The sequence below is a fragment of the Barbus barbus genome, assembly GCF_936440315.1.
Source record: "Barbus barbus genome assembly, chromosome: 50".
Taxonomy (NCBI): Eukaryota; Metazoa; Chordata; class Actinopteri; order Cypriniformes; family Cyprinidae; genus Barbus; species Barbus barbus.
The window spans coordinates 8,819,537-8,891,625 of record NC_136728.1 but is presented as its reverse complement, the minus strand read 5'-3'; the positions used below and the strand labels follow the sequence as shown (position 1 = coordinate 8,891,625).

The window sequence follows — 72,089 nt, the reverse complement described above, 5'->3', positions numbered from 1 at the left end:
AGACACAATGCTGGATGTATGACAGCGCTGACGAGGCACAGTCTCATTGAGCTCATCCAGTATTCAGTTTTATGTCCCTCCTAATGGCAGCATGTTTGTGTTGTGACGGGTCTTGATATAATGACAACACTGTTTTTTTTGTTGATTTTTTTAAACAAAATCGTAGTTCATGGTAAAGGTGTTCACTGTCTGTGTTCTGTGAGTTATTCAGCCATCTGATGTGAACTCTTCAAAACGACTGAGCTGCATTTGTACCGCTTGTGCTGCAATAATGCCACCGGATGAGTTTTTAGCAGAAGCGATTACACCCAAGGGAGAAACCACTCTCCAGAAAGAGATTTGACAAGTGGATAAGTCTCTTAGTTCAATAGACAGACATGCTTTAACACAACACATACTGTAGATAAACAGAATTTTAACAGATCATTTTACAATTCTTCTTCCTTCATTTACAGTAGCTGCATGTGTTGAAGGTTTCTATACACAGATCATAGTTTGGTCCACTGTCAAGAATATTCATGGTCTTCAATGCTTTTGCCTTGTCTGTAAGGGAGTCCCATGAGTCTGTCATGATCTGTGAGCTCATGATCACAACTGTATGATTACCAGTGAGCTTGTTAGGTGGATGAGGTGCTGTGGAGTGCTGAGGTACTTCTCTGTCAGAAACCTGATAGTGAAGTCTTTTGCTCTCTTCCTCATATGAAGTTTTGTATCATGTGATCCAACAGGAATTAGCAGACTTGTTGAAACATTGTTTAAACTCTAAAGTTTGCGCTCTCCTCTGCTGTAGCAGGAGAGTCAGAAGGCGCGTCTCCATTACCCTTCAACTCACTTAAATTGAAATTGCAAATTGAAAATACGCCTAATAGAAAGGCTGTTAAGATGCACAACAGTGTACAAGGTTCATCCGTCAATATTTTCTGAAACGTGAAAGGTTACTGGATACATTGAGACCTGCAGCTCTGTCATCTAATTGTCAGTGTGGCATGAGAGCAGGCCATGTCTTTTTTACTATAATGTTTTCAACTATTTGTCCAGAGTTCGTTCTTGCTCAGTGCAGGAGTCCTGAGAAATATTTCACATTTGCATTGTAAGACAGAGGGTTCTTGCTGTCTCCATGTAAAAAATTTTGCAGAGCAGAGCATAAGCTTAAGGAAACGTGTTTCAACAAGACTGCCGATTCCTGTTGGGGCACATGATACAAAGATTCATGCGGAAGAGAAAGAAAGACTTCACTCTCAACAGACATCTGACAGAGTAGGACCTCTTCGCTCTGAAGGACAGCACACTAATCAAGCTCACTTGTATTCGTATTGTTATATGTGTTGTACTGCATTACCATCTCAACAGATTTGACCAGGAAAATTGTTCAACGCAGACGGTGTGCACGACATCCACGGACTCTCCTGTTGACGAAAACTGCAGACAGTGCACGGACCGTAGAGTAACGCGGACGGCTGAAGGATACTAGAAAAAAGGAAGAGCTCTTTATTTCATTCAACAGAGTGTAGAATATCCCAGACCCAGCAGATTGTCAAAATTTGAAAACCACAGAAAATATCAGCTTTTGAATGCAGTGGAAAAAAAGGCTTGTAAATGAAGACAAAAGAATAAATGTTCTATTAAGATCATTTCAAGTTTGGATCCTCTTTGTAAAGGACCTCTGTGATTTTTGTATAAAACTCCCGTGAGTTCAAATGAAATATATTTTTTTTATGTGGTTGTTGCTTTGTAGTAATAATATAAGTATGTGTGAAATAGTACTAATTGTGTCTAACACAAACACTCAACAAAAGGACAACTTAAGCTCAATGGAAATTCAGTCCGGCATCGAAATGCCGATGGTACAGCCTACTTGAAGAAGAACGGAACAGAAAACACAAAATCCTGTTTTGTTCATCTCTGTAAAGCCAAACGTGAATGGCTCCTCCACTGAGTATGTATAGTGGGTTTCACAGACAAAACTCCTGGACGAAGAAATTGTTTCACACAGACTGCATGGGCTGAGCATTGACATCGGCGATGCATATTCAGTCTAGGCGTCCACATGTACAGTCTGTTTAACGCTGTGCCCGAAAGCTTCCCTGTTGTATTGATCTATCAGCCACCTGACAAAATGATTTCAGACTGACTCCCGACGTAGTTCACACTTGGTCAGTAGTATCACAGACAGCGCAAAGACTAGTACATTAATGTCTCACAATACAGCTCCCGCTAAAATGCTCCCGCAGCGCTTAAAAAGGTGAATCTAAAATAACTGAGTAAAAGACAGATATAAGTCTGGTAGCACATCTAGGTTTCTTTACACAAGAAGAGGAACGCATCATCGAATCTCAATCTCGTTTTCCCTCAAAAACCTGAAGAAACCATCTAACACCATGGACAGAGTTGTTTGCAACGTCAACTTTACAGTGAATGTAAATATAATGAACGATGGGCGCGGAACTCGGTGGCGCCTAAGCATTGGCCTGAACGGTGCACCTCAGTTCAGCTTGAGCGATATCTTCTACATGCTTCGGAGGGTTTGGCAGTATACGTGCAGTGTTTGGCAATAGGTGCACATACGGATGTTTTCACAGAAGGACAAGGATTCTCTCTGAACCCTTTTGACAGACGAAAAATTGAGAGCTCTTTCACCATCACCCCACCCAGCGTTCAAGACAACAACTGACTGAAACAAATATGCGGCACCCAGATATTTTCCTCCAGTCATCCACCCTGAGTCTGACGATGGGACCAGACCAGCACACAGACCTCCGCCGGGGCAGGGGTGAAATAGTGTTTGGATCGGAGGGACACCTCAGTTGACAACCACCCCGTACCCCCGACCTGACAGACAGTCTGCCTAGCACTCAGGCGTTGTTACATTGCCCAAGACAAGAAACCCACGGCAGATTTTGTTGCATCTCCTGGACTTCCACAACATCTTACTGGACACTACAGCATATTATTATGTAAAACCATTAATTGTTAATTCCTCTGTTTTGCGTCTCTTCAACGCTGATGTGATTGAGTTTTTTAACATGTCTTTGTCAAAAGTTTTTATTAAATATTATTATTAAATATGACTAAATCTTTAAAATCCTGTGCATTTCTCAGCAATTTATTTTCAGTTGAAAACTTCAGTGTAGTTTGGGTGATATAGAATAACAATACAATATCATGATTATTATACACTATATGCCCCGGAAAATATATACACGGTTTGGGAAAAAAAGTATGGAAATGCCATTTGGACTGATTCAGCAGTGTGTACATGAAGACTTGATGAGGACTTAAAAAAACAGTTGAACCTGTTGTGTTTACCGCAATGAAGTTAACTCCCAATGACTTACATACCCTTCTGCTGATATGCCTTGCCTCGTACTGAACCTACACTGAACCAAGTCTGTTGAGAGTGAAGCCTTTCTTTCTCTGGCTCATATGAATCATTGTCATGTGCTCCAGCAGGAATATGTTGAAGCTTGTGTTGTGCTCAGGTGTAGCAGGTCAGAGTCAGCGCACCAGATAAAATCAGGTGTGTAAAACAGCTCAGTGCCAAAGCTCATCTGATGTTCACAGCAGGGCCACCGCAAATATTTCAGGTCATAATCTGGTGGTTCACACAGAAACCCAAACCTCCTACTGTAGATCACTGATCTGGCCTTAATGGACCAACAACAGACTTTTTTTGCGCTGAAGAGTTTATAAGAATTCAACCAATATTAAATTTTGTCACCATCCAAATAAAGAAGTTTAAAACTGAAAAAAACCTCACAGTTCACAAGAAAATCTTTTATTAAAGCATTCTTCCAGAAGACTTTGACAAATTCATCCTGAAAACTCAATATTCGTTGAGTGCTGGAGAGTTACAAACCCCCAAGACATGCATGCATGTTGGTCCAGAAGGTGAAGCACAGGCTCATTCAGTCACATCTTGTGTCAGATTGGCAAAGTCACTCTGTTCCTGGAGCTTAAAGAAATCTTTTGCTGACTGAATCAGTCCGATGCAGGAGAGACACAATGCTGGATGTATGACAGCGCTGACGAGGCACAGTCTCATTGAGCTCATCCAGTATTCAGTTTTATGTCCCTCCTAATGGCAGCATGTTTGTGTTGTGACGGGTCTTGATATAATGACAACACTGTTTTTTTTGTTGATTTTTTTAAACAAAATCGTAGTTCATGGTAAAGGTGTTCATTGTCTGTGTTCTGTGAGTTATTCAGCCATCTGATGTGAACTCTTCAAAACGACTGAGCTGCATTTGTACCGCTTGTGCTGCAATAATGCCACCGGATGAGTTTTTAGCAGAAGCGATTACACCCAAGGGAGAAACCACTCTCCAGAAAGAGATTTGACAAGTGGATAAGTCTCTTAGTTCAATAGACAGACATGCTTTAACACAACACATACTGTAGATAAACAGAATTTTAACAGATCATTTTACAATTCTTCTTCCTTCATTTACAGTAGCTGCATGTGTTGAAGGTTTCTATACACAGATCATAGTTTGGTCCACTGTCAAGAATATTCATGGTCTTCAATGCTTTTGCCTTGTCTGTAAGGGAGTCCCATGAGTCTGTCATGATCTGTGAGCTCATGATCACAACTGTATGATTACCAGTGAGCTTGTTAGGTGGATGAGGTGCTGTGGAGTGCTGAGGTACTTCTCTGTCAGAAACCTGATAGTGAAGTCTTTTGCTCTCTTCCTCATGTGAAGTTTTGTATCATGTGATCCAACAGGAATTAGCAGACTTGTTGAAACATTGTTTAAACGCTAAAGTTTGCGCTCTCCTCTGCTGTAGCAGGAGAGTCAGAAGGCGCGTCTCCATTACCCTTCAACTCACTTAAATTGAAACTGCGAATTGAAAATACGCCTAATAGAAAGGCTGTTAAGATGCACAACAGTGTACAAGGTTCATCCGTCAATATTTTCTGAAACGTGAAAAATTACTCGATACATGGAGACCTGCAGCTCTGTCATCTAATTGTCAGTGTGGCATGAGAGCAGGCCATGTCTTTTTTACTATAATGTTTTCAACTATTTGTCCAGAGTTCGTTCTTGCTCAGTGCAGGAGTCCTGAGAAATATTTCACATTTGCATTGTAAGACAGAGGGTTCTTGCTGTCTCCATGTAAAAAATTTTTGCAGAGCAGAGCATAAGCTTTAGGAAACGTGTTTCAACAAGACTGCCGATTCCTGTTGGGGCACATGATACAAAGATTCATGCGGAAGAGAAAGAAAGACTTCACTCTCAACAGACATCTGACAGAGTAGGACCTCTTCGCTCTGAAGGACAGCACACTAATCAAGCTCACTTGTATTCGTATTGTTATATGTGTTGTACTGCATTACCATCTCAACAGATTTGACCAGGAAAATTGTTCAACGCAGACGGTGTGCACGACATCCACGGACTCTCCTGTTGACGAAAACTGCAGACAGTGCACGGACCGTAGAGTAACGCGGACGGCTGAAGGATACTAGAAAAAAGGAAGAGCTCTTTATTTCATTCAACAGAGTGTAGAATATCCCAGACCCAGCAGATTGTCAAAATTTGAAAACCACAGAAAATATCAGCTTTTGAATGCAGTGGAAAAAAAGGCTTGTAAATGAAGACAAAAGAATAAATGTTCTATTAAGATCATTTCAAGTTTGGATCCTCTTTGTAAAGGACCTCTGTGATTTTTGTATAAAACTCCCATGAGTTCAAATGAAATATATTTTTTTATGTGGTTGTTGCTTTGTAGTAATAATATAAGTATGTGTGAAATAGTACTAATTGTGTCTAACACAAACACTCAACAAAAGGACAACTTAAGCTCAATGGAAATTCAGTCCGGCATCGAAATGCCGATGGTACAGCCTACTTGAAGAAGAACGGAACAGAAAACAAAAAATCCTGTTTTGTTCATCTCTGTAAAGCCAAACGTGAATGGCTCCTCCACTGAGTATGTATAGTGGGTTTCACAGACAAAACTCCTGGACGAAGAAATTGTTTCACACAGACTGCATGGGCTGAGCATTGACATCGGCGATGCATATTCAGTCTAGGCGTCCACATGTACAGTCTGTTTAACGCTGTGCCCGAAAGCTTCCCTGTTGTATTGATCTATCAGCCACCTGACAAAATGATTTCAGACTGACTCCCGACGTAGTTCACACTTGGTCAGTAGTATCACAGACAGCGCAAAGACTAGTACATTAATGTCTCACAATACAGCTCCCGCTAAAATGCTCCCGCAGCGCTTAAAAAGGTGAATCTAAAATAACTGAGTAAAAGACAGATATAAGTCTGGTAGCACATCTAGGTTTCTTTACACAAGAAGAGGAACGCATCATCGAATCTCAATCTCGTTTTCCCTCAAAAACCTGAAGAAACCATCTAACACCATGGACAGAGTTGTTTGCAACGTCAACTTTACAGTGAATGTAAATATAATGAACGATGGGCGCGGAACTCGGTGGCGCCTAAGCATTGGCCTGAACGGTGCACCTCAGTTCAGCTTGAGCGATATCTTCTACATGCTTCGGAGGGTTTGGCAGTATACGTGCAGTGTTTGGCAATAGGTGCACATACGGATGTTTTCACAGAAGGACAAGGATTCTCTCTGAACCCTTTTGACAGACGAAAAATTGAGAGCTCTTTCACCATCACCCCACCCAGCGTTCAAGACAACAACTGACTGAAACAAATATGCGGCACCCAGATATTTTCCTCCAGTCATCCACCCTGAGTCTGACGATGGGACCAGACCAGCACACAGACCTCCGCCGGGGCAGGGGTGAAATAGTGTTTGGATCGGAGGGACACCTCAGTTGACAACCACCCCGTACCCCCGACCTGACAGACAGTCTGCCTAGCACTCAGGCGTTGTTACATTGCCCAAGACAAGAAACCCACGGCAGATTTTGTTGCATCTCCTGGACTTCCACAACATCTTACTGGACACTACAGCATATTATTATGTAAAACCATTAATTGTTAATTCCTCTGTTTTGCGTCTCTTCAACGCTGATGTGATTGAGTTTTTTAACATGTCTTTGTCAAAAGTTTTTATTAAATATTATTATTAAATATGACTAAATCTTTAAAATCCTGTGCATTTCTCAGCAATTTATTTTCAGTTGAAAACTTCAGTGTAGTTTGGGTGATATAGAATAACAATACAATATCATGATTATTATACACTATATGCCCCGGAAAATATATACACGGTTTGGGAAAAAAAGTATGGAAATGCCATTTGGACTGATTCAGCAGTGTGTACATGAAGACTTGATGAGGACTTAAAAAAACAGTTGAACCTGTTGTGTTTACCGCAATGAAGTTAACTCCCAATGACTTACATACCCTTCTGCTGATATGCCTTGCCTCGTACTGAACCTACACTGAACCAAGTCTGTTGAGAGTGAAGCCTTTCTTTCTCTGGCTCATATGAATCATTGTCATGTGCTCCAGCAGGAATATGTTGAAGCTTGTGTTGTGCTCAGGTGTAGCAGGTCAGAGTCAGCGCACCAGATAAAATCAGGTGTGTAAAACAGCTCAGTGCCAAAGCTCATCTGATGTTCACAGCAGGGCCACCGCAAATATTTCAGGTCATAATCTGGTGGTTCACACAGAAACCCAAACCTCCTACTGTAGATCACTGATCTGGCCTTAATGGACCAACAACAGACTTTTTTTGCGCTGAAGAGTTTATAAGAATTCAACCAATATTAAATTTTGTCACCATCCAAATAAAGAAGTTTAAAACTGAAAAAAACCTCACAGTTCACAAGAAAATCTTTTATTAAAGCATTCTTCCAGAAGACTTTGACAAATTCATCCTGAAAACTCAATATTCGTTGAGTGCTGGAGAGTTACAAACCCCCAAGACATGCATGCATGTTGGTCCAGAAGGTGAAGCACAGGCTCATTCAGTCACATCTTGTGTCAGATTGGCAAAGTCACTCTGTTCCTGGAGCTTAAAGAAATCTTTTGCTGACTGAATCAGTCCGATGCAGGAGAGACACAATGCTGGATGTATGACAGCGCTGACGAGGCACAGTCTCATTGAGCTCATCCAGTATTCAGTTTTATGTCCCTCCTAATGGCAGCATGTTTGTGTTGTGACGGGTCTTGATATAATGACAACACTGTTTTTTTTGTTGATTTTTTTAAACAAAATCGTAGTTCATGGTAAAGGTGTTCATTGTCTGTGTTCTGTGAGTTATTCAGCCATCTGATGTGAACTCTTCAAAACGACTGAGCTGCATTTGTACCGCTTGTGCTGCAATAATGCCACCGGATGAGTTTTTAGCAGAAGCGATTACACCCAAGGGAGAAACCACTCTCCAGAAAGAGATTTGACAAGTGGATAAGTCTCTTAGTTCAATAGACAGACATGCTTTAACACAACACATACTGTAGATAAACAGAATTTTAACAGATCATTTTACAATTCTTCTTCCTTCATTTACAGTAGCTGCATGTGTTGAAGGTTTCTATACACAGATCATAGTTTGGTCCACTGTCAAGAATATTCATGGTCTTCAATGCTTTTGCCTTGTCTGTAAGGGAGTCCCATGAGTCTGTCATGATCTGTGAGCTCATGATCACAACTGTATGATTACCAGTGAGCTTGTTAGGTGGATGAGGTGCTGTGGAGTGCTGAGGTACTTCTCTGTCAGAAACCTGATAGTGAAGTCTTTTGCTCTCTTCCTCATGTGAAGTTTTGTATCATGTGATCCAACAGGAATTAGCAGACTTGGTGAAACATATTGTCTAAAGCTTGTGCTCTGTTCTGCTGTAGGGCCCGGTGTTAGAGGCACCCTCCCCCGGTAGGACCACAATTTTTTTACTGCGCGTAACGCGGAACACAATTTCTACCAAGGGGGACCCCTTCTTCAGGATTGCGACCTCTACCGAGGGGGGCCCGAGTAAATATGCTTTTCAGGGGGCCACCATAGTGGCAGCCCTTACTCTCTTACATGCATGTTCATGGAGTATTTTAACCTCTACCATTCTCCAAGCACTAACTGGATCATGAGTTTCAGAAAAAAAAACATTTGAAGACTAACTGTGAATATTCTTGACATTGGATGAATCTGTGATTTGTGTAATGTAACAGAAAGAAATGCAATGAAATAATATTACATTAATTGGTGCTGTATCTACACTCTACAGCATATGCTGTATTAAAACACCTGTGGAAACTATAGACCAGTAGGACTTATCAGCACCAAAGTGAAGTGGGACAACAGCAGCACTCAGAAGATACCATGGACATTTTTTATGTGTACAGCAATCTTACTTTGTATAACATAAGCAGCACTATCTGCAAGATCTTGCCAGCCTGCTGGCACGACTATGAGATCAGACGACAGAATGACTACAACGACTACTGCTAGTGGGATCAGCTACTGTATGTATATTGTATAAATATGTCTGCAATAGTTCACAAGCGCAGTAGTCTGAAGAACTCAAATAACTTTTTCTCAGTTGCCTGAAGAAGCTAGAGATCATGGTTAACTTTAACATGAACATGAATTTTGATTAGCCAAACCGTGTTGTCTTTGTATTAACCATTGTTTGCAGGAGAGCTGCTGCCTTGGCTGCCACAAATGAGTTGAGCATAAGAATGACCCTCGTCTTTGACCAAGGGTTTCAGCGTTTTTTCTGGCTGTGGAATCACTTGAGACGAATGCTCTTCTAAAAGAAACAAAGGTTTCTTAAAGGGGACTGTTTGAAGACTCAACCTCTGGTCCCTAGGCATCTTCACTCCAGTCAACCTCCCATTATCTTGGAGAAATTCAATCACCAGCCGTCACAGCAGAATTACAAAAGAGTAACAGAGGCTCCTGACAGAGGACTGCCTGAAAACTCAACCACCGGCACCAGAGGAACCTTCACTCCAGTTTAAATTCACGATCGCCTTTTGAGGGATTTCAGCGATGACCTGAGAGGGTCGGATGCTGCCCCCATTGCTAGCTGGTGCCCTACGCAGACTACTTCCTCTGCATATAGGGAGCGGCAGGACTGAACTTGAGAGCGTTCAATCACCTGATTTCACAGCAGAAACGTGCGGCCAAGAGGAGGGGCATAAACGCTAAAACCTGATGAGCTAGTTGAGACTGTGCCTCGTCAGCGCTGTCATACATGGCACTGTGTCTCTCCTACATTAGACTGGTTCAGTCAGCACAAGCTTTTTTTTGAGTGACTTTGCTGATTTGAAACAAACTGTGATTGACTGAGCCTGTGCTTCACTTTCTGTACTACCATGTGTGTCCCGGGGATTTGTGACTCCTGTAAGGATGCTTTAATTTAAGACTTTTAAAATCTTGTGAATTTCAAAGAGATTTATTTTAGGTTTTAATTTTCTTACATTGGAGGGTAACAAAATATAATCTTGATGATTTTGAATTATGAACCCTTATTACGAACTATCACTGGAATAGTTGTGCCAGCCATGTTCTGAAGATGAAGTGAGTTTGGCCACTGAAACTCACCTGCTATAAGTGAACTGAACCTTCTGGCAAATGTTTCTACATGTTCCTACTAGAGCTGGATGCATTCATTAACACTGACATTAAAAAATATTCACACACACTGCCTGTTTCTATCGGTCTGTTAATACATGTACTGAAATGCTATATAAACAATTGATATTCATATTATAACAACCAGTAAGTTAACATATGATTCTATCACAAGATCCTACATCATTGTTAAAGAGTGACCTCTGCTGAGCGATTATCAGAACAGACCTCATTTCCCATATAACATGGAGATCACATATTCCATAAACCCATAAAGATGTTTTTATTTATTTAGATAGTGGTAATGAATAGTAATATTTAATTTACTCGTATTCTAATATCTGATAACTCACATCTAACATTTCTTCAAGAAAGTGTAAAAATCTAGAAAAGACACACTAAGACATGAGAATGACTGAAATTGTTATACCAATTCAAAATGGTAAACCAGCAATGTTTACCATTTATGGACTGTTTTGCTATATGTTATTGCTTTCTAACATAAAAAGAAGTTATGAAAATAAATCTGTTATAAAATCTCCATTTTAAAAATCTTTTATTAAACCACACATCTACAAAACATTTGACAGATTCAAGAGAAATCAGAAATAAAAGTAACAGAAAATAAGTAACACATTTTTTATGGTTTCTTATGTTAATGTGACAAAAGTCCAGAAAGTCAATACACTGTAGATGACTGAGTTCACCAGCTATTGCAGGGCTCTTTATGCTTGACATGTTCACAAGACTCTAAAATTTTAGTTCTACCAGAAAGACTCAGGAGGTGTTGAAATGAATCAATAGTATTTATTTAACAATAAAAACTAATAGAAACATTAACAACACCCTTTTTGCAGAAAGGAATCAAGTGGATTTTTAATCCCCCAACTGGTTCACATCATGGTGGTTCATGGGAAAGGTTGATTAGGTCTGTAAGAAAAGTGCTGAATTCCACCTTAAGGTCACAACATCTTGATGAAGAAGGCCTTCATACAGTTCTTTGTAAGGTGGAGGCAATTATTAATGGCCGTCCCATTATGTAGGAATCTACTGACCCCAATGATTTAGATTTAGATCAGATACCTGATCACTTGTTGCTTTTAAAAACTACACTATTATTGCCACCAAGGATTTTTCAAAGAGAGGATGTATATGCTTGTCGACGATGGAGACAGGCGCAATATATATCAGATCGGTTTTGGGAGCGATGGACAAAGGAATACCTGCCTCAACTAGAATGGCAAAAATGGCCAGGTTCATCCCACAATTGAATTCCTGGTGATATTGTTCTTTTGGTTGATGACTCTGCTCCACGTAATTCATGAATAACTGGAAAAGTCATTCAAACATTTCCAGATAATAAAGGCTTTATTTGCCAGGTATGACTTAAGATGAAGTCTAACTATTTAAAAAGACCAGTGACAAAAATCTGCCTTTTGCAAGAAGGAGATATTTGGCATTTTCCTTTTAAAGGGAATGACTGCTTGAACATTTAATACAGACTGGGACTTTACATTACATGCACATTATACTTTTCATCCTTTACAATGACAGTTGTTGAAACTAAAATATTATGGACTTTACAGGGGTTCATTATGTACTGTAAATACACAAATATTTGCTATTGTAAAGGTCATTTTTTGAAATATTAAGATTGTGTGTTTTCAAATATCTCCTACATGGATGTATTTAATGTAATTATTATTCAGTCATAATAAATAGAGGCTGGGATGTAGGAGCCATGTAATGTGAATGTCATGTGACTAATAGCCAAAGGGGGTGTGTCAATAAATAAGTGTGGTTAAATCACCAGTTACATGTGTGTATTAAATGGAAGCCAGGGGGTGAATGTGGGAGAACGTATTTTTTGTTGACCGTGCAACCCTTTCAATAAACAGCAAAGTTAAGGATTGATGTGTCATGCAAGTTTATTCTACTAATTCAGCTCTTTAGCGGTTTTTGAACATTTTGATTTTGTTTGGTTTAATAATTAACATTTCATTGGCGACTTACATTCAGTTATATTCAGTGCCAGACTTGGCAATGTTAAACTGAACAGCTGCATGATGAATATCATGAATAATTGACGTGCTCAAGAACAGCACATAGGCACTCTCTTCAACTGTGTTCAGCGTAAGTGCCATCTTCAACGTGCTTCGGCGTGTTTGGGAATGGCTGCGGAAGCACTTCTGCAACAGAAGAGCAACACTTAACAATTAACCCTTTTGGCAGTGAACAGTTTGAGGGCTCTTTCACCATCACCCCATCCAGTGTTTAAGACAACAATTGAACGAAAACCAATGATGTGTCAGCACAGATATTCTCTTCCAACTATCCACCCTGATTCTGAGGACGGAACCAGACAGTGAAATCTGCAAAGTGGACCTGACAGAGATGAGATAATCTATTGAAGAAGATTTACCATTCTTTAATAAAACATCTTTAAAGCATGAATTGTTTGTGGGTTTTTTTGTTTGTTTTCTTGTGTGTGTATGCAGTGTATCACAAAGCCTCTGCCCTATACTTATGCATCTATTAAATTTTGTTCTTGGGGAGGTGGGGCGTCAGGGGGTGGGACTTCAGAAATTTTGGTCTTGGGGAGGGTGGGGCTTCAGGGGGTGGGACTTCAGAAATTTCGGTCTTGGGGAGGGTGGGGCTTCAGGGGGTGGGACTTCAGAAATTTCGGTCTTGGGGAGGTGGGGCTTCAGGGGGTGGGACTTCAGAAATTTCGGTCTTGGGGAGGTGGGGCTTCAGGGGGTGGGACTTCAGAAATTTCGGTCTTGGGGAGGTGGGGCTTAAGGGGGTAGGACTTCAGACATTTCGGTCTTGGGGAGGTGGGGCTTCAGGGGGTGGGACTTCAGAAATTTCGGTCTTGGGGAGGGTGGGGCTTCAGGGGGTGGGACTTCAGAAATTTCGGTCTTGGGGAGGGTGGGGCTTCATGGGGTGGGACTTCAGAAATTTCGGTCTTGGGGAGGTGGGGCTTAAGGGGGTAGGACTTCAGAAATTTCGGTCTTGGGGAGGTGGGGCTTAAGGGGGTAGGACTTCAGAAATTTCGGTCTTGGGGAGGTGGGGCTTCAGGGGGTGGGACTTCAGAAATTTCGGTCTTGGGGAGGTGGGGCTTCAGGGGGTGGGACTTCAGAAATTTCGGTCTTGGGGAGGTGGGGCTTCAGGGGGTGGGACTTCAGAAATTTCTGTCTTGGGGAGGTGGGGCTTAAGGGGGTAGGACTTCAGACATTTCGGTCTTGGGGAGGTGGGGCTTCAGGGGGTGGGACTTCAGAAATTTCGTTCTTGGGGAGGTGGGGCGTCAGGGGGTGGGACTTCAGAAATTTCGGTCTTGGGGAGGGTGGGGCTTAAGGGGGTAGGACTTCAGAAATTTCGGTCTTGGGGAGGTGGGGCTTAAGGGGGTAGGACTTCAGACATTTCGGTCTTGGGGAGGTGGGGCTTCAGGGGGTGGGACTTCAGAAATTTCGGTCTTGGGGAGGTGGGGCTTCAGGGGGTGGGACTTCAGAAATTTCGGTCTTGGGGAGGTGGGGCTTCAGGGGGTGGGACTTCAGAAATTTCGGTCTTGGGGAGGTGGGGCTTAAGGGGGTAGGACTTCAGACATTTCGGTCTTGGGGAGGTGGGGCTTCAGGGGGTGGGACTTCAGAAATTTCGTTCTTGGGGAGGTGGGGCGTCAGGGGGTGGGACTTCAGAAATTTCGGTCTTGGGGAGGGTGGGGCTTCAGGGGGTGGGACTTCAGAAATTTCGGTCTTGGGGAGGGTGGGGCTTCAGGGGGTGGGACTTCAGAAATTTCGGTCTTGGGGAGGTGGGGCTTCAGGGGGTGGGACTTCAGAAATTTCGGTCTTGGGGAGGTGGGGCTTCAGGGGGTGGGACTTCAGAAATTTCGGTCTTGGGGAGGTGGGGCTTAAGGGGGTAGGACTTCAGACATTTCGGTCTTGGGGAGGTGGGGCTTCAGGGGGTGGGACTTCAGAAATTTCGGTCTTGGGGAGGTGGGGCTTCAGGGGGTGGGACTTCAGAAATTTCGGTCTTGGGGAGGTGGGGCTTAAGGGGGTAGGACTTCAGACATTTCGGTCTTGGGGAGGTGGGGCTTCAGGGGGTGGGACTTCAGAAATTTCGGTCTTGGGGAGGGTGGGGCTTCAGGGGGTGGGACTTCAGAAATTTCGGTCTTGGGGAGGTGGGGCTTCAGCAGGAGGGACTTCAGAAATTTCGGTCTGGGGGAGGGTGGGGCTTCAGGGGGTGGGACTTCAGAAATTTCAGTATATCTTCGGCCAAAAATTAGACTATTAATGCTGGTAGCAGGTAAATCTATATAACTATAACCTTCGGACAAGAACAGAGGAACATCAAACGTCAACTTTTTCTCCAATACCTGAAGAAGCTATATTTTACACCATGGCAACCGTCAATGGCAATATTACAGTAAAATACTACGTGATAAATATGATGAATGATGAGCGTGCTCAAGTACAGTGCAACATAGGCACTCTCTTGAACTGTGTTCCAACAAAGTTCAGCCTAAGCGCTATTTTCAGAGTGCTTTGGCGTGTTTGGGAATGGCTGCGGATGCGCTGGATGTCTTAACTATTAACACTTTTGGCAGAGGACAATTTGAGAACTCTTTCACCATCACCCCATCCAGCATTCAAGATAACAAATGAAAGAAACAAAGATGTGGCAGCCCAGATATTTTCTTCCAACTATCCACCCTGACTCTAAGGATGGAACCAGACAGTGAAATCTCCAAAAAGTGGACCTGACAGACAGTCTACCTAGCCTTCAGTCATTGTCACCTTGGACCAAGACGAGGAACCCATGGCAGATCTTCTGGACTTTCATGACTTCTTCCTGGACACTGCTATTCTTTAAAACCATTTATTTATTAATTCCCACTGTTTTGTAACTGTCCAGCGCTGATGATGATTGAAATGATCTATTGATGAAGATTTCCTATTCTTTAATAAAATAACTTTAAAGCATGAATTATTTGTGTTTTTGTATGCAGTGTATCACATAGCTTCTGCCCAATACTTATGCATTTATGTACAGGTATGTAATACTAAATGAATTAATGAATGTTCATATTAGAACAACTGTTAAGAACACACATCATTATATTAGAAGATCCATTATTTATTACCTGGCTGAAAATCTTTCCTTGTTACCTCTGCTGAGCAACTGTCAGAACAGGCCTCATTTCCTAAATAACAGTGGGAGATCTCCTATTTCGTAAACCATTGAAGATTTATTCTGCTTTATACAGTAGTAATGAAATAATTGATTTACTTCATATTCTGATATCTGATGATGGTTTGCTTCATTGTTTGGCAACAGACAGGAACCGAATTCTCAAATTCAAAAATCTTTTATTAAAGCACATATCTAACAGATATTTAACAGTTTCAGTGGAACCACAAATAAAAGTAACAGAAGAAAAGTGTCTAGGAAGAGGTTGTGAAAGTCAAGGGCATGCAATGAAACATCCCGTTGATCCTTATGTGTTTTCACGAATTCACACTTACATATAATTTGAAGGGGTAAGTTTAATGCGTATTTGGCGTGCTGTCCGGGGGGAGGGCTCCGAGCTCGGAGTTCGGCCCGAACGCAGAGTACTCCCCCCCTATGTAAGTGCTTAGGACTAGAAGCGTGGAGAAGGGGTGGTGGAGGGATGCTGCAAACTGTCAATGGAATGAGGTGAGACTGCTGAGTGTATATATACACCTCTTACCATTGATTGCTGAGTGCTCGCCACTTGTGTTAATTATCTGAACGTGCTCCTCCCGAACTTTGTTAATAAAACATCATAATGTGATGAATGTAGAAAGTCACGCATGAGCTCAAGCAGTTTGATGCTTTCAAAGTCCGGTTTCATCCAGTTGTTGCATATCATGTGTGGTAAGCGTGTCAGCCTGAAGATGTGGGACACTACAGGGTAAAAAGTCAAAACTCGATTATTTTCAGGACCGCTTGCGATGGTGACCAGCTTAGAGAGCAGCGGCCCTTTCATGCAGTGCAGAGTCATGTAGTCATGAGATAACAGCCATCAGCCGCAGATGGATGAGCTGCTGGTGATTGAGTTCTCAGGCTCCTCTCTCTCAGAAATCTTTGATTACATGCGATTCCGTAGCCATTGGTAAACACGCTGAATCAAATCTCCAAAGATCGCACTTAGGCTCTCCTCCTTTGTGGCAGGCATGTAGATGATACAGTTTTGATAAACAGTAGTTGAGTACATGGTCGCTGGTGTAGCTTTAGTGTCCATTTCCATGCCAGATAAACAGATATTTTTATGTTCTTCGAGTCAAACGACTGAATTGGCATGCTGCTGCAGGGCTATTTATACTTGACATGTTTGGACATGAGACTCGGGATTTTTAGTTCCGAATTTTCAATTTTTCGGGATGACTGACATAATTCGAGAATCGGCCACCTCGTATAAGTACTTTACCTCTTGCAAGGTGTTCAACTACAAGTTTTCTTTAATCATACAATATCAAGTTTTACATCAAATTTGAGCTCACTTGAGTTTTGTCTCCTCACAAGTTTTCATTAGCGGACTTCAGGCATTTCTATACTGGATCTAATTCTGTCATATAAAATCTTAAAGCTAAATAAACAGATACAAAACAACAACAACAAAAAAGAAACAAATATTTTATAGCATGAACTCACAATTATACAGAGAACCAATATTGTTATGTAAACTTCACTTTGTACTATTTTACTAAATGAGCATACAATTGTGGAGGGAACGGACACGATCAACCAAAAATAAATGCACATTTGTGTTAAATGTTAGATTAATGTTTCATTGAATGTAACTACACTTGATTTTAAACTTGGACTTAGTCAGTTACCTATTAGAAATTAGACTGTGCTTACAGACCTCCCTTTCTTTTATTCCTTCGTTAACAATGGCCGGTATTGAATCTCTCTGTTGAATTACACAAATCATCTGCATGATCATGGTTAGTCCTCAAGTGTTTTTTTGTTTTTTTCTTAAACCTGTGATCCTCTGAGAAAGTACAGTTGGAGCAGAAGTAAAAGCATCTTTGTGTTAGAGATCGGCATTTATTGATATTTTTCAACATATCTGAAATGCGAGCTCTAACAGTGTCTGCGAACTTGATAGAATATCAACAACAGTTGAGTGTTGAAGCTCACTTCACGTTCACAGTCAAAGCAATACGCCGGTACATGGTTACCGCCGGAAAGCGATTGTGAGGAGCCTCCAAGAAGCGCTGGTATTGAAGCTCTCTGTCAGAAGTCTGTATAGAGTGAAGTATTTCTTTCTCTTCCTCATATGAATCTTTTGTGTCGTGTGCTCCAGCAGGTTGAAGCTTGTGTTGTGTTGAGATGTAGTCAGCGCACAAAATCGGGTTGAGTTCAGAGCCGAGGCTCGCTCATGTTCTCAGCGGGGCCGGTGGGGGTCAGAATTCGGAACAACAGCTTCGGCACTGACCTGTCGCACACACCCGATTTTGTGCGCTGTCTCACCTGCTACATCTGAGCACAACAGAACATGGGGGGGGGTGGCTTCAGAAATCTGGGAGTCAGGAGGTTCCCGCAAATAGTTGAGATTTAACCAACGTGGCAGCAGCTAGTTTCATCTAGTTGGTACATATCATGTATGCTAAGTGTGTCAGCCTGAAGATGTGGGACACGAGCATTTTCAGGACCATGTGCGGTGATGACCAGCCTAGAAAGCATGCAGTCTTTTCATGCAGTGCAGTGCCATGTCATGAGATAACAGTCACCAGCAGCTCATCCATCTGTGGCTGATGGCTGAGTTCTCAAGCTCTTCTCTCTCAGAAATCTTTTATTACATGTGATTCCGTAGCCATTGGTATTCATTTTAAATTTTAGATTAATATTTCATTGAATGTAACTACACATTGATTTTAAACTTGGACTCAATCAGTTACCTGTTAGAAAATAGATTGTGCTTACAGACAACACCAAGTTGTCTTTCCTCGACCTCCAAATGGAATTTCTCAGAGAATTACAGGTTTCAGAAAAACAGTTTCTTTTATCCAGAGGATCTGGAAATCCTAGGCAGAGCAGACCGACGCAGAGGCGTGGATCCGGGAGGCCGCGGTGGAGCGACAGAGGAGAGAGGAGGAGCCGAGGGGATGAAGGAGCCTGACGGAGCCGGAGGGACGAAGGGACGAGGCGAAGCCGGAGGAGTGGAGGATGTGCAGGATGGTTGAGGTGCAGGATTTACGAATGTAAGTAAGATATTAATTTCACAGTGTAAACAGCTTTAGAGATTATGGCGGCTCAGTTTTTGAGAGTGCTTGAACTTGCTGGACTGAAATGAAAATGTAAACGTTCTTTGCTCTCTTTTTGTACAATGAAAGTGTTATAGGATAATTAGTAGCTTACTATGTTTTTATTAATTTCACATTAAATACAAAGTCAGTCTTATTAAAAGTATTTTATAGTGTGACACCCATATCTGGTACTTGTAAGTAAAAAGACGGTCTTTTATGCATAGATTACAGTATTAGGCTACTTTGCCCATCGCCCATAATAGATCAACTAACAATCTATAATGGTGCAAAATGCATTTACTTACACATATTTGAGAATCGAGATATTTCATGATATATTTTGGGGATATATCGAATAATAATAAAAAAATTATAATAATAGTATAACTTTATTTCCAGACTCAGGGTCCATTAGCAAAAGACAGACAATACAAACCAAAACAGTACACATTAAAAAAGACAGTTATGCCAATACTTCCTCATAGAGGACTGATATCGCACTTCAGTAAGCCTAGGATTTGTCAACAACATTATAATATTATGTGAATTGTCCAGCCGACAAATAAATTTATGCATCAAATTTCTCATTACAGCAGGGAATGTTTGTACAGACACTCATGGACTGAAAAACACTAACTGAATGGACTGGGGCTTTTAAAGACAGGGCAATCAAAGAACTAAGAAGAGACACCTGCGATCAAATTAACAATTAACACGAGGGAGAAACTGGGTCACGGAACAACACAAAAACAGTCCATGATCCTGACAATTACAGGTTTCAAAACACTTACCAGATCTAACAGACTAACCAGATCACAATGGTTCCTGCAATGAAAAGGGCTTAATAAACACAATGTCTTGAAGAAAAATAAAAAATGTACAGAACTATCAGAAAATATCATTAGCTCAGTAAAAAAGCAAACAAACAAACAAAAAACAAATCATTAACACTGACATTAAACACATCCACACATTCTGCCTGTTTCTATCTGTCTGATAATACATGTACTGAGATACTATATAAACAATTATATATTATTTACATTATATAAACAATTGTTGTTCATATTAATTCTATCACAAGATCCTCCATCTATTAGCTGGCTGAAAATTCTGCCTTGTTAAAGAGTGACCTCTGCTGAGCGATTGTCAGAACAGACCTCATTTCCTGTGGAACATGGAGATCACATATTCCATAAACCCATAAAGATTTTTTATTTGTTTGTTTATTTATATAGTAATATTAAATTGATGATAACTCACATCTCACATTTCTTCAAGAAACCAAAAAAAAAAAAAAAAAAAATCTAGAAAAGACACACTAAGACATGAGTATAACTTAAATGGTTAAATTATTTCGAAATGTAAGGCGTTGTGTCAAACACAAGCAATGTTTACCATTTATGGACTGTTTTGTTGTATATTGTACTACTTTCTAATATAAAAATCTGAAAATGAATCTCTGAGAAAATCTAAAATTTAAAGATATTTTATTAAAGCACACATCTAGAAAACATTTGACAGATTCAAGAGAATCACAAATAAAAGTAACAGAAGAAAAGTGTCCAGGAAGAGGTTGTGAAACAACATGCAATGAAATGTTTTATGGCTCCTTATGTTAATGTGATGAAAGTCCAGAAAGTCAAGCACAGACTCAAGCAGTTTGAGGGTTTCAAAGTCTAGTCCAAGGGTGTCCAATTGCTGCTCCTGGAGAGCCACTATCCTGCAGTTCAGCTCCAACCCTATCTGAAACATTGAACCAGCTAATCAAGGTCTTCAGTATTGCTAGAAACATTCAGGCAAAGTGGTTGGAGCTACACTCTGCAGGATGCTGGTCCTCCAGGAGCAGGACTGGACACCCCTGATCTAGTCATAATTTAACATGCATCACAGGTGACTGAATTCACCAGCTGTTGCATGGCTCTTTATGCTTGTGTTCGTAAGACTGAAATTTTAGTTTCACAGTTTCAGTTTTTTTGTGGCCACCTACAGTAGATCAATGAAATTGGGCAACCTCTTAAACTCTTGTGATTTCTACAACTGTGAACATAAGAAAAATGTGGTTCTCGACTGATTAACTGTAACTAAAAACTGACAAAGTGTCTCAGAAAGAGTGAAATTTTGAAAACAGCTCTAGTGTTAATTGTTTGCAGATGCCACTTGGTTTGATATTTTATATCTAAAGCAAAAATTTGAGGGGTTTTTTTTTGTGATGTTACGGATCCTTTCACAGCACAAGGAAAAAGCTCCTTAGTGCTCAGAGAATGATGGATCAGTAAAAGCTTGCTAATATATGAACGTCAAAATGTCTGAAGTGTCTGTGTGATAGTCCGCTGAAGTCTGTTTATAGTCTTTCTCTCTATTCCTCAGTCTTTGTATCATGAGCTCAAATGCTGGTGTTTTGCTCAACTGTAGCAAACGGATCAGAGTCCAGAGTCCCGCCTTCATGTTCATCTGAATTATGCTACAGCTCACTACAGAAATCAGACGCTCCTTCTTCAGATCGAAAGATTGTGGCTCCTCTCGACTCTCCAATGTTGAGTTCAGACTTCATAAACTCCGGAGTCAAACTCTAATGATGGACTCGACGGACAGACATGTTGTTGGACTTGTTTTTCGTACAACTGTTCAGGCCTACTGATCTGCCGCTCTCCAAGCAATAACTTGCCTCTCCTTGTCTCTCCGAGGATCACGAGTTTCAATGAACGAGTTTCAATGAACACATCTTACAAATTAGTAACCAAGTAGTCTCAAGATTTTTTTTGATTATTATTTTCTCTCAATTTCTCTCAAATATCCAATGACCACGAGTGCAGTTCATTGTACATTCCTTCACAATAAACGTTACACAAAGACTGATAATTAAGGGTCATTCCTGGGATTCTGTAACATTTCAACTGGGAATATACATGTTTTTCAACTACATGTGATTCAAATTCTAAATCTCCCACATCATAAGGCACATACCAAACCGCCAAAAAATCATATTTTGCCACCTCAGGCATTAAAGTCTTTTTATTATTTTCAGTTTTAGACACCTTTTTTTCTCAACCCCGTAACGGACAAAATGGGCTTTGTTTAAAAAGGATTTTACACAGAAATTGTTATAATACAAACATACATATTGCTCATGTGTCCCTGATAACAATTTAATGATAAAAAAATGTAAAATTTATCATAATTTTCAAATTTTTATAGGACTGAAGCTATATTTAATATTGATTTTAATATTGTTGTATATAATAATAAAAATACATTTATTTATTTCTAATAGTGGCAATTAAAAAGAGTCAAGCTACATCTGATTTTTTATTTCTGCATGTTACATCAGTTTTGAACTGAAAGATTTAGATTTGATGTAACACTTGACCATAATTACGGAGAACTTACAGGTGAACATCTTACAAGAGACAAAGTCATTTTAAGTACGGCTCCGGAGTTATATTAAAAATGTCGGACCCGTCATCAGAGAGTGAGGTGGAGCTACAATCTTTCTGTAGCTGTTAAAGGGGCAGGACAGAGCAAAGCCGCACTACAGAGAGTATAAACCAAGAGTTTATCCAAGCTCAACTGTTCAGCTATAACTCCAACAACTTTTTTTCTAGAAGAATCTGCGCGATAGAGACCATGAACTCCTTCACAGTGAACTTGAATGCTCAAATCTGAGCTGGAGAACTCAATCAGCATCTACTCATCCGTCTATGAAACACAGCTGAACTGACGGCTGTTTTCTGGATGACAGAGAGTCTGCCAGCCTTCAAATGACTGAAACTTTGACCCTACAATCACTGGCTTATGTTCAAGAGGAGGAGCGTAAAATCTGAGCCGCTGATGAACTGAAGCTGCTGCTCATTGTGTCTGGTCGTCGCTGTCAGTTATCCAGCACTGTGTCTCTCCTACATCGGACCGGATTTATAGTCGGTGCAGCACAAGGATTCTTTGAGCTCTGGGAACAGTGACATTGTGGATCGACTCAAGCTGAGATTGACTGAGTCTGTGCTTCACCTTCTGGACTTACATTCATCACAGATCATCAAGATAGTTGTTATTCACTGTTTTGTGACTCCAGCACAAATGATTATTGAGTTTGTGAATCTGTCAAAAGTCTCCTCTAAGAATGATTCAATAAAAATATAATTTTGTGAATTTCCCAAAGTCATTGTCTGTTTAAAGCTTCTTATGTATGTCTTATAAATATGATATGATATTGTCAAATATTACACACTCAAGAACCAAATTTTTCTCAAAGATGTTCTTCGACCATTAAGGGCAGATGAATTTATTTTCAAAAATGATTGAACACACAGAGAAGAAAAAGGTCAGAAGAAGCTCTCATTTTCTACAAGTAAAAATGTATAGATTTATTTTCATTATACGACAAAATATTGAAACAGGTCACATTTATTTCAAAGACTCACAATACAAATGTACAATCAAATGTTTGAATGGGAACATTTGACAAAAATTACATTTGCTAGCTTTTGAAATCTAACAACAAATAAATATACAGTTAAAAATTAAGACAAAAAATCTTTGACCGTTTCTGGATGTCAGTCTTTGTGTATAATGTTTATTGTTCCCATAATGAACTGCACCGGTGGTCATTCTGCTAGAATATTTATGTGAACTTGAGAGGAATATTACTTCAGACATAATTGGTTAAAAATAGTTCAAGATTAATCTTCAATAACAGAAGTTAGGATCAAATAATTTAATAGACAACATTTGAATTATAAATGTCGAATTACACAGACCACTTCTTTGTCCATGAAATGCATTGGTTACTCCTCAAGCGTTCATTGAATCTCGTGATCCTCGGAGAAAGTCCGTTCAGAGCACAAGGAGAGGCAAGTTATTGCTTGGAGAGCGGCAGATCAGTAGGCCTGAACAGTTGTACAAAAAACAAGTCCAACAACATGTCTGTCCGTCGAGTCCATCATTAGAGTTTGACTCCGGAGTTTATGAAGTCTGAACTCAACATTGGAGAGTCGAGAGGAGCCACAATCTTTCGATCTGAAGAAGGAGCGTCTGATTTCTGTAGTGAGCTGTAGCATAATTCAGATGAACATGAAGGCGGGACTCTGGACTCTGATCCGTCTGCTACAGTTGAGCAAAACACCAGCATTTGAGCTCATGATACAAAGACTGAGGAATAGAGAGAAAGACTATAAACAGACTTCAGCGGACTATCACACAGACACTTCAGACATTTTGACGTTCATATATTAACAAGCTTTTACTGATCCATCATTCTCTGAGCACTAAGGAGCTTTTTCCTTGTGCTGTGAAAGGATCCGTAACATCACAAAAAAAAAAACCCTCAAATTTTTGCTTTAGATATAAAATATCAAACCAAGTGGCATCTGCAAACAATTAACACTAGAGCTGTTTTCAAAATTTCACTCTTTCTGAGACACTTTGTCAGTTTTTAGTTAGTTAATCAGTCGAGAACCACATTTTTGTTATGTTCACAGTTGTAGAAATCACAAGAATTTAAGTACGGCTCCGGAGTTATATTAAAAATGTCGGACCCGTCATCAGAGAGTGAGGTGGAGCTACAATCTTTCTGTAGCTGTTAAAGGGGCAGGACAGAGCAAAGCCGCACTACAGAGAGTATAAACCAAGAGTTTATCCAAGCTCAACTGTTCAGCTATAACTCCAACAACTTTTTTTCTAGAAGAATCTGCGCGATAGAGACCATGAACTCCTTCACAGTGAACTTGAATGCTCAAATCTGTGTTACTATCATGTCAACACCTGATCATATGAGGGAAGCCGACCTGCCTGCCACAAATGAGTGGAGCATAAGAGCCATCTTACAGGAAGAGTTTCTGTCTGCTTCTACCCTTTGCACTTTTCTCCTGTTCATAGCCTTTTCTTTATTTCTTTTAAGCATTTGTTATGCCAGATGTTTTGGAAATCCTGCTGTTCAAACTGTCTTCATCTCAACACCTGATGACAGGAGAGACGCTGAGCTTTCTGCCACAAATCAGTGGAACATGAGATCAATCTGTGAACAAGTGCTTCTACACGCTTGTACATCACTGCTGGATCACATCTTACAAATGCTCTTCTAAACGTCCCAATACAGAGATTTCTGACAGAGAAGAGCTGGAGAACTCAATCAGCATCTACTCATCCGTCTATGAAACACAGCTGAACTGACGGCTGTTTTCTGGATGACAGAGAGTCTGCCAGCCTTCAAATGACTGAAACTTTGACCCTACAATCACTGGCTTATGTTCAAGAGGAGGAGCGTAAAATCTGAGCCACGGATGAACTGAAGCTGCTGCTCATTGTGTCTGGTCGTCGCTGTCAGTTATCCAGCACTGTGTCTCTCCTACATCGGACCGGATTTATAGTCGGTGCAGCACAAGGATTCTTTGAGCTGTGGGAACAGTGACATTGTGGATCGACTCAAGCTGAGATTGACTGAGTCTGTGCTTCACCTTCTGGACTTACATTCATCACAGATCATCAAGATAGTTGTTATTCACTGTTTTGTGACTCCAGCACAAATGATTATTGAGTTTGTGAATCTGTCAAAAGTCTCCTCTAAGAATGATTCAATAAAAATATAATTTTGTGAATTTCCCAAAGTCATTGTCTGTTTAAAGCTTCTTATGTATGTCTTATAAATATGATATGATATTGTCAAATATTACACACTCAAGAACCAAATTTTTCTCAAAGATGTTCTTCGACCATTAAGGGCAGATGAATTTATTTTCAAAAATGATTGAACACACAGAGAAGAAAAAGGTCAGAAGAAGCTCTCATTTTCTACAAGTAAAAATGTATACATTTATTTTAATTATACGACAAAATATAGAAACAGGTCACATTTATTTCAAAGACTCACAATACAAATGTACAATCAAATGTTTGAATGGGAACATTTGACAAAAATTACATTTGCTAGCTTTTGAAATCTAACAACAAATAAATATACAGTTAAAAATTAAGACAAAAAATCTTTGACCGTTTCTGGATGTCAGTCTTTGTGTATAATGTTTATTGTTCCCATAATGAACTGCACCGGTGGTCATTCTGCTAGAATATTTATGTGAACTTGAGAGGAATATTACTTCAGACATAATTGGTTAAAAATAGTTCAAGATTAATCTTCAATAACAGAAGTTAGGATCAAATAATTTAATAGACAACATTTGAATTATAAATGTCGAATTACACAGACCACTTCTTTGTCCATGAAATGCATTGGTTACTCCTCAAGCGTTCATTGAAACTCGTGATCCTCGGAGAAAGTCCGTTCAGAGCACAAGGAGAGGCAAGTTATTGCTTGGAGAGCGGCAGATCAGTAGGCCTGAACAGTTGTACAAAAAACAAGTCCAACAACATGTCTGTCCATCGAGTCCATCATTAGAGTTTGACTCCGGAGTTTATGAAGTCTGAACTCAACATTGGAGAGTCGAGAGGAGCCACAATCTTTCGATCTGAAGAAGGAGCGTCTGATTTCTGTAGTGAGCTGTAGCATAATTCAGATGAACATGAAGGCGGGACTCTGGACTCTGATCCGTCTGCTACAGTTGAGCAAAACACCAGCATTTGAGCTCATGATACAAAGACTGAGGAATAGAGAGAAAGACTATAAACAGACTTCAGCGGACTATCACACAGACACTTCAGACATTTTGACGTTCATATATTAACAAGCTTTTACTGATCCATCATTCTCTGAGCACTAAGGAGCTTTTTCCTTGTGCTGTGAAAGGATCCGTAACATCACAAAAAAAAAAACCCTCAAATTTTTGCTTTAGATATAAAATATCAAACCAAGTGGCATCTGCAAACAATTAACACTAGAGCTGTTTTCAAAATTTCACTCTTTCTGAGACACTTTGTCAGTTTTTAGTTAGTTAATCAGTCGAGAACCACATTTTTGTTATGTTCACAGTTGTAGAAATCACAAGAATTTAAGTACGGCTCTGGAGTTATATTAAAAATGTCGGACCCGTCATCAGAGAGTGAGGTGGAGCTACAATCTTTCTGTAGCTGTTAAAGGGGCAGGACAGAGCAAAGCCGCACTACAGAGAGTATAAACCAAGAGTTTATCCAAGCTCAACTGTTCAGCTATAACTCCAACAACTTTTTTTCTAGAAGAATCTGCGCGATAGAGACCATGAACTCCTTCACAGTGAACTTGAATGCTCAAATCTGTGTTACTATCATGTCAACACCTGATCATATGAGGGAAGCCGACCTGCCTGCCACAAATGAGTGGAGCATAAGAGCCATCTTACAGGAAGAGTTTCTGTCTGCTTCTACCCTTTGCACTTTTCTCCTGTTCATAGCCTTTTCTTTATTTCTTTTAAGCATTTGTTATGCCAGATGTTTTGGAAATCCTGCTGTTCAAACTGTCTTCATCTCAACACCTGATGACAGGAGAGACGCTGAGCTTTCTGCCACAAATCAGTGGAACATGAGATCAATCTGTGAACAAGTGCTTCTACACGCTTGTACATCACTGCTGGATCACATCTTACAAATGCTCTTCTAAACGTCCCAATACAGAGATTTCTGACAGAGAAGAGCTGGAGAACTCAATCAGCATCTACTCATCCGTCTATGAAACACAGCTGAACTGACGGCTGTTTTCTGGATGACAGAGAGTCTGCCAGCCTTCAAATGACTGAAACTTTGACCCTACAATCACTGGCTTATGTTCAAGAGGAGGAGCGTAAAATCTGAGCCGCTGATGAACTGAAGCTGCTGCTCATTGTGTCTGGTCGTCGCTGTCAGTTATCCAGCACTGTGTCTCTCCTACATCGGAACGGATTTATAGTCGGTGCAGCACAAGGATTCTTTGAGCTGTGGGAACAGTGACATTGTGGATCGACTCAAGCTGAGATTGACTGAGTCTGTGCTTCACCTTCTGGACTTACATTCATCACAGATCATCAAGATAGTTGTTATTCACTGTTTTGTGACTCCAGCACAAATGATTATTGAGTTTGTGAATCTGTCAAAAGTCTCCTCTAAGAATGATTCAATAAAAATATAATTTTGTGAATTTCCCAAAGTCATTGTCTGTTTAAAGCTTCTTATGTATGTCTTATAAATATGATATGATATTGTCAAATATTACACACTCAAGAACCAAATTTTTCTCAAAGATGTTCTTCGACCATTAAGGGCAGATTAATTTATTTTCAAAAATGATTGAACACACAGAGAAGAAAAAGGTCAGAAGAAGCTCTCATTTTCTACAAGTAAAAATGTATAGATTTATTTTCATTATACGACAAAATATTGAAACAGGTCACATTTATTTCAAAGACTCACAATACAAATGTACAATCAAATGTTTGAATGGGAACATTTGACAAAAATTACATTTGCCAGCTTTTGAAATCTAACAACAAATAAATATACAGTTCAAAATTAAGACAAACAATCTTTGACCGTTTCTGGTTGTCAGTCTTTGTGTATAATGTTTATTGTTCCCATAATGAACTGCACCGGTGGTCATTCTGCTAGAATATTTATGTGAACTTGAGAGGAAAATTACTTCAGACATAATTGGTTAAAAATAGTTCAAGATTCATCTTCAATAACAGAAGTTAGGATCAAATAATTTAATAGACAACATTTGAATTATAAATGTCGAATTACACAGACCACTTCTTTGTCCATGAAATGCATTGGTTACTCCTCAAGCGTTCATTGAAACTCGTGATCCTCGGAGAAAGTCCGTTCAGAGCACAAGGAGAGGCAAGTTATTGCTTGGAGAGCGGCAGATCAGTAGGCCTGAACAGTTGTACGAAAAACAAGTCCAACAACATGTCTGTCCGTCGAGTCCATCATTAGAGTTTGACTCCGGAGTTTATGAAGTCCGAACTCAACATTGGAGAGTCGAGAGGAGCCACAATCTTTCGATCTGAAGAAGGAGCGTCTGATTTCTGTAGTGAGCTGTAGCATAATTCAGATGAACATGAAGGCGGGACTCTGGACTCTGATCCGTCTGCTACAGTTGAGCAAAACACCAGCATTTGAGCTCATGATACAAAGACTGAGGAATAGAGAGAAAGACTATAAACAGACTTCAGCGGACTATCACACAGACACTTCAGACATTTTGACGTTCATATATTAACAAGCTTTTACTGATCCATCATTCTCTGAGCACTAAGGAGCTTTTTCCTTGTGCTGTGAAAGGATCCGTAACATCACAAAAAAAAAAACCCCTCAAATTTTTGCTTTAGATATAAAATATCAAACCAAGTGGCATCTGCAAACAATTAACACTAGAGCTGTTTTCAAAATTTCACTCTTTCTGAGACACTTTGTCAGTTTTTAGTTAGTTAATCAGTCGAGAACCACATTTTTGTTATGTTCACAGTTGTAGAAATCACAAGAGTTTAAGTACGGCTCCGGAGTTATATTAAAAATGTCGGACCCGTCATTAGAGAGTGAGGTGGAGCTACAATCTTTCTGTAGCTGTTAAAGGGGCAGGACAGAGCAAAGCCGCACTACAGAGAGTATAAACCAAGAGTTTATCCAAGCTCAACTGTTCAGCTATAACTCCAACAACTTTTTTTCTAGAAGAATCTGCGCGATAGAGACCATGAACTCCTTCACAGTGAACTTGAATGCTCAAATCTGTGTTACTATCATGTCAACACCTGATCATATGAGGGAAGCCGACCTGCCTGCCACAAATGAGTGGAGCATAAGAGCCATCTTACAGGAAGAGTTTCTGTCTGCTTCTACCCTTTGCACTTTTCTCCTGTTCATAGCCTTTTCTTTATTTCTTTTAAGCATTTGTTATGCCAAATGTTTTGGAAATCCTGCTGTTCAAACTGTCTTCATCTCAACACCTGATGACAGGAGAGACGCTGAGCTTTCTGCCACAAATCAGTGGAACATGAGATCAATCTGTGAACAAGTGCTTCTACACGCTTGTACATCACTGCTGGATCACATCTTACAAATGCTCTTCTAAACGTCCCAATACAGAGATTTCTGACAGAGAAGAGCTGGAGAACTCAATCAGCATCTACTCATCCGTCTATGAAACACAGCTGAACTGACGGCTGTTTTCTGGATGACAGAGAGTCTACCAGCCTTCAAATGACTGAAACTTTGACCCTACAATCACTGGCTTATGTTCAAGAGGAGGAGCGTAAAATCTGAGCCGCTGATGAACTGAAGCTGCTGCTCATTGTGTCTGGTCGTCGCTGTCAGTTATCCAGCACTGTGTCTCTCCTACATCGGACCGGATTTATAGTCGGTGCAGCACAAGGATTCTTTGAGCTCTGGGAACAGTGACATTGTGGATCGACTCAAGCTGAGATTGACTGAGTCTGTGCTTCACCTTCTGGACTTACATTCATCACAGATCATCAAGATAGCTGTTATTCACTGTTTAACCAAGAGATTTACAAAGTCAGGTTAACATCTTACATTCAAAACATCAACTTAACTTACAAATTGACTACAGTAATCCTATTCTGTTTTTAGTATCATATCCTGTTGCTTATTAATGTCACATAATGCTTTCTTGATGTTTGGCAAAAGACATTTGTGACTCTTTATAATATGATAGAACAATATCATCAATGGAACTAAAATTCATTAATAGGTTGGAGGCCAGTAAGTGTCCAAGATAAAGAAAATAACATATTATAAAAATCTATTCTTTTAAATAAACAAGACTCTGTATGTTTACAATTTATATACAGTAGGCTACTGCTTTAGTGTATTGCTATATTTTGAAATATTAATGTATCAGGTATGATACAGTTTGGTTTAAATCAAAATAAAACAGCATTCACAACCTATTAAGATGACAGAAGGGCTATCTAAATATATTTCACTATAAATGTTTGACAAGCTAAACTGTTGAAGCAACTTTTGTTTTTACAAACTTAAATATATTTCTGTTATATGAATTGGTGGTAAATATTCCTTATTCAGATACATATTTGTGTTGCTTGCAATAAAATTAACATTAAAAATGCACACACACACACGTTGGTTTATGTGGTTTATGGGGACTCTCCATAGGCGTAATGGTTTTTATACTGAACAAACTGTGTGTGTTATTGCCCTACACCAACCCTACACCTAAACTTAGCCCTCACAGGAGACTTTGTGCATTTTTAGATTTTCAAAAAAAACACCATTTAGTATGTTTTTTTAAGCCTTTTGAATTACGGGGACATAGGCAGTGTCCACATAAACCACCTTCATATTGTAATACCTCTGTCATACCCATGTCATTATACAAATTTGTGTCCTCATAAACCACATAAACATGCACACACACACACACACACACACACACACACTAACACAGTCTGCTGAAAAGTTTACCTTGTTAAAGAGCGACCTCTGCTGAGCAATTGTCAGAACAAATCTCAAGGCAAATCTATTTTTGGAATTACATTGAATCATTATTTTCCATTAGTTTTAATAATGGAATAAATAAATATTTTCCTGTTAATCCCAGTAAAGATGCTTTGAAACAATATGTAATGTATTGTTTATAGCGTGGGACACACGTGGGATCTAGATTTACGTTGCTACTTAGGCCTATAGAACGCTGCAAGTTTACTATCTGATACACGTTCTATAACTTTCTTTTTTTGCATTAATTTTGCAATATTTGCACATGCATCTCACATTTCTTTACAAAATGTAAAAAATATATATATTTTGTATGTTACTCTAAATTAAAACATCATGCAAACGCATTCTAACATGCATAAAGTTAGGTAGGCCTATCATTCATAATTGCTTGCATAGCAACATCTCATGATACCAAGCTGCATGCCCTTATTCCCATCCCGTCTATTCTTCGCACGGAAGCTCGAGAAGGTTCTGGAGCGCCGCGGTTAATATAAGAGCGACAGCGCGCGCTGCGTTCAGCGGCAGTACCACAGTCACACAAGCAGACTAGCAGAGAGACGGACACAACGCAGCACAGCGAGCCGGCTTTCCCTCTTCCTTTATTCCTGTGAGTATTATAACGTATCATAACGTGCACAAATACAACTACGAAGCTTTATTTGAAGTGTCCTCTCTCTAGAACCATTCACTCATGTAGCTGACAGTTTGAGTAGCACGTTAGCTTTCAAGTCTGTTGTAATGCTCTAATGTTTCATGTAACATATGCATGTTTAGTGACATTATTAAATATCGTGTTAAACTTCAATATGTGTTTTAACTACTATGTCATAGGCATATTGTGGTAGTAGGCAGGCAGGACTGATATGTTGTGCTCCTGTACACTGTAGCTGATTCCTGTCAAAGATGGTTCGAGAAACCGGTTTCTACGATCTGCTCGGCGTCAGTCCCAAAGCCTCGGTGGACGAGATCAAGAAGGCATATCGGAAACTGGCGCTGAAATATCACCCGGACAAAAACCCGAATGAAGGCGAGAAAGTAAGTGGAAGTGCTGTGCCGCGAGCGGAGACTGTATCGTGTTTCACATTACTTGATAAATACAGCGACAGAAATGAGAGGAACTTTCTGGAAGTGTCCTGAACACTCATGCGAGCTGCTGAACTGTTTGAGCAATAAAAGGTGCCTTGACAGTAAAAAAATCACAACTGAATTTAAGTATTTTGTTTAATTATTATATTTTATCTTACTTTTTGGTGTTTTCTAACACTTTAGTATAGGGACCAATTCTCACTATTAATTAGTTTCTTATTAGCATGCCTATATTAACATATTGGCTGTTTATTAGTATTTATGAAGCACATATTCTGCATGACCATATTCTACATCCCTAATCCTACCCAATGGACCTTTCCGGGTTTCTCAGCAGTGGAAGTCGTCATAGTTGGGATAACACAAATATATATTTTTTTGCATTCCCATTTGCTCAAAAAGCAAAACAAATACTCCTCAATAGTGTTTTCATGACTTTGAAAAAGAGGAAAAAAATGCTCAGAACAGAGAACATTGCCAAATTAGGAACAGCCTGTGATTATTTTTTGTAATTTGATGCAAAGGTGATGTATACAACGTATTGTGTTATAAATGAACATGCATTAAAAAATATATATATATATATATAAAGAAAACTTTTGAGGAATTACGATGCTGATGACCGTTAAACAGTAAACATCACAAAAATGTCTTTAAAAAGGACATTTCATAACACATATCATAAGCAGCAAATTAGGAGTTTATTGAAACAAAAGTCGTAGTTAACGGTTTGTTAATGGTGAGAATTGGACCTTAAAATAAAGTGTGATGTTGTTTTATTTAGATATTTGTTGTGATTTTGAAAGAAAGAGATTTCCAAAAGGTAAGGTTTTTAGGGGGTCCTAATACAAAGTGATGGGGGGGAAAAAAGTGAAAGTGAGAAATAAGAAAGGAAGAAAAAAATAAATGCAGAATAAATGTGTAAAGAAATTAGTTAATTAGTACAGACAAATATCAGACTCTTGATTAGAAATGTTTTTATGCATGCATTATTAAAATGATCTTTTCTATCCTCCAGTTTAAACTCATATCACAAGCCTATGAGGTCTTATCAGATCCCAAAAAGAGGGATTTGTATGACCAAGGAGGTGAACAAGCCATAAAGGAGGGAGGCATGGCTGGAGGAGAATCTCCCATGGACATTTTCAACATGTTTTTTGGTGGCGGAGGCAGAATGCAAAGAGAAAGGAGAGGTGAGACATTTATTTAATGCACTAGGTGGCAGTAAGCAAGTGTCATGTTCTGTAACATCCCCCCATGAGAAGTCAACTATAGTCTTAAATATGTGACCCTGGACCACAAAACCAGCCATAAGTGTCAATTTTTTCGAAATGGGCTTGATTTGAATCTGAAAGCTGAATAAATAAGCTTTCCATTGATGTATGGTTTGTTATGATAGGACAATATTTGGCTGAGATGCAACTATTTGAATATCTGGAATCTGACGGTGCAATTAAATCTAAATATTGAGAAAATCGCCTTTAAAGTTGTCCAAATTAAGTTCTTAGCCATGCATATTACTGATCAAAAATTAAGTTTTGATATATTTACAGCAGGAAATGTACAAAATATCTTCATGGAACATGATCTTTACTTAATATCCTAATGATTTTTGTCATAAAAGAAAAATGGGTAATTGTGACCCATACAATGTATTTTTGGCGATTGCTACAAATATACCCCAGAGACTTAAGACTGGTTTTGTGCTCCAGGGTCACATATAGTTTATGCATTTTAATGTTTCATATCCTGGTGGTTGGTAGCTAATACTGTTATCTGTTTTCCTTTATTCAGGTAAGAATGTGGTTCACCAGCTTGGAGTCACACTGGAGGAATTATACAATGGCTCAACAAGAAAACTTGGCCTTCAGAAGAACGTGATCTGTGAGAAATGCGAAGGTAAGAAGGTTCCTTTAATGGGAAAATTGTTATAATAATATTGTAATTCCCGACCCAGTGGTGATTTAAAGATTTAAGATCTAAATGATCTGTCTTGCAGGTTATGGAGGCAAAAAAGGCGCAATTGAAAAATGCTCAACCTGCAAAGGAAGAGGGGTTCAGGTCAAGGTGCAACAGATTGGACCGGGAATGATCCAGCAGATTCAGAGCATGTGCTCCGACTGCCAAGGACAGGGAGAGAAGTTCAACTCCAAGGACCGTTGCAAGAACTGCAATGGACACAAAGTGGAACGCAAGAAGAAGGTTCTTGAAGTTCATATTGACAAAGGTAGAAGAACAGGAACTTTCAGGCCCTTCTGTATTCTCATGAAGTATTCTCTAGAAGCATACTAATAATGACCTTTGTCACAGGAATGAAGGATGGCCAGAAGATCACATTCCACGGAGAAGGAGATCAAGAGCCTGGACTGGAGCCTGGTGATGTTATAATCGTACTGGACATTAAAAAACACCCTGTCTTCCAAAGACAAGATGACAACCTGATCATGAAGATGAAGATCAAGCTGGTGGAGGCGCTCTGCGGGTTTAAAAAAACTATTTGTATGCTAGATAACCGATTGTTGCTCATCAACTCACCTCCAGGTATGTCCTATATACTATTTATATGTGAATAATATTTTTAGTACATCAAATATTTAAATTGTCAAATTAATTTGGGTTGATTTAAATTTGTATTCTTTTTGTTTTAGGTCAAGTAATAAAACCTAATGATCTAAAATGTATTCATAATGAGGGCATGCCTGTGTACAGAGACCCTTATGAGAAAGGGCTTCTCATCATACAGTTTGAGGTAAGTCAGTACCTAAACTTTTCGTTTTATTCATTTTATTTTATAATAGTTTATTTTATTTGATATTGCTTTGCATCTTCTAGAAACAAACAATAAATAGACGGCCTACTGCCAAAAAAGTAATTGCTAATTAATTAGTAATTAATCATATTAAAATCATTGTACAAAAATTAATCTGATTTGTTAGAATTAAAATTTGTACTATTAGTTTATTTTATTATTTGTATTTAACTTTTGCAAAAACAAAACTAATTCCATATAAATTTAATTAGGTTTTAATTAATTAGACATTAATATACTGAAAAGAACAAAAATATTTTAATGTGTGATTACTAATATATATATATATATATATATAATTTGTTTAATTCTGATTTTATAGGAACAAAAATGTCCTACTACTAAAAAACCCCAATTACTAATAAAAATGAATTAATATAAACTACAGCAATTTAATCTGATGTGTGATTATTATTTTTCCCAGTTCTTATCTATATTTTATAGTATCTTCTATGGAGAAAAAAACGAATTGTTTACAGCCAAATAAATAAAAATGGTCACATTGGAAAAATAAATGATTAGTGAATATATAAATAAATAGAGGGAAAAGCTTGTGTGAAAGAAAACAATGATTATAATTTGTGTTGGGACCATCACATTTTACGGAAACCTTTCTATTCCTTCAGATTGAGTTCCCAGATAAACACTGGCTACCTGAGCACATGCTGCCTGACCTGGAGAGGTTACTTCCAGTCAGAGATCATGTCATGATGTCAGATGATATGGAAGAGGTTGACCTGTGTGAAGTAGACTATGAAAAACAAAAGAGAAACCACAGTGGTGAAGCCTACGATGAAGACGAAGGCCCCAGGCATGGCGTCCAGTGCCAGACTCAGTAAATGTCATATAGAAGAAACACTGCTGCAATACTTGTGTGGCTGCAAATGCACACTCAATATTATGCTGGTTAAATTTAGTTCTTGCTGAGCGATACGTACAGCAAGAATTTCCTCACCAAGCCTTACAAAACGGACCATTTTCTTGCCACCGTTGGGATTCTTCTTTCTGAAGTGTCTAATGAGGAGGAATCAGGAGTGTTACCACCATAAATGAGTATTAACGGATATTTAATCAAAGCAACTATTTTGGATAAAAATGCCAGTCATGACTTAAATTTGCATGTAATTTATTCTGTGTTTATGTTCACTTTTGTATGTTAATCTGTAGATGTCCTTCGGTCAAGGGTGGGCGCTTTTTTTTTTTGCCAGTTGAAAATCTGTATTTGTGCATTTTCTAAGAGTGTGACGCACCTTATGTTTAATGTGTTCTTTCCTTACTCAAAATGTGTTTTATTTTCACAAATAAAACATTTCATTACAATTCCTCCTTTGTTTATTTGAATATACATGATTGCAACTGAATGAAAGCAATCTCAAAAAAACTTGAACTCAATGTAAAAGCCAGTTTATAGTATTCTAGCTAATTTGATATTGTATAAAAACCCATACACCCAATTTATAGTCTAGGGTCTGTGAGATTATTCATTTTTAAAAGAAATCAACATTTAATCAACAAGAATGCATCAAATTGATCAAAAGTGATAGTAAAGATATTAAGAATGAAAAAAAGCAATAAATTACATTATTAAACAATATAAAATAGAAAAATGTTATTTTAAATTATAATAATATTTCACTATATTACTGTATTTTTCATCAAATATACACAGCCTTGGTGAATCTAACAGAATCTTTTCAAAAACACTAAACATCTTAACCTCAAACTTTTGAATGGTAGTGTGGATAGATAGTTTTCAACAACAAAATATAGATGTTAAAGATTACATAACATGACGTCATGGTTGCTGAGCATTGCATGAGATGAGAAATTAAACTAAAAATGTTGCACTGTCTCTTTTGAATATGTTTGAATTAAACTGCTGGATGCAGCTGTATTATGCAGAATAAACTTTATTCAGAACCACTGAACTGATAGCATGGTAGAAAGAACCTGCCACGCACCATTCATTATCACATTATTCAAGTTCATTCATTGTAATCAATGAAAAGTAAGGCATTAAGAAGTTGCACAATTCTTTGTATTCAAAGCATCACTCCTTTTCATCCTTCTCAGTGATGCTTTCTTCTGAAAGAACAACCTATTAAAAAAAATACATAAAGTAGCTTGAGATACTGCGTCAAATATTTTGATTTGTAGTTACGGCCGATTCAAAAGTACAATCCAGACAGGTTGGATGTTTTACAATCATTCAGCAAATACACACCCTCAGTCAGCCTTGCTTTTCCTCCTGTGGGCTGGCAGAGCACTGTCGAACACCCGACGCACAACACAACCGTCTGCGCATGACTGAACACAGTCGTGATCTTATAACAGCCTGCGTGAAGATAAGCAGGAAAGATTACATTTCCTACAAGTCATATATTACCCATGATAAGACAAACAAACGGTTCTTATAAAGATCTCAAACCTGGGCATTTCACATCCATGAAGTACGAGTCGGGACTCTGCACAAGCCTTTTCTTCTTATGCTGCCTTCTCTCAAAATCAAAGGACGGGCTCAGCAGATCTTTGGCCAGCTGGAAAAAATATAGTTAAAATATAGATTTTTTAAATTTAAAATAATGTAAATATTTATAGTTTATGTACATATATATACATATATATATATATATACCTGTATGTATATATATATATATATATATATATATATATATATATATACACACACACACACAAATAGAATTATATATATATTTACTTTAAGTCATTTAGCAGACGCTTTTATCCAAAGCGACTTACAAATAAGAAAAGTAACTAAAACTAAAAGTTAACACTCTGTAAATACTCTATACACACCCATTTCAGAAAATACAGAAATTAAATAAAATTGACAAATGCATACAACAACAACATTTCAATAGTAAACATATAAAGGAAAAATAAATAAATAATAAAAATAAAAAGCGATACTTATATCCTTTGCCGGTGTCCTAGCCCGGTGGAGTCGCACGGTAGAGTCGATCTTTACACCATCAATATATATATATATATATATATATTAAACATTAATAGATATTTTTTTATAATATATTCTGCTGCTGCATTATATATATGAAAATAGTCATTTTAAATGTGTTTTTAAAATTACAAATATTTACATAAAATTACACACACATATTTAACATTTTAAATGTGTGTAATGCAAATATTCATATTTACAAATTTATTTATTTCACACACCCCATAAATGTTACTATATATACACTATCTCCAACAATATGACAGTCATTTAGTTACAAAATGTACAATATTGGCAACCCTACTTTATATTTATATAGGCGCTACTGAAATAACATTACAAACTGACAGCATGCTTCTCTGCACACAAAAACAACATTGTTCAACGGCCATATTGATCACTCCCATCACTGTCAGTCTGAAAACTATAATACTTTACTTAAATAAAACATCGATACTGTCCAACCTATGATGTTACTCGGTGCATTGCAACAGTTTAAACATGTCTGTATAAAGTGAAACATTAGGCCCTATCTGAACCTGCGCAGCGCCACGTGAAATCACAAACTTTCCCATGTTTATCGCACGATTAAAATAATGAACAACCGGATTAATGTCGAAGCACCAGACGATAGAGCATATATTAACAACTGTCAAATGCGGGAATCGTGGTCTAGTTGAGCAAATCCACTTACAGGCATGGTCAGGAGCTGCTGATACTCTGCTGCTGCTTTCCTCGAATCTCTCGATCACTGCAGGGTTGCCAAGCGCAGCTTCATTAAGCAGATCTGAACAGAAATGCACAGGCATGCTCCACAATAAAACACACACCTTTATACATTAGACCTTATAAAACTTGATAACATTACAGGGATTTCCTGAATATTACATCAGCTCGACGACAGTAAATGCTACTCACATCTCAACAAAGAAAAAACATCTATTGGCTAACATCTATAGAGAGGCTATATACTTTGACATAATAATAATAAAAAGAAGAACAAAAAGAAGATGTACAATTACAATTTGTAAGTAAACAAATTAGAAAGAAAGGAAAAAGAAGTGGCTAATTATTTCCCGTACTGGCAACCTCTCTAGTCATCACCTACTGTTTTTATAAGCAGCCGTCCCTACGAGATACTTGTTCATTTTAATTATTTGTGCTATTATGAGTTCTTATTTGAACGAATTGCAAACTTTGAGTAAACCTGCACCTACTATTTAATCTCATCTGGCAGATTTTGTGACTGCGCCCCCTGGTGGTTGTTCACCACTCTACTATTATTTTCAGTACTGTACAGTAAACGAAGGAACTCTTATCAAATAGATAAGCAAATAATCCATTTGGATACAGTTGTATTTATTATTATTGGCTCGTGAGTTATTTTGAGCGAAGCCTTGTTATGAAGTGTATTTGGAAATTGTAATTTCTAAATCTTAATGGTATTATTCATCTATCAGTCTGTCATTTAAGGTCTTTTAAGCCAGCACACAAATATATAACACAATTTAGAAATTAAATAATTAAATAAATAAAGGGTATGAGAAGATCAAATAAATAAAAGCCTTATTAAATAAAATAATAAATAAACAATTTTTAAAAAAGAGAAAAAAAAGAGAAAAAAAACACATTACTGGTGTGCATCTTGAGACAAAACACAGGCAATGATATATTCTTAGTGTTGCATATCAAATCTTTAAAGATGTTTTAACAGTCTAGATTAATTCTTTTAAAACCTTGCAGATGTGCAGCACTAATGGATCTAGAGGGGTTCCGTATCACTGTCCTCCTAGAAACCACTCTGACCAATCACACAGCAGGCATGCGCTGACGTCACACCACGAGGCTCCGCCCTCACTCGAGTCCCTCTATGGTTTTTGTGTCAATGCCATGAACAAGGGAAACTGAGCTCTGACATTCATAAAGGAAATACCGGCTTGGTAAATGGCGAAGACTTACGATTACCTTTTCAAGCTCTTGCTAATAGGAGACAGTGGAGTGGGAAAGACATGTCTGCTGTTCAGGTTCAGCGAGGACGCGTTTAACACCACCTTCATCTCCACAATCGGTCAGTTCACCGGTGATCTGGGTAGAAGGTACTGGACCGTGTCCCGTTATATGCAGGACAATAGTGGTCAGATACAGTAAAGCTGTAATAATTAATTTTCTCATGGCATTTGTATAGATAAAGTAGGTTTAAAAGCACCTGTGGTGTTTTTTAATCAATCGTGATTGTGTAAAACTAAATTAATCTCGATTAATTTAGAAATGCATAGGCCTTTGAGTACATACAACTGTTCAGCTTGCTTATGTAGACAAATATTTATTTAAAAATATTTTTAAAATGTTTGTATATAGGCCTATACATACACACACACACACACACACACATATATATATCTATATATATATGCACACATTTTGTTTAAATTTGCAAATTTGTATCTAAATTTGTATCTAAGTTTAAATATAAAGACTAGTATTAACTAGTAACATATATAGACAATTTATAGTAGCATATAGACAGATTATATCTATATTTGCCTATATATGCTGATAAAGGTAGGCTACTCTGGAAACAATGCTGTGGGCTCTGTGAAGGTGTTAGAGCCTTATTTTGCTGACCAGAGCTGTATCTACTTTTAACCTGTGAAACCCGCTCACTAATGGCCTTACAAGTTCATACAGGAACCTACACAAGGGAAACATAAACACTGTATTGAGTTTTATAGGCATTTTGTGTTCACACTGATGGACTCAAGTGTCCTCAAGATGGACTTTGTGTTCACACTGATGGACTCAATACATTGCTGATAGATGTTTTGTTATAGCATTTAGGTTTAAAACTGTTTTCCATATAATGAGGGTCATTATTCTTTGACGGTGAGAAAGAAGGAACGTGCTTCTTGATGATGCAGAAAACCTGCGATAAATTATATTGATACGTATGCAGGATGAAGAAGCTTGACAGCAACATTGCCTTTTTTATTGGCTTATTTTTCAAAAATACCTTCTGTATTTTTTTCTGTCACCATGAACAAACAAACAAACGGAAAAAAAAGTTATGTGAAAAAGACCTTTTTTTAATACATGCACTATTAAAAATTAAGGTTCCAAATGCCACAGTCATGCCATAAAAGTACCATTGTGGTTTTTTTACTGAACAGTTCTTAACCTTTTTTTCTTAGTGTGGAGAACATTTGAATCATCTAAAGAACCTTTTTCCAGTATAAAGAACCTTTTATGCTATGGAAAGGTTCCATGAATGTACCAGAAAGGTTCTTCATGGAACCATATGCTGATAAAGAACCTTTATTTTATGATTCATATGATTTAATATCTTAAACATCTTATAAAATTTAAAATATCAAGTACATTTATCTTGCTTTAAAGATTTTTAGACACAATACTGCATGGGAAAATTATTTAGCTGTGTGTGTGTGTGTGTGTGTGTGTCTGAATGTTGCACAGTTGTCTTTCGTTTGCCTGCACAGAGAGTTTAGTCATTTCCTTTGTCAGTTTTTCCATCTGATTAAAACGTCACCGCCCCCTATGCTTTTGTTTGTGATGCTGTCTTGCAATGGGGTCTCTGAGCCTTGACTTTCTTTCAGACTTTAGTTGTATTTGCTGTCCATTTATCTGTAACATTCCCTGGTGAAAACCAGCAATTCTGCTGAAAATGTTTGATGTTGGGGTGTTAGAAATCATCACAGTCAGTCTGCATAAACAACATTTTGGTGACAACGTCAGGACGGGGTGCTGGGGAAAGTACGGTTCCTTTGTGCGGGGTCATAGTAGACTTGACCGTGAACAGAGGGCTGTACTGTTTGAATCCCCATCATGCTCTCGTGATATTCACTCAGCCCATTTCAGCATTCTTCCGCCAATGCAGCTGAGCATTTGACTGGCATCTGCTTTCTTGTGCCAGGACGTCCATGACCCCAGTTGTGGCCACCCTACATACTTCCCCACACTTCTCTGAGCGTCCCACCTCCGCTTCCTGTGACTGTGTGTGTTTCTCTCAAGGTTGTGATATTGCTTAACCAAATTTCTTGATAAATTATGTTCCTCATCGTAGTTGTAGCTAAAAGCTTTGGCTAGATTCCTGAATGTAAATATGATAAACATTTGTATCATTAGCTATGTTGCATAAAAAAACGCTGGATGAAAATGCCAAGATGCGCATAAATTAAAAAAATGTGCATTAAAAAACTTATACGCTCAACTAAGTAGGATACATTTCTTATCCAGTAAGAAATTGTGATGGGAACACTTTTACCAAATAAATTCCTTAATGCGCATCAAAAAAGACTTTGTGATGGGACATCATACCTGTATCTCATGTTATGGATTTCATTGCCAAGCATCTGAAATTTTGTCATTCTAAAATGCTTGAGCAAAGTCTCTTCAAAGTGCTTCGTTATAATTAACGCCCAGAATTGCATTCCCAAACAGCAGGCTCTGAAAATAAGATAACATGACCCCGTTTCGTCTGCATGCTCTGAAGCTCGTAATTGATTTTATACAAACATTATTATATGCAGTGCCTTAAAACTTTATTTGTGATATTTAGCGAATCAGGTTAATCAGGAAGTTATGGTTTTATTCTCTTCAACTCACTGGATGGAAACAGTGCTTTATTTGCAAATGTTTTATGCAATATTCCAATTTTGCACACACGTTTAATTTGTGGATGGAAACATAGCTAGTGACTGAAACAACATTTTCTGAAGAAAATAACTAATATAATGCTTGATAAAGGGCTCTTTATGCTCTTCATTGTAGCTGTAGCTAAAAGAATCTACTGAATTAGTGAATGTAAATGTAATAACCATGTTTCATTGACCAAAACATCTCTTTTACGTTTTCTGAAGAAAATGTGTTTTTTGCTCAGTCAAAACTCACATCCACTAAAGTCAAAGTGAGTTCTGTGCTTCATATATCGCTATGCTAATGACGAGAGATAATAGGCGCTTTCACACCTTGTAGTTCAACTAGCCAGCATTGTTAGCTAACTATGGTGGCAAGTCCCATTGAACTCTATTGGTAACGACGTAACTTGTGACCATAGTTGCTTTTGGGAAACGCACCCAGCATGGTGGTTCCTAGAGAACCAATTTCCTCCTTGGGCCGTTTTCCTGGTTGCATTCGCACCGGCATCAGGATCTCTGAAGCAGCTGACAGTGATGTCTTTATTCACAGCATTTACAAACGTCAACAACCGGTTAATGGAGCTGTTTTTGTTGTGTGTCGTGGGTTTTGTGATAACAGAGATGGAATGACAATTTACGAGATTGAAAGAGCATGGAAATCTGACCCAATTTCCTGTGACAACTTGCATTGTTACATATCATCGAGTCTGAGAAAAGAACATAACGCTGCAGACAACTTGTAAACGCCATTATCGCTGTTTTCCATGTTCGTGGAGTAAATATTTTTACACGGCTTTTTAAAAATGCCAGGTAGCTGGTGTTTCATAAGCGTTAGGCCAATCGGTGGACCTTTTATTTGCCCGAAAAATTTAACTGAAATACATTGCTAATATGACCACACCTCCTTAAAAACAAGATTTGTTTAAATATAATAATATAATAATAATAATATTTAACAATTTATTTTTTGGACAAAATGACATGAGGTAACAAAATGTTAACACAATTTAGTGAGGTTTGTGCTTAAGACAAGAACCTTTTGTTTACCAGCCCAGATCTTCACATTTTGCATCATAAATAAGCTTTAAATCCTCCATCTTGATTCATTTATTGATTGGAAACCAATGATCTCTCAACACCATCAATAGGCTTGAGATGTCATATATACAAAGCAATCTAAAATGTTGAGTTTATTGTGGCGTGGCACACAGAGGCAACCTGGAATACAGAAAAACAAGCAATTTTCCACTAACCAGCAGGGCAAAAAATGGCAAGAGGAGCAATTTAACCCCAGGAACTGGAAACAACTCATTATATCTTCACCACTGCAGTGCAAGATTGATTGTACCATTGATTCCATGTGGTGCCAGTCATTGAAGATCTGACGATGTTTCTCTTTTTCTCTGTTGCCAGGAATTGATTTCAAAATCAGAACTATTGAGCTGAATGGGAAGAGAATCAAGCTGCAGATATGGTGAGCCGTTTGTTTGTCATGAATATGCAGCGCTAAGTCCTGTTTTATATATGTGCCGTTATATCATCATTTACACGTCATCTTCAGAGATATTTAAAGCCGTGTAAACTGTTGGTGTGTTATTCACATCTAAAAAAGACTTTCTGAATATAGAGAACAAAAGTTTGTGCACATAGGCAGAGTTTTGTTGCTTAAGGTATTGTGCTGCTTCTAAAAGTTGAAGAAAAGGTACCTCTAGCATAGTTGTAATTACACTTTTTAATAAAGCTGTGACTAACATTTAAAATATATTAGCTTTGTACTAGCTAAATGCACTATCAAATAATTCCAATATACAGTCAAGTACATTGTAATCAAGTACTTGACTGTAATAATAACAAATAATAATTAAATCCGTGATCGTAACTAAACGTACATTAAAGTGCACCTTCTAATTTGACTTTATTACAGAGTACACCTTTTAAAAGTGTGTTAAATTCACTTAAGTGACTTTTTATTTCAGTATACATTATACGTGTTTTTAAATATACTATAAGTGCACATTTAGTACAATTAAGTGCAGTCTTCCCCATCTAAATTACAACTACAACTTGCCTGTGATTAGTAAAAGCAAGTAGCTAATCACGAGCTAGCTATATGCTAATTAATTTCTGTACTTCATTCAGAGCACTCCAAGGAGGGTTTTGGCCTCCTACAATGCTGATATATCTCGTAAACAACAGATACCTGGTTAAAACATCCATTTTCAAAATCTTTTAAGTAATATGTCAAATAGATGATAGGTTAATATATAACTATAAATGGTCAAATAAGTAATTTCTCATTCTGATTTCCATTTAGCTTGCAAGTTAAACAGTTAGCAGGCAAACTTTGTGTTCCTCTCGTCAATTAAACTGCTAGCTTAGCATACCAGTAACCTGCTATCACAGCATTTCACAAGCCCATTATCCTGCCAGTTTAGCATACAACTATAGTCATGTAGTCAAATTCAGAAAATTAGCCACTAGCCAAAGCTTAGCATACTTTAACTGCTTAGTCTGATAGCCTACATATACGTAAGTTACTAGACTACACTGACTAACCTGCTAATATAGCATATGGCTAGCCCACTGCTAACTTGTAATAGCCTGATCGTTCTGTGAAGATTGAGTAAGAAGGATATCACATTACACATTGTGGCTGGTCTTCCTGTTAACAGTCATAATGCTCACGCACCCTGTCCAGTTAGGTGACTAATGAAGTATGAGACGTGTAGATAATAGTGTCACGGACAGGCTGTGCATCCGTACCTCTCCCTCTATCTACAGGATGTTTATATTAAAACCTGGCAAAGAGCAGGGTGGGATTCACTGTTAATGAATGTGAAGTGTTGAGGCCGAGCAGGGTGACAAAGGAAGGAAGGAAGGAACGAGGATGCATAGTATTTGCGTGTGACTGTCTGATTGTTTTACAGGGACACAGCAGGACAGGAAAGATTTAGGACGATCACCACGGCGTACTACAGAGGCGCTATGGTAAAACACTACTGGCTACTACTCGTGTATACAGTATATGTGAAAGTGTGGATCACTGAAGGTGGATATTTCATATTTCTGCTTGCTTTGTTTTCAGGGCATTATGTTGGTATATGACATCACCAGTGAGAAGTCATTTGAGAACATTAAAAACTGGATACGCAATATTGAGGAGGTAACACTGAAGAGAAATGTGTTCACATATTGATTTGTGTATTGTTATAATTTAGATTATAAAACAGATTCGGTCCTGGTTTCTGATTGGTTAATACACTGCTGTACAATCATATTAGGGGCCATTGTATAATAGGCTTGTTACCCACTCTGTAAAGTTATATCAAATATTATTTGTGGATTTAATACATTTGTTAGAGGATTTGATTTCTTTTGACTGTAACTTGAAGTGCTGAACTTCTCAATTACTCATTTCAGCATGCATCATCTGATGTAGAGAAGATGATCCTTGGAAACAAATGTGACATGAACGACAGGAGACAGGTGTCCAAAGAGAGAGGAGAGAAAGTGAGGCCTCTCACGTCTTACAAACCTATAGTTTTCCATACAAATAATAACAAATTTAAAAAGAATAATATAAAATAATTCTAATAATATTTAAAATAAGGAGAACAAATAAAATTCATAAATGTCATTCTTGTATTACGATTGATACTGGATCGAATTTTAATGATATATTTAGTTTTTTTTAATTCAATGTTTTATCTAGTAGGTTTTTTTTTGTTTGGTTTTTTGTTTATAACCGTGTTGTAATTTTTTTACTTTTTGTCCAGTTGGCAATTGATTACGGGATCAAGTTTTTGGAAACAAGTGCAAAAACCAGCCTAAATGTCGAAGAGGCCTTTTTCACCCTTGCCAGAGACATTATGGCTCGACTTAGCAGAAAAATGGTGAGTGTTTTTTGAAGTTTTTTTGTAAAACTGGCAAAAAAAAAGAAAAAACAGTATTTAACTATATATAATTTATCATAATTTGTGTTAAAATGATTTGTACAGATGATTAAGAAAAAAAAAATATGTGTCATGAATCATTATTACAATAAATCACGTTTTAGAATGATCACTACTGTGGGTAAAAAAACAAAACGAAAAAAAAACAGACATTATTTTATAACTGCTTTTAGTTTAGAATTGCACTTAGTTTGATTACTATGGATGCCGATTTCTGCTGCTAAATAAAAAATCTAAAAAGGTAACTGTGATTTTTATCTGACAATTCTGACTTTTTTTCCCTCAGAATTGCAAGTTTATATCTCAGTTCTTACATTATGTCTAAAGAAAAAGTCACAATAGTAAGATATAAACCTGCAATTCTAAGAAAAAAGTATTACATCTCACAGTTTATATCTCACAATTCTGACTTTATAATTCGTAATTGCGAGTTAATATCACAATTCTGAGAAAAATCAGAATTGCGATTTTATATCTTAGAATTGACATAATTTCTCGCAATTTTGACTTTATTACTTGCAATTGTGAGTTTATATCACACAATTCTGATAAAAAATATCTGAATTTCCAGTTTATATCCCGTAATTCTGACTTTATAACTTGTAATTGCTAGTTTATATCTAACAATTCTGACTTTATTACTCACAACTGCGAGTTTATATAATTGAAAAAAAAAAGTTTAACAAAGCAGTTCTGACTTTATAGCTCGAAATTTTGAGTTACAGACATAAACTCTGTATTGTCTCAACTCAACATATTGAGTTGAGACATAAACTCGCAATTCTGAGAAAACACCAGTCTTTTTCCCTCAGAACTGGACTTTATAGCTCGCAATTGTGAGATAAAAGGTCAAAATTGTGAGTTTGTATCTTATAATTCTGACTTAATTTCTTGCAATTCTGATTTTATTACTCACATTCGCTATTTGATATATATATATATATATATATATATATATATATATATATATATATATATATATATATATATATATATATATAGTGCCCTCCAAAAGTATTGGAACAGTAAAGACAAAATTGCTCTGTTGGCTGTGGAGTCAAGACATTTACAAATATGATTAAAAGATGAATATGAGACAAATCTACAGAATGTCACATTTTATTATTGGGTGATTCAACAGATTTTTTACCAGCTAAGAAGTTCAGCACTTTTAGAGTTTCATCCCTCTATCTGATGTGAGCATAAGTATTGGGACAGTTGCCTCACAGGTCTTTCTAAGTGATCAGCTGTGTCCTGTTGCATTAATTCTTCAGATATTAAAAGCAGGGAATGTGTCGTATCAGTTATATCCATTACTTCTGCATTCTGAATCTTGCATTCGATGATGACACACACAAACCAGGATGAAGATGAGGGAGCTGACTTTGAGAGAAAAGCAAGCAATATGGATGCTAAAAGAAAAGAGGAAGTCAATTAGAGTTACAGCAAAAACAAAGGGCATGGAGAAATCAAGAGTTTGGAAACCACCAGCGACACCAGCAACCAACAACTACCTGATCAGCTGAGAAAACAACAATAGTTGATGGCAGACAAATCATAACAGCTGTGAAAATGAACCATAAAAGATTCCACTTCCAGAAAGCTGGGGTGACGCTCTGACAATCTACTGTCCTCAGGAGACTTTGGCACAGAATTACAGATGCTACACAGCAAGATGCAAACCTCTGACCAGCACCAAAAATAGAAAGGTAAGATTAGAGTTTGCAAAAAAGCACAAAGCCAGAATAGTTTTGGAACTGTGTTTATGGACCGATGAGACAAAGATGAACCTTTATCTAAGTGATGGGAAAGCAAAAATGTGGAGAAATAAAGGGAACTGCAAATGATCCCAAGCATACAGCCTCATCTGTAAAGCATGGTGGAGGTGGTGTCATGGCATGGGCATGTATGGCTGCCTCTGGAACAGGCCCTCTCAACTTTACTGATGACTTAAATGTATGATGACAGTAGCAGAATGAATTTGGAAGCGTACAAAACCATCTTGCCTACCAATATTCAAGAAAATGCCACCAGATTCATTGGGAAGTGCTTCATATTGCATCAGAACAATGACCCAAAACACCCTGCCAGTTCAGTCAAGGAATTTATAAGGGCAAAGAAATGGAAAGTCTTAGATTGCCCAAGTCAATCTCCAGATTTAAATCCAAATGAACATGAATTTCACCAGCTGAAGAGGAGAGTAAAGGCAGAAACTCCCCAAAACAAGCAACAATTGGGATTGCCTGCATTAAAGGCTGGGAAAAGTATTTGAAAGGATGAGACCAAGAGTCTGGTGATGTCTATGGGTCACAGACTCACTGCTGTGATTGTGCGCAAGGGATCTGCAAATAAATAATAGCTTTTAATCTTTTATATCTGCCTTATGTTCAACTGTCCCAATACTTATGCTCACATCAATGAGTGAGATGAACTCTAAAAGCGCTGTTCTTTTTATTTGGTAAAACGTGTTGAAACGGCTAATAATAAAATGTGACATTCTGTAGTTTTGTCTCATATCCATCTTTTAATCATATTTGTAAATGTCTTGACTCCACAGCCAACAGAGCAATTTTGTCTTTACTGTTCCAATACTTTTGAAGGGCACTGTATATATAAAATATGTAAAAAAAAATAATAATATATATATTAAAATATGTTTAACAGAGCAAAATTAAAATGTTTCTATCTTTCTATTGACTAGAATGATGGTGGTCAAGCAGATAGCGGAGGGCCGGTGAAGATTTCAGAGAAGCGCTCTAAAAAGCACAGCATCTTTAAGTGTGCTCTGCTGTAACGCTTTTACAGCGAGTCTATACAGTATGTTCACTCGCTGTGTGTCTGCGGCAGCCAGAAATGCTCTGCTGGTATAACATATCACACAAGCCCCTGCAAAGAGCTGGACTATCAGGCTCAAGAACAGATGAAGGTTCGTCTTTCCAAGCCCTTAAAGTCCAGATGGAACAGAGGAATGATGCAGCTTTGAGAGATTTAGTCAGTTCACTCGGTGGTAGAGTCACAATGGGAAACGTTTCCTTTGTTGTGTGGTGATAATCGTGATGATTGTGTCAAAAGTTAATGGATCAAATACAATTTTTTTTTTTTGATATGTTATTGTAAAATATTCTATATGGACACAGCACATGCTGTCTTAAAACATTTGCTGCTGAAGGCTTAGATGTATCATGTACAGTATTTCCGAATTAGTCAGTGAGTCTGTCTTGATGTAATATGTTCCTGGGTGTCTTTTATACAGTATATACACTGTGTTCTTGCACTGGGTCAAAAAAATTAATAGAGAAAATATGTGAAAGGCAATTTTTGGGACGCTAGTGAGTTAAAAGCACTTTATATGTGTTTGCAGTGAACTCTCCTCACAGGCACGTCCATGTAAAGCACAGACGGACATCAATCCATCTGCAGGAAGGTTACAAAGATAGAACATGATGGCTGTAGAGCAAAATGAGTGAAGGAACATCTTCAGGTCAGGTATCAAAGGGAACACGTCTTACTTGGCAAAATCACAGTCACCTATAGTGTGTGTCTGACACAGATAAACCTGAGAAATTGTGCCTGTGTTGTACTGTAGATCCTTAGCTTTAGGATGATAAAATATAGGGTTTATATTCGAATTCAGCCTAGCACTGATTTGTGAAAAATTTGTCACATTTTTTGAATATGAAAATGATCATTAACTATTTAATTAGCATTTAAATTAATGTTTTAATTTGAAAACAGGCTGCTTGGTCATGTGAACTGAAGTATAGAGACTAGGATCTTTGTGTCAATGCTACAGTATGTTTTCTATTTTGCTAAACGGGAAAACCACTAATGCATGTTTATGAAAATTCATTAACGAAAACTGAGCTTTTAAAAAAACAATTCCAGCTTGATATTTCTCATTTTAGATCTTTTTCATTTTTATGAACAATAACATCCAGTACATAAGGTTATATATTCAATGTACAAACAATCTTTATTTACCGTTTACATATATCTCACCATAGGCTCTTAAAAGAAACATACAGTTGCCAAAAAATTGTATTATTCGTTGTTGTTGTTGTTTTTTTTTTTTGGCTTGTACTGTGATTATGTGTAGTTGTTTTAGTCAAGGAATGCAACTGGTTAAATCAGCACTCTTGCTTTCAAACGTGTGAGGCATTTTGTTCTCCTGTTCAAAGATAGTTGTGTCAGAAGAAGTAGTACAGATTACAGCAATAAAACATCCCCATTGGGGAATCCTCTCTTCCCGACTATGTGCTGATATTGGTGACCTTAATGCCTTGGAACTGGATCCATTAATCTGAGTTTGAATCTTCGAAAGAAATTTTTGGTGATCGTCATTTCACTTTGACAAATGTAGCATATATCATGACCACTGATATTCAGATGGGACCATTGTTATGCATGTATTTTCTTTAATATTTGTGAATGTATGACCAAATTTTTAAGATATGACGTGTTAATTGACTCTTATGCGACCTGTTTCCTGAAAAGCTACAGTATGCTTATTTAAATGTTGAAATCTTAACAAAGAAAATGTGAACAAGAATTTGAAGTGTGGTTTTATTAATTATAGACTTTTATACTACATATAACCGAAGTAAATTCTGTATAAACCTGTCTTCAGCTTATTTTTTCTCATCTAAAGTTGTCTTCATTTTTCGAGCAGTTCATCATCCACAACAGGAGATGGTGCTATTACACAGTCTTATTCCCACAACAAACAGAATGCAACACTCATACAACATGCTAACTCCAAACATTTTGCATTGAGGTAGACTCATTTTGTTTTCTGACTAGTTCAGTTTGCATAGCCTTACTTTGTAGCACATAAATTGTCATAATACTGTCATTTTACTAGTCAAAATCATCTAAACCATAATACATAAATTACATAATGAAGATCAGAGCAGTGAGCAGGGATACATACTGTACCTTAAATACATATAATGATGGAAATACTTTAAGTGCAAGCACACAAATAATGGATAGTTGATAGTATGGCTTCAGAGATTTGCTACTCCGTTAACTTGATCATGACACCTGAGTGCATACTGTTAATGTAAGTATATAGTGTTATAGGTGGATATACAGAATTTAATATGTGTGTGATTCTTGTCTGTTGAATTTCTGTTCTTATTGGACTCACTCTGGGGTGTCTGGTTGCAGTTCGTTTGATGGTGCATCGTCTATTGTCTTCTGTGCTGGTTTACCTGGATCATCAGGAGAGTCCCCAAATGTTCCAGCAAGGTCTCTTTCAGATCCGTGGGCTCTTTTCAAGCTGTTTCCTAAGGACTTGCAAGGTTTTGTGGAGAAGCTTTTAGATCTTCCAGGGAGGAACATTGTGTCTTCTGGCAGAAGCAGATGGCTACCATCAGCTTGGGCTTCAGAATCAAAGGGACCTTCACATGTTGGCATCTCTGTTTGCTCTCCGTCTTGCTTCTCTGAAATTTCCTCCTTTACAAGACCTCCTTCAGGATCATCTGGTTGCTTTGTCTTTTCCTGCTCACTATCTTTCAGGCATTTGTCCACATTGTCACTCCCTTCTTCCTGATATACATCAAGCGATGCCTGTCTTCCAGTCGTCCCCACTGAGTGTAGCTCTTCATCCTTTCTTATCCCATCTTCAATAATTGACTGACGTCGTTCATGATTCACTGATCCACCTGAACTGTCCATTGTCTTCTCCCCGTCTTGCATTACCATCTCATCTATACTGTGTCTAGAAGAAACTCTCAGCATTTGTTGCTCAGGCTGGTCAGAATGTTGCTCTACCTTGAAACTGTTGCTAAACTGGTCAATCTGCTCTACCAAGGGTCTTACCATGGACACCTTTGGCATCTGACCAAAAAGACTAGGGTGTACCTTATACTCATAGCCAGCACTCCAACGTCTTGTACCTGGAGACTCACCAATTTTTTCTCCTTCTTGATTTGGTTCCCTTCCACTTGCTTGATCAAATGAGATTGTGCTCCAACACCTTCGTACAGTGGACGGGGATGTGCTTTGTATTTCTCCGGGATAGTATTTAAAAGCTTTCACCTTTTCTAGAGGGTAGGAGGTAGTCGCCTGCAGTTTTGCTCTCTCCATCATCAAGGCTTCTTTCAGTGTGGCTCTATCTGAAGAAGTCTGGTTGTCAGGAACTGTAGATTTTGGTGATTCTGGCTTTGTCCCTTCAACCTCAACACCCTCACAAGGGAAGATTCGGATGTCCACACACGAGCCAAGGCGTCTTTTTACCCCTGGAATATCCACCTCTAGATTCTGGCCATATTCCTTTGTGTTGAGGTTTGTAGTGCTTATTGTTTTACTCAGTTCTGCCTCTTTCTCCTCAGGTGGACGGTCATCAACACCCAGGTAATAGCGGTACAGGCTGTACCCATCAGCACTGTTGATGCTACTGTGACGTTGGAGAGAGGAGGGGTCGCAAATAGAGGAGGCCGATGAGCGTGTCCGGGTGAGTTCAGAATGGTCGATTCCCACCAGTCTTTCCAAGGCATTCACCATTCGGCCATTAATATCTTCCAGCTGGGACAAACGAAGGTCCACTGTCTGAAGGGAGGCCTTCATTGTGTTCTCCCTCTCATTCACCTCCTCAAGGCGCATGGACATGTTCTCCACCCTGAACATGAACAAGAAGATTATGTAAATTTGATGATTGAATAGATAAGAAGTTTGCATACTGGAATTTAAGAGATTTACCTGTATTTCTGTACTTAAATTACCTTTCATTTGTAACCCTGATACGCTCATCATTTGAGGACTGTTGCTCATCTTCTTTCTCCCTGAAATATTCCTCCACACATTGCTCCTCAAACTCATACAGCATCTTCAGCTCATCCGGGGTAAGAATAAGCTCTTTATGAGGAAAAGACATAGAATACAAGCAAATATTTATCTCATGGTTGTTTATTACTCGCTTGAACACCTGCATCTTAATAATTTATAATTTGGTCTAATTATTTTATGAAACTCACTTAATCCTTTATCCTTTTCATCCAGTTCTCCCTCCTTTTTCTTGCTACAGCGACAGCAGAGTTTGCGAAATAGGATGTAGAGGTGGCTAAAGATAATCATTGGTGGAGGCAGCACAGGCCTGTCATGGAAGGTCATGATGAGCTGATATCTCTGAAACTTCCACACCTGGTTCGAAATGGACTTGACCTCAAAGAACGTGTTGCTTTAATGACAGAAAATACATAGCAGTGAATCAACACCACTGAACTGTTACTAGATATACACCAATGAAGACATTTTTGTAAAGACCAACAGCCAAAAATTGTTTGGCTTTTACATGCTACAAGTGAAACAGGTCATCAAAACTATGAAATGGTAGCATTCTTACTTGAACACAGCAATGAGCAAATTCACAAGCAGGATGTTGGCCACTAACAAATAACAGGCCATGATGGCCGGTGTCAGCCAGGCTCCAGGGATGCAGGGTGGAAGCTTTTTCCCATCCTCATCATATAAGTTTTCTCCACAGGGGGCTGTTTAAAAAAGCTTTCTTGTTATATTATAGCACCAACAATCAATCTGTTCACCATTCACAACAATTCCAATGCCGTTATACCATTAGTATGGTTATTTTTCATGAAAACAGTGTTTATCATTGTCAAATAGTTTTGCTTACGGTTTATTTCCATTGCGTAAACTTGAGCACATTCCAGAAGAGCAGAATAGACACGAACAGTCAATTAGTGCAAGTGGAAACCAGAAACAAGAACAAAGTATGCAACAAGAATGAATCAAATCCAACATCTTAATCAACAGACAGGCAGGATAATCAACTAGAAACTGCTGTGATGTGTACGGCAGCATAATAGCAAACAGCCTGAAATACTGAAATAACCACAATTTGACAACAAATGTTATATCTCCAAGTTTGAAAGTTACAAGACTGAATTCTCAAAAGGTTCCTAACACAACAAGAAAGGCACTAGGCAAGATGTTATAGGGGAAGCAGCAACAAACAGCAGGATCACAAAGGTGATGGAGATATTAGTGAGGTGTTAGGAAGGTGGATCAGACTGTTAAAGGTCATCAATCTACCCTGGAGGCAGGAAATAAAATCTTACTATAAATTCTAGTCTTACGGTCTATCGAATCTGCAAACACCTCTCCATAGATCATCCAATAAGGCATGTAGAAGATGTTGCGAGCCAAGCGCCATGTGGGTTCCTCGTCTGGGTGGAGGATAGCCTGCCGTGCCACACCGAAACTCATCAGGACCACCAACATGATCACCACAAAGTACAGCATGTCAATCATCTGCAAGACAGGTGGCAGCTTATTGAAGTCAAAAAGTCCATATAGTTGACAATCAAGTGTACAAGGTCTAAAAGTATAACAGATTTAATAAAATGAATTGCATTACCATTTTCCCAATCATCATGACGTAGGGTCCTAGGTACTTGTTGACTCCAAATATGTCCAGTACGCGGATATACCAGAAGATAATGTCCACACAGTAGATCACACGGCCGTAGCCCATGTAAGGTTCACTTTGCAGCCTAAGTAGTAGCCCAAGCAAGAAGGTCGATATGGCTGCCAGGTCTGTGATGTTCCAGTACTCTTCCAACCATACGTTTATCTTTTGCCTGAGCTTGCCTGGTTCTGACATCAAAATCTGGAGGACATAGTACCAGATATAGGCTACAAGTGGATTCTTTGTTATTGGGTTTGGGTTGATTGCACTGTTTTTGCATCTATTTCTAGAGATGTGGCTGCAGTGGTGTTTTAAGGAGAGATTTGTATCTTTACCTGTCTGACTTTCTCCAACCCCAAAGTGATGATGTATGAAATGACGATCCACTCTTGTAAGCATGGCCAACGCTCCATCTTCACCAGTACTATATAATTGTACAGCATGAGATAGCCAAGGTAGGAAATCTGTCCAATGCAAACCGATTTTGGATTATTGTTTTAATAATATTATATTAAAATAAAATATTCTATAATATATTCTACTCAATCCTTTCAGAGTATTTCCCTGCCTATGGCCCAAGATGCTGCCATAGACAAACAGTTTGGAAAATGGATGGACGGATTAATTTTTTACTCACAGTATTGAACCAAAATTTGGTGAAAGGGGCATTGTAGAACTCATAGATCTTCGTTCCAATAGGAATCCGTCTCATTTTCTTATGACCTTCCTCCTCATCTCCTTTCTTAGAGGCTGTATCTGCATTGGCATCCTAGATGTACATGAGGTGGTTATACAACAGGCAGAATTCATAGAAACAACATCCTCTCTAAAATCTAAATCACCCAAAAATCCTGGATTTGTTTTAACCAGACCAAACATAAGATTAAGAAGCCGTTTGATGCAACATTAACCTCTGCGCTAGAGTTCCCGTACTGTTTTTCCCCACAGGACTAACCATAAATACTGAGTTTTTATAGACTGTAAAATTATAGAGTATCTGCAAACTACATATGCTTTCTATTATTTAATCCTTCCACTTTCTAGCTACATCATGTGTGGATGTGTCACGCAAGACCTGTGTTTACTGATGGATTAAGCTCATATTATGCCAGGTCAAGAGCTTTCAGTTATGTACGCTACACTGATCTAATAAAGGAGTGGTTTGTTTAAATAGAAGGAGTGGTGCAGTTTTTACCCTGCCTGACTTATCCTCATCCTTGGTCTTCCTGTCCTCACTATTTGCAGTGACTTGATGAGACACGTCATCACCCAGACGGAAATCCAACAGCAGGATAAAAGGTGGGAAAATGAGGCTGAGTATAACCTGGAGTTTGCAGTAACAGAAGAAAAAGGCAAATCGCAATTAAGAAACAACTTACAACAAATTATCTAGATATTTGAATGGGAAAACAAGACAAAAAATAATCAGGAAGATGTTAATTTGTTGCAGTACATGTAACACTTAATGCAATGACTTTATGAAATATAAGATTTCCTGCTCCAATTTAAGATCATTTTAATTAAAGGGCTTCCAGGAACCCTGGAAATATCAAAAGAAATTGCCTCACCTTCAGTCCAGGGTTTTTACCCATCCTTAGGCTGCCCATCCACATGTCAGTGAGGAGCATCTGGCTGCAGGTATGGGCTATGAAGTCTCTGTGCTTGGCAGCCACTGCCAACTTCAGACAGGTAGAGTTACTCCAGTTCTTTAACTCATAAGTCAACAGTTTCATGGCTAGCTGCTCATCATGTTTGTAGGACTGATCCAACAACTCATAGGCCAAAGTTCCAAACTCCCTAAAATTACCAGAAGAGTAATTTTACAGTGTAGAAATAGATTTTTGCCATAGTTAAGTAATAAAACCAACTGTTTTGATTTAACACTGTAAAACAATTCAGAAAAAAACACTTAGCATTTAACTTAGCATGCCATTTTAGCATTTTGCCTTTCCCCCCTCATAGGTTGTACATTCATACCAGCATATTAGTGAGCCAGACCTGAAAGGGATTTTACATTCACTTACTTGGAGTTGTTATCGAGATCCTGGGATATGTCGTCCACCATCTCACTCTGAGACGACTCATGAGCCATGGCTTTGAGGAGCTTACAGGCCACCAGAGCTTTAGCCATACCCTCCTCGCCCCTCTGCCACAGGAACAGAGACATCTTCTGCCTTTTCATCAGCACTGCCCAGACCATCAGCTCGTGAAAGGGATAATGGAAGCGGCAGACCTCTGGGTCATCCACATCAATGTCCTCCTCTTCTTCTTTCTTCTTCTTTTGCTTTTTCTTGCCTTTTGTCCTGGGCTCATCATCCTAATGAGGTAAACAGGATATTTATATTAATAGAGATATTGGATGATCTTAGAATGTAATTTAAAGAAGTTCAAATTTGATGTGTACCTCCATTCCAAGCAGCTTTAGGGCTTTAGGCTGGAAATAAAGGGACATTAGATTACTTAGACTATTTGTGCATACTTAAAACATTTAGTAATTTGAGTAATCTCTATGTTTTACCCTCTTTAGTCCATAAAGATTGTTATAAAGAGCTCGAAAGTTTTTCCTTGTGTAGTTACAGCGATAGGCTCCACCCATCAGGTACTCTACCACCAGTCCAATGTCGATCAATGTGATTTGGTAATCCGGTGGGAGATTCCCCTGAAATCAAAAGAACAAAAGTTATTTCTCCTGAAATGTTTGTCAAGTTAAGTTTTATGAAATACATGCAATGCATAAAATTATATTTTTATATATTCTTCAGAAAACGTCAGCAGTGAAATTGAATTAACCAGAATTCAAGTCAGACAGCTTTACCTTTTTAACATCTCTCACGACAATATGTAGAGTGTTGGCAGGGCCAAGTTTCTGATAAACACAAAATAACACAGACTGCGTATGATTGAGTAATAGAATTACGAGAAATATAAAAAAATATGACAGCAGGGCCTGTCTTTTTTCTGTGGATTAATGAATTGCTCTCATGCTCTATTGTACTTCCTTTGTGATAAGCTCCAAAAATGATAATGGTTACAGTGCTTACAGTGTTGTATAACTCCTCTAATCGAGGGATGGTCAGAAAATGGTGAATGTTTACACCGTTTTCTAGCAGGAGCTTGACAAAATCCACTCTGTCCAGAACCAAAGCGTCCATCATGGCCTGCTCGAGGGAGTTCACCTGAAGAGGGCGACAGTGAGCAGGAAGTTAGGAAATGCTTAGTTTGCTGAAACCCTAAACTTAAAGATAAGTACTTCATATATGTTGCATTAATTATCTAGATTATCCAGTTGTGAATTTAGGAAAAGATGGACTATAAACCATCTTTCCTATGTTTCACTTAACTGGTACTACTACAGGCCGTATGCCACAAAATAATAAGCACGCTGCAAGGATGGTATAATTCGATTCATAAACAAATGATTCTTGAGACACATCTGTTCAGGGAATCAAAAACCTACAACACAAACACTAAAGTCTGATTTATAATCAAATGACACTTATGAGCTGTTTTTTTTTATTAATTGGTATCAAAGACTCAAAAACTCTGGAGTTGTTGGATAAAATCAGGCTGATGAATCTTTTACGCAAGTTTTTAGGAACCACTTTAGGAATACCAGTAAGACTTCATATACAAATGAATTATACATTTATGAGATGCATTATATGCGATATTTAGGGGAAATCTAAGCAAAAGAGTTGCACTGTCTTACCCAGTTCAGTAGTTCTATCTTTCTTGGGTCAGTTTCCTCTGGTTGTACTGGTTTGGCTTTACCTCCTTTGCCTTTTTTTCCTCTTGCCTTTCCTTTGATACGTTGAGTTCCTCTTTTCTGCTTATCCTGAGATGGTGCTGCGCTGGTGGAGATGGCAGCGAGTGCGCTTGCAGGCTATGAAAACAAACATTTTAACTTAAGAAAGCCTCTGTGAAATAAATATTTTCTTATTTCTTGGATATAGTTTATTTCACATACCGGTAGATTGTGTCCATACACAAAGATTTGGTTGCGTGCTATATCCACTCTATTCCAAGCCAGAGCCAAGCTCAGCTGATCTGGAGCTGATGCGTTTGTTCCTGAATTACAACGAACACACATTATAGTTAATTTCTAACCATGAACCAAATCTGTGGTATTTCTGAAGGTCTCCATATTCACAATACCTTTCAGTAACGCAGTGAGGATAGCCATTTCAATGTCGTCTTGTCCCTCAGCGCCCATTCGAAACACTGTTATCTACATATACCAAGTTAGACAGGGCAGCAAAACTTCAATATACATACATTTATTTTGGGTGAGGATGATGAATGAATTACTGGTGGAAATAATGGAAAATGTGTTTTTAGGATGAATGCTTTGCTTAATTTTATTAGCATTTTTCTCCTCTCAAATTAAGTAATACTGCTTTCCTTGTTTAGGATGTCTAGTATCAAATGCAATTACCTCAAAGTTGTAGTCACATGTATGTTAATCTTAAATGTAATCAAGTTGGCATGGACTAGTGGCCCTGTTCCAAGACATTCCTGAGTGTTAGCATGCATTGCTAATGAGAGACTTATGGTAGAGTCTGGGCTTTTAGATTAGTATGCAATGGGAGGTATGACATCTTAAAATGAACTATTTATAATATTTTGAGAATGAATGCTAGTTCATTTCATGTTTAATATCTTGGTAAAAAAACAAACAAAAAAAACATTTGGACACAGATGGCTTAGGGAAACACTAGCATGCTTGCTTTCATAATAGCATCTGTGAAGCTATCAATTCATGTTTAATAGTAGGCTTGAAAGTTATATATTTGCGTATCTAGTATCCATATAATGGAAATGATGTACGTATGTGGACTTTTGAGCTCTTAACATACATTGGCATTGGCATTTAATGTAAAAACACTGTTGTGGAAGGCCATTACCATATCTAATGCCAGACATTGAGATGTGATGTCACTGAAATAAGCGGAGGAGATGTTCAGTGTGGATTAGAGAGAAATGGATCCACCCTCCTTCCCCCCCATCTGCTCATATTCAGGAACAGGGTGAATGAACATAGCGGGTCGGCAAGAACAGGTGGCACTACACTGATCCTTGTCCAGATGTACAGAGCTACAGATTATCTCCTGTCCTGAGGCAGTATTACTAAATACTTAACATATCACTTAGCCTCCGTTAAAGCTGCACTGGCACAAATATTACCATTAACCAAGCTCCCAGAGTGCACTGGGTCATCCTATAGGTGATGTATAGTCTATTGGCAAGTATATAGTGATTGTGAAGTCCGTTCAAACATATGAAGTCTGAAAGCACTTCTTAATCACAACGGTCTCATATGTGAAGCAAAATAACTACTCCTAATATGAAAGGATGTGATGTGATGTTTTGTACAGGTTAATACACTAGGGAGCAAATACAGATGGATATATGAGAGAGACACATGAATAAAGACACATGGCAAAATGAATAATGAATGGAAATGTTTATTGATGAAAGGTTGTACAAAGAGTTAAAAAAATATTCAGAAAATATTTTATTCTTAGTTGTTTTTATATGTATATTTGAAAAATAATCTAAAACCAGCCTTGGTTGATTTGCTGGTTTAGTCTGGTCTAGCTGGTCTCAGAATGAGAGACCCACTAAGACTATCTTAGGCTGGTTTAAGCAGAGAGTGGGTTTGTGTTGATGGATGTTGGTCTACAACTGTTACATGATCTTGCATCACTGTAGATACTTACCAACTCCCTCTTCTTCATGCATTCAATGACCATGAGCAGAATTTGCCCTGACTGCATTTTGTTGTAGTTAAAGGTTTTCTGGATGGTGACCAGCAGTTGCTCTTTTGCATCGTCGTTTACCAGTCTAAAAAATACAGTTGTGATAATGAATAGTTTTGACAACTGATTCTCAGTCATTCATCTATTAAAGATGGGTCAACACTAGAATGTGAATAATGTGAATCTAGCTAGTCATTTATAGACATTAACCCCTACAGAGATATCTGGACCCCTTCAAGGGGGAAACAAAAGGTTCAAGTAAACAAATTAATTATTTTTCAATTATATCAATGTTTTAACATTTGAACAAAGAATTTTGTGATAGATAATTTAGAATCAATTACTCCAGAGATCTGTGTAATAATGACTATTAATACTCACCCTTCAACCTCAGAATATTTGTGGGCGAAGGAAATAATGTCAGAGGCTCGACCACTGCCATCACAAACCACTACAGGCACAGGTGGTTCCTCGCGCAGGCTTTCCAGGACAATCGAGATCACATTGGGACCCCCTTCCACAATCAGACATACCACCGGTACACCCTGGCCCAGTCCTAACATGCATTCACAGGAAAAAAAAGCAATTCACTTACCTAAATGTTTTGAATTTCTAGGTACAGGGATTGTGCACATATCAATATAATACTATTACAAAACATTAGCTTGAATGTTTGAGCCTTTTGGGTGTTTTGCGCTGTAAATCTTATTTTCAATTATTCGAAATTGCATGCACATTAAAAATCAAAAAGCCCTTTTATGATTAACAAAAGGAGAGGTATTTAAAAGTCAGTGAAGTGGGGATTACAATCATTTTAATTTGACTCTCCCAGGTTTGATCCCAGATGACGATGTGAGTGGTGACAGCTGAGCCTCCCTTTGCTGTCCCTGCCTTATCACGAGCTCCAGGCATAGGATGACAAAGGGAAACCCACAGGTCACAGACACCAAAACCTTGATCAAATCTAGAATGGCTAAAGCATATCTCCACTGGTCCCTGACCCCATGAACTCCATTACAGATAATCAGGATATATCTCGCATAATTCAAAACCTTAGCATGCTTTCAAATATGCCCTCTTAGGATCAGAGGTACATTAGACCTAAATCAGATAAGATTTGCTGATGCTACCGCACTTACGCGTGTTAATCTTCTGGAGGGAGATGTGTTTCTCCAACTGCCTGCGTAGTTTGACCTCTGCCCCGTATTTCCCACATGTGCCGTTATCAGATAGTATGAAGTGCGAATGGCTATTGTTGAGAACGGCAAGTTTGCTCAGAGGATTGGAGATGGCCTGGTATGGTTTGTTCACCTGAAGAGCAACATAACAATGCAGATGTCAGTGGACAACTATGAAGCTTCAACTGTTAGATGATGTAGCATAACACCTTATACGATTATGTTTTCATAAATTTATGAGCACCATGATGTTTTGTATTATACACAGATAGTTTGTGCTTACATCTTTTCCAATTAGATCCTCTTTGCTCTCCAGGATTCCCCATGGAGCGATGCCTATAGCACACACCTTCCCTCTGGATTTAGAGGAGTGATCCTTCAAAGCATCTCCAACGTGCCGGATCACTCCTACATTATGAAAGTAATATATTACAAATTAGGAAACCTTCTTAACTATATCTGATACCAAATAAAATTGAATATGGATCCAAATGTTGGATCCAAGTGATCTATGTGGATTGGAATCATACTTGTTGACCAGGGATGAGCAACTCCAGTCCTGGAGGACCACTATCTTGTAGAGTTTACCTCTATCCCCAATTAAACACACCTTAATAGTAATCCTGAAGATTTTGGTTAGATTTTTCAGGTATGTTTGACTGCAGATGGAGCTAAACTTTGCAGGAGAGTGGCCCTCCAGGACCGGAGTTGCCCATCCCTGTTGTACTCAAAAAATACCTACCAGTGCTGACTCCACCAGTGAAGATCCATGCTCCGGTGGTCACAACAGCCTTGATCAGGCCTTTCCCAAAAACTTGCTTGAGTTTGGGCTGCAGGTCAAAGTTCTGGAGGCCACCATGAACTGATATAAGCAGCGTGGGCAACTCCAGTTGCCATTCCTTCACCATGAGATGCAGCAAGCTGTCTGGCTTAGTATCATATGACACCCGAATATACTATAAGAGACATTGAATTATAAGATTAGTGTCAGATTTAACTGTTGTTCTTGAATGTAATATGTTTTTTCCTCACTACGTGAACTATGCTAAGATGGTACTTAAATTTGAGTATTTAGACTTCAAATCTCGAGAGGGAATTAACTGAGAAATTTTTATAGTTCTTCGCTTACATGTGGTTATCAAATAAAATTCAGGTTTTGCGTCAAAATACTAGGTTCAATAACAATATAACTAGTTATAATGTTCAAAATACCATGGCTTTGTTGATAAATCCTCCTCCTTGAAATTCAATGGTACCATAGGCGTCTGTGGGGACGTTCTGGGTATGTCTGACCACCGACCATTTCTCCTGAGGAGGGTTGACCTGCACAAGCTGGTTCTCTTCGGAGGGCTTGTTGGTGACGGCCGTGTGCTGAGTCAGTAGATAACCACAGGCGCACCTGAGGAAAATCACAGCAGAAGTAATGCTGGAGGTTTGTTTTATTGCATGCAACAGGATGTTGCTTACATAACTCAATTAGCTGACATTTCATAATGAAAATAATTTGGTTTGAGGGTACTGCCTGTTTTTCTATGCACATAGACCACCTATCAGGGCTGTGTCTAAACTGCAGTCAGTGTTCAATGGGTACATGCATCAGTGCACACCCTGGCATCCCTCCAACCACAGGAAGTGTGGTGGACTGAACTACACTGCCCCCCTCACATCCAGCCTTGAAACATGCCCACACAGTGATCTGTGAAAGGGCTTATGATGTCACACATCACCCCTCATTACATAAGAGTCTAAAAAGCCTCAAAACAGAATGAGTCATAGAGGTAATTTGTCTCGCACAATGGTGTCATTATATGTAGTTGCATGTTCTTTTGAAAATGTTCAAAATAGGAAAGCTCACCGCGTTGGGTCCTTGGCTGGAAATATGTGGATACATTCTCTTTTGTGAAAGGTTTTCTCAATCCAAGCTTTCTGGCACTAAGAAACAGACAAGAAAAGACATAATACAATAATAAAATAAAATATTTACTTTTCCAGCCTAAAGAAGCAGAAAGGGAAAAATAAGTCAGAAGAAAGTTCACAATTCACATTATTATGAAAATTAATTCAAATGATTACAATAAAATAAAATAAAATAAAATAGTAGTTTGGTTATACAAGCACAAACTTCCAACATTACACATATATTCAATGTACCATTCAACCATATTAATATATGTGTAACATCAATTACAGCAAGAACTGCTTTTAGTCCCTTGAGTTTGCCCAGAGTGAATAGAGCAAATCCTCTTTGCGATGATAATCCTTACTAAAGTATGAGTGGTACAGTACGCACAAGCTGTAGATATACAGAACACATGGAAGAGAAAATATGTAGATGGCAAATGTCTAAAGTGATTAACTATGGAGACTTCTGGTGCAAGGCATATGTTCACCATTACCACTGATAAGTGTGCTTTTAGGAATATACTAGCACACAGATAATGCTGGCCTTTTACAGTTCCCATAGTCAGCTACTAAAACTGCAAAGCAAGTAACTGTTGCTTCAAGATGTGTAGATATGAGTTGAATGCAAAAGCATCCAGAGAGTCATTGACCATATCCAGGCTGTAGCCTGTTTTGCCTGAAATTATTAGTGCATAGCAAATTAGAGTGCAAACTCTGCTCCAGACCATTTGTCTCTTTTTTCTGTTCTGAGAAATTTCCATGGAAACCCACCAACATTTTTAGCTTTCGAAAAAGATTCTGTCGTGCCAGCTTTGTGCTCCAGCACTGGACGAAAATAACCTTTGGTTCAAAGCAATATCTGTCTGGGCTTTTGTTATTGGTTCAGCCCTAATTAAAACGAAAGCTTTCGAGACAAATCTCCCTCGAAAAATCAGTCACAGAACATTAGAGATAAGAAAGACAGAACACATTAGAAACCCACAAAATCATGGCTTTCCATTACGCAATTATAAGTATAAATCAATAAATTCATAGTTTATAAAGTTTGTCACCTCTTATTTAAAAAAACAAACAAACAAAAAAAAACTTTTTAAAATAATCATACATTGTTTAACAAAGACCATGTTTTATTGGAAACTGGAAATTGTTGTTGCGTCAAGAGAAACGAGAAAAGAAAAAATCCCAATCCTGATCATTCCTACCCCATCATCACATCAGTAGACCACAGATGCCTGGGTTCCTTCTAGTCACCCAGTGTTAGCTAGCAGGGGTCCTACCTGTAGAGCCTCTAATCGACATTAAGAAGGTGCCAAAGAGAAACTTTCAGCATCAGTGATCCATCCTGGAGCTCCGCTGGCGAGGGGTGCTCTTTCCCAGAGCGCTGGCGCCCAATGAATCCCACTGGACATGAAACTTTATCACTTTATGAGGGGCTGTTCATATGATGAGCATGTGAGCAGGCTCTTTGTTCGGGGCACGTCCCATGACTCCAGTTCAAGGTAATCCTTTTGGGAGTCCCATGACCCCTGTCTCCTTGCCCACAGGGTATTTTCATCCCTCGCTGGAGCAAAGCGCAACAAATCTACTTTGATAGCTTCACAACCCCCGTGAAACACACTTCTTAAGCTCTGAAAACCTTGAAAGACGGCTTTTCTACCTCAAACACTTCTCGCAAGTTGATGTAGAGAGGTTTGTATCTTGAAACGGACAGGAATGGGAACTCACCAAAGCTTTTCATTTGAAAATGTCACCCTCCTCCGACCACTTTGATTTCAAGCCCAATTTGCATAATTGAGAGAATTGGGCACAGGCATTCTTTTGAAAAGAGGCCTAGTTAAGACATGACAGGACTCCAGTTGGGGGCAAGGTCATCCAATACTAATTGTTGTTAATCTCTATTTTCACCAACCATGTTGTGGGGGGAAAACGGTTCTGACGGACTAACAATCACGTCTAAGCATTGATGACGCTACTGACTTTAACAGTCTTTTATACAAAAGAAGAGAAGCCTTTAAGTTAGGAACTCTACTCAGTAGGTGTTTCATCAGTTGATTCGAGAAGTTACATTTGTGAAGATATTCACAAATCATTTTAAGAGGGTTTGAGTGACCAGTAGTTATCAGTAGTTACAGTAATCAGTAAATCAGTCCAAGCTGGTGTTTGCTTGGGTCTGTTAGCATGACTAGCTTTAAAATGCCCTCAAAAGTTAAAACAGACCAGACTGGCATTAGGCATGGAAACTATATAACCACATTGGGCTGGTTTCAAATATATTAATCAGCAGGGCTGCTTGGTCAGCCATTGAAAACATGGTGAGATTCCACCCAAAATGAAGTACAATTTTGCCCTTTATGGGTCAAAAGAAAATGGTGAGATCATTGATTTAAAGTGCTTTTCAATGGTTTCTTTCCTCAACCATCTCACTCTTTGAGCAGTTTGGTGCTGTCGTCAAAACGCATGTGGACAACTGGTAATTAAAGCTCTTGAAGACAAAGGGCCCTTGCCACTGCAGTAGTTCAGCCAGTGTGACGCACTTATTTCGGCTAGTTTAAACTCATTATCCACAGCAATTAAAACTCAAATCCGCTGAGAGCTCATCAGCTTTGTTCGGAAAATGCACAAAAGCTCTCTAGGAGGAAAAATCTGATTTTCTTGCTTAAATTAACAAGGCCTATAGCAAACCTGGCAAGAATCAACACTATTGAGTCTTTCCACATAGTCAGACATCTCACACGTTGTTGCTCAGCTAAAAAGGCATTTGTTCATAAATAGGATTGCAGCTGCAATTTGTGGGAGCTGAAAGGGGGAAATCAGATTAAATGTTTATGCAAATCTTTCCCACAGTTTTTGTATAAGTCTGCATTTTCACATTGAAAAATCAAAACCCACAAAGATGTGGTAATTACAGTAAATACATACTTACTGAAATTTAGATATGGCATTGTCTGTTCGCACACTTCATGAATTGTATGAGCCTCTCTAAAACTAGACACTGAAGATCACATGAGAGGGCAACAGTCCGGTGACCCATTCCTTAGAACTACTGAGCAGCGTGGGATTTGATTTGTGCTCACAGTTCAACTTTGTAAAAACACTTCATGTATATTTAAAATTCTATCTATCTATCTATCTATCTATCTATCTATCTATCTATCTATCTATCTATCTATCTATCTATCTATCTATCTATCTATCTATCTATCTATCTATCCAATTGTCTATCTATATATCTATCCAATTGTCTGTCTGTCTATCTATCTATCTGTCTGTCTGTCTATCTATCTTTCTATCGTCTGTCTGTCTCTCTATCTATATATCTATCCAATTGTCTGTCTGGCTATCTATCTGTCTATAATAAACAACTAACAAGAGAGGGAGAAATATCTTACTTGCAAAGAAATTGTTTTATATAGGTTATACCAAGTTTGGAGACAATAGGCATGTGGACTTCTAGGTAAGTTTAGCACACTTAAGCTTTTTAAAACAGTGTTTTCCCCCTCTTACTCGTCTCTAAAAAGACTCATTGTCTCTGTGGGTTTGAAAATCCAGTTAGCCATCATCACATGAGACCAACATGTCACTGATTAGCCTTGAGATTTCTTAGTCATAAGACACATTTTTAGACAACTATGTTTGTGTGAGAGTGTTTTTGTCTGTCTGTGAGAGAGGGGGAAGGGGCAGAGACAAAGAGAAATCACTGTAAATTTTGGAGGATGCATGCAAATGTCAAAGGAAGTGCTTTAGTAATAATCATATCCTTCTTTCCTCATTTACTCAGACTGGACACACATCCCTCAATTTTGTTTCAAGAAAAAGCCTGTTTTTACTGTACAGAAAATAATAAAGGCATTACTTATGATTGCATTTATTCACTAATCACTCATTTCTAAGGTTTGCTAATCTTCACAGGAACTGGATTTTTGCATTCTGACCTCTTTACCCACTACTGGAAAATACTGAGTAAACTTGCTTACTTTGACAATTCCTACATGTATTACATTAGAAAGTGTGACGCTCGACACTGGCGAGAGGCTACCATTGTAAAGATATATTTGATTCCTTGGGCAGTTCAGAAAGCTATATTTTCAGTCTTAATCACATGAAAGCAGACATGTGAAAGTAGGGAGGTAAAGTGCCTAATCGTGCCCAGTTGCTGGTGCTCATACTGGGCATTATGGGGGATTAGAGGCAGCGGAGGAGCATCAAACCACACAGGTGCTGCTCATTCTGCTGCTGCTGGAGAAAGTTGCACTGCTTGTGCTGGAACTGCCCTTTTGCTTTCTCTTGCGATTAGGAGTTGGATTAGTAAGAGGTTTAAATCAAAGATGCAAATCTGTTTTATATAATACATCTCTAACTTCATGTTTTGCAACATTGTAACAAGTTAAATTTGTTTTTCCAATTTGTAACAGTGGCCATTGTTAAAGCTACAACTGTAAAGATAATCAGCAAGTTTTAAAGAGGGAAGAAATAAATTTTTCACATTATCCTTTTCCAAACACTTCAACACAAGGTGTAAATATAAGTAAAAATGCAATGTGAGCTATTATATTATATTACATTATTTCTAAAATATAATTAGTGTTGGATAGTAACTAGTTACATGTAACGTTGTTACATAATTTAATTAAAAAATAAATGTAACTGTAATCTGTTGCAGTTACTGAGAAAAAAACGTGTAATTAAATTACAATTACTTATTAACTACAATTACAATTAACGATTGCAAACGGGGTTACATCTGAATATTCACATTCACACACACACACACACACACACACACACACACACACACTGGCTGCTCTAAAATATGAGACACCATTGTTTCAGGAGCTTAGGACACAGAATAGGACAAATGCCTATTCGATAACTGTCCTATTTCCTATTTGGGTTTATATATATATGCTTTATTTTTTAAGACTAACGTTTTTTTTTTTTTTTTCAAGGCATTGTTAGATGTCGTCGTTTCCTGTCATAGCTATGCAAAGATTTGATTTCAAAAACAATATCATAGCTATTAAACTATATCTTGTTATGAAATCAGTATTTAACATCAGAATGATCAAAGTAAAAAGAAATGCTAAAATCTAATTTTGTGGTGGCTGTGCTTTAAAATTAAATTATAATCTTAATTCACGTGAAGAATGATTTTGAAAGTCTGACAGTAATCGGTGTTGTGTATTACTGTCAGGTTAACCCTGTTTGAAAATGCTTAACAGTTGTGTAATATAATAATATAATATAATATTTACAATGTTGAAGCTTAAGTTAAAAAGCACAGAACATGTGAAGAAATAATAACAAGCAGCACTGAATTTGCATTAAAAGTGCATTATGGAAAGAATTATAAGAATATGTAGCCCAAGTTGATTGGTCAGATCTTCTCCAATCTTTCACATTCTTAAAGCTGATTGGACAAAAAACGAAACCCTTTAGCTGAGACATAAACCTGTCAATCAATGTAATTTTAGTATCACTAATATATCATTTTTGTTAATATTTAGAGTTAGATTTTATTTTATTTTAACATTTGTTATAGTAATTTTATTGTGTGCTTTTTGTCGTTTTATTTTTTAAATATGTCTATGTTTTATTACGTTTCAGATGTTGTTTATTTAGTTTTTGTTATTTTAGTACAGAAACTAAACAAAAATTAGTTGAAATAAAGTAGTTAAAGTTTTTTATATTTTATTTTATTTCAGTAAATGATTATTCTATTTTTGGTAATGAAAATGGTTTTTAATGGTTTTAGTTTAAGTTATAGTTTTGGTTAACTACAGTAACCCTACTGTGAATACCTGGTTCAGTATCATGTCACAAACACCTGACTTCACTCATAAAGAAGAACATATTTTCACTCATCTCTATCACCTCTGGATCACTGAATCAGATTCAAGGTCACGGCCCTATGCATCCCTAAAACAGTGGACACTCTTACCTTCTGAGAGACTGATGCTGAGCGTTTGATGGAGCCCCGTTTGATGGAGCCACTGGCTCTTCTACTGCCCCGCTCCATGTGTCCGGTTCACTCTGCACCTCAAAGACTCATAAACGTGTCGGACCCTCTAATACCATTTTTTTTTTGCTCTGTCTCTAAAGCGGTCCCTGCACTATCAGCGCTCAAACTCATCTCCTGATGTTCACTCTTTGGGTTCTCCCGCCCTTAACTGACAAGATGGAAAGACACAGATGAGGATAAAACATCTCTCGATGACACGCAGACCCCGTTTCCTCCGCTTGACAGCCTGTAATCAGGATTAATGCAGCCAGCTCTTGGAAGCTTGCGACTTTAATGGGGCAGAGATTTAATAAATGGTTATTGAAGGTAAATCTACTTTGGGACACTGTGGCCCAAAAAGGTTTTGAAAACATGCAAACTTTGTGAGCATGTTTCTCCTGGACTTTGAAGACTTGAGTTACAATAAGAAAACAGGTAGGCCTACACACTAACCATGCCTGATTGATTTACAAAGTATACAATATTTACTTCACGGTGATTTTAATCTAAACATGCTAGTATTCTTTTTGTTAAAGGTAAGTGAACCATCTAAATAGTCAACCGCACAGAGATTAGCACTCTACAACCAAGGGATTATTTGAAATGAGGACATGAATTAAATGAATTTCTCTCTTAATGCACACAGAAATAAAAGAATCAATCAAATGAAACCTGAAACAGATGCGCACCTTCCAGATCTTTCAAATCAATTACACTGAGAGGAACCTTTCTCTATTAAGGCTCTGTGAACACCTGAAAAGTAGAATACTGTTCTCTTGTGGTTATTGTTGTAATTGCATGTGTTTGTAATAAGTTCTCTTCATACCATATCGCCATATGTATACCATATCTACTAATTTCCATATTACACATTTTCTAGATTACTCACTAAAGCTTTAACATTATTATTATTATTGCTATTGTATACAGTATATTATATGTGTATGCATATAATTAAAATCACACAGTAACATGCACTAAGTAAAAAGTAAATTACTAACAATCACAAAAAATGTCCTAATAATTAAAATGTTTATTATATACAGGTATATGCTGTGTATATGTCATGCTGTGTATATGTGATAAATTTATACTAATTTTGCTGTGTTTTTGTCATTTTTGCATGTTTATTATTATGTATGTCTATATAGTTTTTTATTGATTTTTTTCATTCATTCAGTATTCAGATAAAGTTTATTTTATTTCAGGTAATTATTGTTTTTAAATGGTTTTAGTTTTAATTTCAGTTCACACACACACACACACACACACACACACACACGGTATTGCCTACATTAAGGGGACACACAAGGACGTTTATACCAGTAAATTCTGACCTTGAGGGGACCTTGACCTTTTTTTTTTTGTCATTATATTTAAATTACAGTGGTGTGAAAAAGTGTTGGCCCCCTTCCTGATTTTTTTTTTTTTTTTTTGCATGTTTGTCACACTCAGATCATCAAACAAATTAAAATATTAATCAAAGATAACACAACATGCAGTTTTTGAATGAAGTTTTTTATTATGAAGGGAAAACAAAATCAACCCACATGGCCCTGTGTGAAAAAGTGCTTGCCTAATAACCTAATAACTGGTTGGGCCACCCTTAGCAGCAACAACTGCAATCAAGCGTTTGCGATAACTTGCAATGAGTCTGTTACAGCGCTGTGGAGGAATTTTGGCCCACTCATCTTCGCAGAATTGTTGTAATTCAGCCACATTGGAGGGTTTTCCAGCATGAACCGCTGTTTAAGGTCATGCCACAGCATCTCAATAGGATTCAGGTCAGGACTTTTAACTAGGCCACTCCAAAGTCTTCATTTTGTTTTTCTTCAGCCATTCAGAGGTGGATTTGCTGGTGTGTTTTGGATCATTGTCCTGCTGCAGAACCCAAGTTCGCTTCAGCTTGAGGTCACCAACAGATGGCCGGACATTGTCCTTCAGGATTTTTTGGTAGACAGCTGAATTCATGGTTCCATTTATCACAGCAAGTCTTCCAGGTCCTGAAGCAGCAAAACAGCCCCAGACCATCACACTACCACCACCATATTTTACTGCTGGTATGATGTTTTTTTTCTGAAATGCTGTGTTACTTTTACGCCAGATGTAATGGGACACACACCTTCCAAAAAGTTCAACTTTTGTCTCCTCAGTCCACAGAGTATTTTCCCAAAAGTCTTGGGGATCATCAAGATGTT

The 72,089-nt window shown here is 38.1% G+C and overlaps 4 protein-coding genes across 5 annotated transcripts; 2 read left to right on the top strand and 2 right to left on the bottom strand.

Annotated features, from left to right (window-relative positions):
• The first annotated feature begins 31,629 nt into the window (after window positions 1–31,629).
• On the top strand, window positions 31,630–36,364 carry LOC306868094 (dnaJ homolog subfamily A member 4-like). Its single transcript, XM_079414116.1, has 8 exons — window positions 31,630–31,753; window positions 32,034–32,181; window positions 33,251–33,425; window positions 34,027–34,131; window positions 34,232–34,459; window positions 34,543–34,773; window positions 34,881–34,981; window positions 35,668–36,364. Exons 2-8 carry the CDS (start codon window positions 32,050–32,052, stop codon window positions 35,878–35,880), a joined length of 1,185 nt encoding a protein of 394 aa, XP_079270242.1. The 5' UTR covers window positions 31,630–31,753; window positions 32,034–32,049; the 3' UTR covers window positions 35,881–36,364.
• Window positions 36,358–39,190, bottom strand: LOC306868095 (small ribosomal subunit protein eS27-like). The gene is made up of 4 exons (XM_079414117.1): window positions 38,716–39,190; window positions 37,470–37,578; window positions 37,266–37,376; window positions 36,358–37,139 (listed from the first exon to the last, which is right to left on the bottom strand). The coding sequence occupies exons 1-4, from the start codon at window positions 38,719–38,721 to the stop codon at window positions 37,111–37,113; spliced, it is 255 nt and encodes an 84-aa protein (XP_079270243.1). The 5' UTR covers window positions 38,722–39,190; the 3' UTR covers window positions 36,358–37,110.
• Window positions 39,191–39,856: 666 nt separating this feature from the next.
• LOC306868328 (ras-related protein Rab-8B-like) lies at window positions 39,857–51,266 on the top strand. Of its 2 annotated transcripts, XR_013784093.1 has the most exons (8): window positions 39,918–40,089; window positions 44,087–44,147; window positions 45,601–45,661; window positions 45,759–45,836; window positions 46,094–46,183; window positions 46,450–46,566; window positions 49,328–49,552; window positions 49,988–51,255. XR_013784093.1 is itself a non-coding variant. In XM_079414432.1 (7 exons), the coding sequence occupies exons 1-7, from the start codon at window positions 39,966–39,968 to the stop codon at window positions 49,418–49,420; spliced, it is 624 nt and encodes a 207-aa protein (XP_079270558.1). In that variant the 5' UTR covers window positions 39,857–39,965; the 3' UTR covers window positions 49,421–51,266. The 2 variants fall into 2 exon arrangements, 1 of the variants encoding a protein (XP_079270558.1); XM_079414432.1 differs by having other exon boundaries at window positions 39,857–40,089; window positions 49,328–51,266.
• On the bottom strand, window positions 51,181–70,065 carry LOC306868327 (transient receptor potential cation channel subfamily M member 1-like). The gene is made up of 26 exons (XM_079414431.1): window positions 69,832–70,065; window positions 63,847–63,923; window positions 63,204–63,390; window positions 62,734–62,947; window positions 62,275–62,399; window positions 61,953–62,124; window positions 61,195–61,369; window positions 60,775–60,898; window positions 59,210–59,282; window positions 59,022–59,122; window positions 58,764–58,937; window positions 58,096–58,230; window positions 57,870–57,920; window positions 57,573–57,713; window positions 57,459–57,488; window positions 57,079–57,371; window positions 56,623–56,851; window positions 56,250–56,378; window positions 55,692–55,823; window positions 55,390–55,518; window positions 55,004–55,255; window positions 54,705–54,897; window positions 53,972–54,116; window positions 53,604–53,806; window positions 53,352–53,484; window positions 51,181–53,248 (listed from the first exon to the last, which is right to left on the bottom strand). Exons 1-26 carry the CDS (start codon window positions 69,907–69,909, stop codon window positions 51,772–51,774), a joined length of 5,172 nt encoding a protein of 1,723 aa, XP_079270557.1. The 5' UTR covers window positions 69,910–70,065; the 3' UTR covers window positions 51,181–51,771.
• Window positions 70,066–72,089: the final 2,024 nt, after the last annotated feature.

Coding starts and splice junctions, on each gene's coding strand:
- LOC306868094 (XM_079414116.1), top strand. CDS start 32,050: ATGGTTCGAGAAACCGGTTTCTACGATCTGCTCGGCGTCAGTCCCAAA. Junction 34,132..34,231: donor GATCTGTGAGAAATGCGAAG/GTAAGAAGGTTC, acceptor TCTGTCTTGCAG/GTTATGGAGGCAAAAAAGGC. Junction 34,460..34,542: donor TGAAGTTCATATTGACAAAG/GTAGAAGAACAG, acceptor CCTTTGTCACAG/GAATGAAGGATGGCCAGAAG.
- LOC306868095 (XM_079414117.1), bottom strand. Junction 37,377..37,469: donor CATGGATGTGAAATGCCCAG/GTTTGAGATCTT, acceptor ATCTTCACGCAG/GCTGTTATAAGATCACGACT. Junction 37,140..37,265: donor AAAAGCAAGGCTGACTGAGG/GTGTGTATTTGC, acceptor TTTTTTTAATAG/GTTGTTCTTTCAGAAGAAAG.
- LOC306868328 (XM_079414432.1), top strand. CDS start 39,966: ATGGCGAAGACTTACGATTACCTTTTCAAGCTCTTGCTAATAGGAGAC. Junction 44,148..45,600: donor AGAATCAAGCTGCAGATATG/GTGAGCCGTTTG, acceptor ATTGTTTTACAG/GGACACAGCAGGACAGGAAA. Junction 46,567..49,327: donor CTCGACTTAGCAGAAAAATG/GTGAGTGTTTTT, acceptor TCTATTGACTAG/AATGATGGTGGTCAAGCAGA.
- LOC306868327 (XM_079414431.1), bottom strand. CDS start 69,909: ATGGAGCGGGGCAGTAGAAGAGCCAGTGGCTCCATCAAACGGGGCTCC. Junction 56,379..56,622: donor GTAAAAACCCTGGACTGAAG/GTGAGGCAATTT, acceptor TGCAAACTCCAG/GTTATACTCAGCCTCATTTT. Junction 55,824..56,249: donor ATGAGGATAAGTCAGGCAGG/GTAAAAACTGCA, acceptor ATGTACATCTAG/GATGCCAATGCAGATACAGC.